Source organism: Canis lupus, chromosome 35, assembly GCF_048164855.1.
Source record: "Canis lupus baileyi chromosome 35, mCanLup2.hap1, whole genome shotgun sequence".
Lineage (NCBI taxonomy): Eukaryota > Metazoa > Chordata > Mammalia > Carnivora > Canidae > Canis > Canis lupus.
The window spans coordinates 22,108,349-22,180,437 of record NC_132872.1 but is presented as its reverse complement, the minus strand read 5'-3'; the positions used below and the strand labels follow the sequence as shown (position 1 = coordinate 22,180,437).

The following is a 72,089-nucleotide window of genomic DNA, read 5'->3' as shown; positions in this document are numbered from 1 at the left end:
TGGGAGAATTCACCTGGGAAGCCATCTGGACCTGCATCTGGCCTTGTCTCTGTTGGGAGATTTTTGATTACTGATTCAATTTCTTTGCTGGTCATAGGTCTTTTCAAATATTCTATTTCTTCCTGTTTCAGTTTTGGTAGCTTATATGTTTTTAGGAATGTATGCATTTCTTCCATATTGCCTAATTTGTGGGCATATAATTTCTCTTAATACTTCTAATCATTTGTATTTATTCTGTTGTTGTGATCTCTTCTCTTTCATTCCTTATTTTATTTATTTGGGTCCTTTCTGTTTTCTTTTACATAAGTCTGGCTAGAGGCTTACCAATTTTATTAATTCTTTTATATAATTTTCTAATTTATTTATAATTTTAAGATGAAGCAATGATAAAAAATACTTAATAGGTGTTCCTATTCACTTTTTATATACATTTACTAGATCAAACATGAGAGTAAAATATTTGATAATTTGAATTTTTGCTTCTTTCTAGGTAAAGTCTTATTTAATTCAAGTTTCAGGCAGCTAGATCCACTAACAAAATATAAATAGATTACATGTTTATTTAATTAACCCAGGGTCACTATCTATTAAAGTTTAGTTTGCACATCTACCTTAGGGACTATAGAATAGTCAGGGCGTTTCCTGTGACCTAATTTGCATATATGGCCTTATATCCCTGATAAAGGGTCATATGCCAAAGAAATTTCAGCCTATTTCTAGGCTATTTCAGCCTATTTCTCTGGATACTTAACTTTGGTTAGTATCATACAGAATTATATTCACTAACACATTCTGGGAGGCATGACGAGTTGTAGGAGCTTTGAAAATATAATAATGTCCCATAGGCCAGTAAGCAGTCAACAGAAGCATACCTAGCTCAGCTAGAATAAAAGTAATCCAAGAATTAGAATAGTATAAAATGCAGCAGGGTACAAAAAATGACTGCTGTCTACCTTCTCCAGTTTCCCCAGTATCATAGTATGTATTATACTTAGTGCCTGAATATTAAAGGTGGTGCTGGAGGGAAGAGAATGCATCTCAACTATATACTAGTTCTGCTATAAATAATGTCATTTAAACTGATGGATAAACAAAATCATCTTTGTTTTTGGCCTTATCACAACTACTGAGACAAAATATGACAAAATCTGGTCTTAATATCTACTGCTACATATCCATATGTAGCATATTTTTCAAATCCAGACATAAAAAAAATTTTCATTCAACATTTTTTTTTGCCAGAAATGTAATATGTTATAGTACAACTGAGGCTTATATCCATAAAATAATTTAGAAGGATGTCAAAGAAATCCCTAATCCTTGATAAAAAGTTCTAAGAAACGACTAGAAAGTAACACTTCTGAGAATATGAAGAAATTCAGATTTTAGAATTGAGATCACAAAGTCAAAGTCAGATCACTCACAAGAGTAATAATTTGAATGCCATGATTTTGCTCAGATAAAACTTTCTGAATCTCTTATGCACAGAAAATTGTGCAGAAAATGCTGAAAATAATTGTTCATCCTGTTAATGTTTAGGAATACCCATCATATGACATAGAATGCTCCATGTACTGGACACGCAAAAATCAGACATAATCACTCACCTCAAAGAGTTCTGTCTTAAATAGAAAATAACACTGTCTACAGGTCTATCCCTGCAGGGAGAAAACCTAAGAAACATGAGGAATAGATAAAGGGCATCCGTATAAGATTGGCTAGGGATAGAGGTGGCATTAGAAGTGAAGCACTGTTAAGGAAGTATTCCCAAAAAAGGTTATACTAAGCTAATCATATAAGAATTGCTCTCTTGCTCAGAGTTTTCACTTGACTTTGTTATATTAACATTTGTTATATGGAGTGCAGTGTGTCAGACAATGAGCCAGTGTTTGACAAAAGACCACAAGACCACAAGAGGAAATGGAGGAAATACATGGCATGCCTCCAAAAGTGGCACAGCGAGATCAAGGCAGAGGACAGGAAGAGTTACAGGACCTGATATTTGGGGACTATGGATGAAGTTGGGGTCCACGGACGAAGTGCTTTGAAGTTCCCTGGCTACAGGTGGATTGTTTGATTCAAACCAGTAAAAGCTGTCTGATAATTTTGTTAAGAATTTTGATAACCTCGAGGTGCCTGGGTCGTTCAGTGGTTGAGCATCTGCCTTTGGCTCACGTAGTGATCCCGAGGTCCTGGGAGTGAGTCCTGCATCGGGCTCCCTGCATGGAGCCTGCTTCTCCCTCTGCCTAGGTCTCTGCCTCTCTATCTCTGTCTCTCATGAATAAATAAATATCTTTAAAAAAAAAAAGAATTTTTATAAGCTCCACAGAAGTCTTATTTAAGACATAAACAAAGAGAAGACCCTAGGAAATGGGAGAGACTATTGCCACAAGGATCATTGGAGTCATATCAATAACCTACATTTGTTGTGGCTCTGTAGGCTGCTACTTGGAACCAGCACTTGCATGAGGGAACTGTTGTTCCCAGTCCCCACAGGCAACTGGGCCAAAGACAATGGATGCTGAGGCAGCAATATCATGGAGTAGCTTAGATAAATTCCCAATGCTTAGGCTCACTCTTCTCCTTATCAGTATATTGGAGAAGCTACAGCTCTCTCTATATTTTTTTAATCTCTAATAAACTTACAAGAAAAATGAGGGACTCGTGGGTATCATATAGATAATGGCAAAGATTTGGGTGCTCTTTGAAATCTCACATTTCATGAATTACCTCTCAGAGGTCTTATAGGAAGAGTGATAACCCTTTTGTTAGCACCATTATCAGGGAAATTTCATGAATAAGCTTTGGATCTTTGTGCCACATAACTTATTTTCCCTGTAGCCTAACAAGAAAAGATAACTATAATATCTACAGTCAGGCTTTTCAAAGCTCTTGACTGATAAGGAACAAATTGACCTGGGATCTTTTTCACTACCAATAGGGTTCTACAGGCGAATCTGTCAGGTGAGTTAAAAAAGAAGAAAGATGTATTTCTGTGACACACAGTTATTTTAAACTTTAACTGTCATTCATTTTCAGAAACTTGTCCCACATGGGTATTACCATACAATGCTACTTTAGCAGGGAATTATAGATAATATAATAGAAATAACAACTTGAGCTATTCCAAATCAAAAGCCAAGAGCAGAAGTGAAACCATGGAATCTGTACACTAAAAATTGTAATTCTATCAATGTGATCACAGAAAGAGCGTCAGCTCTAACAGCACAATTTTGAATGGGATACCTAATATGAGCTCCTTAACAGAAATAGCAAGACAACTTCTCACATATGTTTTCAAATCTTTGGAAACTTAAAAGTCAACTATAAAGTTATTATTGTGCATTAAGGAAGTTCCAATGTCAGTATTACATTTTAGGTCATGATGGATGTCCAAAATTAGTTGACCTGGCAGGATGCAACACCCAATATTCTTATTCTAGCTAATCCCTATCTGCTTAATTTTGTACTACAGGTAGAGGTCAGAAGCAGAGAGATTCAGAGAGGTTTGTCATGGTGGGGGTTTGTTGTGGATTTAATGTTTATACATTTCATTTCTACTGTTAAATCAATGAACTGGGGCATGATATGAATACGTCATGAGAAAAAAAAAGATTGAAAAATTGAATAAATGAATCCAGAACTATATGCTCAGGTAACTGTAAAAATCAACTTCTAGTCACAATCCAGAATTTGGAAAGATTGGAAAATTGGATTCAGTTACTGTCATAAGAATGTAGGCTTAGAGCACACTGCATTGTTAAGAAGTGGGAAGGGTCTGAGATTTTATCCTATTGAACTAACGATTTAGTCTATTACACCATTATGGATGATGACAGAAGATATGAGAATCCTGGATCAGAGGGAGGACCCTATCATCTTGGGACAGTAAGCAGCATAAGCTTACCATGCATATCAGTTGTCTCTGTTCCCCAGTCTCACAGGGACAGCATAGAACATCCCAGATAGATGCTGTGATGGTTGAGGAATCTTTGCAAGCTTACAAGTCAGCTATAAGGTTGACGATGGTTGAGGAATCCTGAGTTTAATTAACTCAAATCTTTTATGTTAGGCTATAAGTAAACAGGTTCCATCTTTGTTCCTTTCAGAGAGACAGTATCTTTATATTCTAAGGTCACTTGAAATATAAGCATCTTTGAAAAGATAGTCCAAAACAAAAGCTACTGGTACCTCTTCTTATAACATCACAGAAAGACAAGAGAGTCATTGAGAATTATCTTCCAAAGGGCTTATAACCTGAGAAAATTTTAATGCAGTTGATGTCCTGTTGGCTAGTTTATCAAGTTGTGGACATATTTCAAAATTTTGAAATCTTATCTTTCAGTTTTACTAAATACATTTTGATCTTTAGCATTTCACATGATTATCTTGCACACATTGCTATTACTCTACTAGCAAACATTTTAGTTATTATATTCTCTGTGATCTTAGTAATATTTTGGGTTATTTGTGCACTAAATAACATCTCTAATTGTTATTAAGATTGTTATTCCTCAATATCTTAGTATTACTCAATATTTTAATAGTTATAGTTTTGAAGTTTGGAGTTTTTTATGCCTTTAAAAAGTTAAGACATGTGTTTACCTTCATTAGTTTAAGAAAAAAGTAATGCAAATGAGGATGAAATCTGTATTCAAGTTTTCTTTCCTCATAAGCACCACATGATACAAACTGCCTCTTTTAGAAAACAATAGCTCAGTGTTAGCACATAATATGACCACAATCACAATTTTAGAGATTTTTTTCATAATTTCCTTTATCCATATGGCACTGGTTGTTTATTTCCCACACTAGGTAGGTTAAAATGGCTTGCATAACTGGGTTTCAGAACTAGCCTACAGTCAATTTATGGATGCTGGCAGAGACTACTGTTACACCTTAGTATCCTGTTTTTCTGCTATGAATTCTCGTCCCACTCTCATCCTAGTGAAGTCAATGCTTAATGAAATTGTAAAATAGCTGTTTTCATGCAAGATGTTTAGAGAATTTTTCTTTTGATTAGGGGTTGCCAATTAAGATATTTACAGGACTCAGACAATTATGAGGTATCAATGAAATGGGTCAGCAGAAGAGTAAGTTCACACTAGAATTCAGTGTCAGAGGGACAGTAAGAAATATATGGACATGGAGAATACCCTCTCTAAAGAAGAACATCTAGGGGCATTGGATAGCTCAGTGATTGAGCATCTGCCTTTGGCTCAGGTCGTGATCCTGGGGTCCTCAGATTGAGCCCCACATCAGGCTTCCTGCAAGGAGCCTACTTCTCCCTCTGCCTGTGTCTCTGCCTCTCTATGTCTCTCATGGATAAACAAATAAAATCTTAAAAAAAAAAAAGGAAGGGCATCTATTACCTATGCTCAATCAATTGTGAAAAGGTGTCATGTTGACAAATTTTCCAATATTTCAAAAGGAGATTCAAAACTCTATGTAAATTCATTTTTTCCCCCCACACGTAGGCTACCTTATGAGCTCTCAGGTCTTGGTTCTTGCTTTTCATAAGAATTGGTACTAGAAACAGGTGCTATGAAATCCGTTTATTTACTAATGAGCTACTAAATTAACTGTCCTAGTCTGAAAAGACTTTAGGCTATGTCTGAGAATGTAGAATGTGCATCATGCTCCATGGCTGGCTTCTCATGCATAGCTTTGAATTTGTGAATAAGGCCTAAATCTTGTTTTTCTCATGAAAGTTCTCTAACTGATGGTAGAGAAAAAGGAAGAGGATATTTAAAAGGTAAAAATAATTAGTTCTTTGAACTAACATATTATTGAACAATCATTCCCAAAATGTGAAACAAGTACCCACTTGCATAGATCCTTGCAAATGGGCTCTTAGGAATGGCAATGAAGTCTGACTCATTGTTATACATGGCTCTGAACCAATTCAACTGCATGTCTCACCTCCTAAAAACACACATTTTCTGTTGGAGTGTTGAAATGCAAAGCCCAGTCAATGGTATATGAAAGATTATGTGGCCCATTCCCTCAAAAGGATAACTCCATTGGGGCATTAGAGCTAGACTTTGCTTTGGACTCAGAAAGTTTATTTTCTTTTGGCATTAAACAGGTAACCACCCTTCTTTTATTTTCTTAACTATTATATAATGTCTTAGAAGTACTTGTAATGATTTCTACAATCAACCTTAAATCTTAATAGTGGAGAAATTAATCCTTCTACGTATTAATTATGTAAAAAGCACTCTGGAGTTTGAGAAAGTGTTATATTATTGAGTTAATCATTAAATAATAATTATAGAATATAGTGAATAAGGTGAATAGTGCAATCACAGTACTTGGAAAAAATTCTAATTTTACAATATTCTGACAGCCTCCCTGTGGATGGCTTTAGACTAATAAGGAACTCATAGAAAAAAGGGAGGAAGTAAGTATATAAAAGAGAACTTTAGAAAACTCAGTTGCATCTCTATTCAGGTCTTCAAAATACTAAATCTAGGATCAGTTGTATGCTGGAAAGCACAGAGTAGAATACAAAGGTAAGGTTTCAGGGATGCTACCCACATTTCTTCTACTATTATGCCTTCTTTACTTGTGTGTCATTCTTTTGGGCACTAGGGGTGTGCTACTTGAATGTCTTAGGAGGTCAAACTATATTATCCCAAAAGAGTGACACTTTTTACAACATTGGCTAGCTGGCAGTCAGAAGACAATATTCTAAAGATACAGTATGATGTGATTAAGTAGAGATTAATATAGAATATTAAGTAACTTGCCAAGGAAACTGGTCCTTCCACTATACTTTGAGATATCAAATAACTGCTCCTCTGAAAACTTACCCTTACATTCTCAGTTACCTCTTTTTTATATTTATGTTCATATTCACATTCTCTCTCATGGATCATACTTAAATATGACTTTCTTGAGAGTTATGGTTTAAGATGGTGTTATAGGAAGGCCCTGAACTCACCTCCTCCACAGAACATACCAAATTACACCTATTTATACAACAGTTCTTCCTAAAGAACTGAGAGCTGACTAAACAACTACTGAACAACCAAAGATAGAATAGCAAAGGAATAGTAAGAGAGAATGAACATGCAGTAACAAATGGAACCTTTACCCCAACACTGCAAATCGCTGTGGGGAGGGATTGTACTGAGGAACCCAGAACAGATAGGTCCTTCTGTCCTTGGGTATAGAAAAAAGCCCTACTTTAAAAGAGAAACTAGCATATAAAAGAGAACACTAGAACTCTGGCAAGAGACAGAGGACCCACAGAAAAGCTTTCAAGGTCAGAGGGACTGGAGAACAACATGTTTTACATTCTCACCTTACCTTAAAAATCTGGACTAGAGCAAGGTCTGGACATCATAGTAGGTAAGTCCATTCATCATGGTGGGCTTGTGAGCCCAGGGTCTACTAATCCACACCAGCCACTTTATGGTGCTGGGGCACATAAAATAAGCCTTAGTTTTGTGGTTTGTTGTGTTGCTGTTTTGGTTTTTAAATTTTTATATTTTGTCTTGTCTTTTCTTTTTTTTTTTTTTTTTGGTTTTGTTCTTTTCTTCCTTGTTCTCTTTATTCTTTACTTCTTTTTTCTTTTATTATTATTTTTTTTCTGGAAAAAGTTGTGGTTTAAAAGAATAATAAACATAAACACCCATAGGTCCAGCCAGCCAGCAAGTCATCAAGCACGCAGTCTGCATAGGGAACGTTATACACAAGACCGCTACAACTATAGAAGTAGCTGTTTCACTTAATCCATAGAAACAAACACAGAAGTCAAGCAAAATGGGGAGACAGAGGAATATACTCAAAGAAAGAACAAGGAAAAAAAATCTTGGAAAAAACACTAAATAAAACAGAGATAAGGAATATGTCTGATAAAGAATTTAAGTAATGATTATATAGCTACTCATCAGGCTGGAGAGAAAAAAAATGGAAGAACTCATGAGAATTTCAATAGAGATAACAAATATTAGAAAGAACCAGAGTTGAAGAATACGATAACTGAAATAAAAAACATGCTAGAGAGAATCAACAGATTAGAGGATGCAGAAGAATGTACCAGTGATCAGGAAGACAGGGTAATGAAAAGCACACAAGCTGAACAGCAAAAAGAGAAAAGAATTTTTAAAAAAATGAGGATTAAGAGATCACTGAAGAACATTTGTATTATAGGTGTCCCCCCACCCCCCCAAAAAAGAGAGGTGTAGAAAATTTATTTGAAGAAATAATAACTGAAAACTTCTCTAAATTACAGAAGGAAATAGACATCAAGTCCAAGAAGCACTGACAGTTTTAGCAAGATACTCAAAATGGTTCATACCATGGCATATAAGAATTAAAAAGCCAAAAGTTAAAGATAAAGAGAGAATCTTAAAAGCAGCAAGAAAGAAACAAAAAGTTACCTACAAGAGAAAATTTAATAGGCATCAGCTGATTTTTCAGCAGAAATTCTTTAAGCCAAAAGAAAGCGGCTTGATATATTTAAAGTGCTGAAAGGAAAAAGCCTACAACCAAGAATACTCTACTTGGCAAGGTTATCATTCAGATATGAAGAAGAGATAAAGATTTTCCAAGATAAACAAAAGATAAGGGAGCTTATCAGCAATAAACTAGCCTTATTAGAAATCTTAAAGGGACTTCTTTAAGTTGAAAAGAAATGGCCATAATTAGGCATAAGAATAATATGAATAAAAAGATGTAAAATATGACAACATATACATAAAATGTGGAGAAGAAAGTAAAAAGGCAAGTAAAAGAAAGGTTTTTTTCCTTTTTTCTTTTTCCTCCTCCCTCAAGAATGTGTTTAAACTTAAATGACTACCAAATTAATAAGGACTGCTATTTACTTAAAATGTTATATATGAACCTCATGGTAATAACCACAAACCCAAAATCTATGATACATACACAAAAAAATAGAGAGAGAAAGAAAACCAAATAAATCATTATAGATAATCACTGATCAAAAAGGAAGAGAGAAGAGAAGAAGAAAGGAACAAAGAATACCAGATAGACCGAAATAAATTGAAAAAAAATGTCCATAAGTACAATCATTTGATAATTATTTTAAATGTGAGTGGCCTAAATATTGTAATCAAAAGACATAGGATGGTGGAATGGATAAAAAAATGAGATCTAACTATATTCTGTCTATAAGAGACTCACCTCAGACCTAAAGATGCATACAAACTGAAAGTGAAAGGTTGGAAAAACATTAACTATGCAAGTGGAAGTGAAAAAAAAAAAAAAAAAAAAGCTGAGGTAGCAATACTTATACCAGACAAAACATTTTAAAACGAAGATGGTGACAGGAGACAAAGTAGGGCATCACATAATGATAAGGAGATCAATCCAACAAGAAAATGTAACAGTTGTAAATATCCATGCCTCCAACACTGGAGCACCTAAATACATAAAGCAAATATTAATGGACATAAAAAGAGAAATTAATAGTAATACATCAGTATTATAAATAGAGGACTTTATTTATTTATTTATTTATTTATTTATTTATTTATTCTAGTAGGGGGACTTTAATTCTCCACTTACATCAATAGATAGATAATCTAGACAGATAATCAATAAGAAAACAATTTCTTTGAATGGCACAATGGACCAGATTGACATAACAGATATACATGGAACATTCCATCCAAAAATAGAATACACATTCTTTTTAAATGCACATGGGACATTCTCCAGAGCATATCACATATTAGACCATAAAACAGGCCTCAATAAATTTAAGAAGGTTGAAATCATACCATGTCTTTTCTGACCACAATATAAACTAGAAATAAATCACAAGAAAAAAATGAGAAAAAACACAAATGCAAGGAGACTAAACTACATGACAGTAAATAATCAATGGGTCAATAAAGCCATCAAAGAAGAAATATAAAAAATACATGGAGACAAATGAAAATGAAAACGCAATAGTCCAAAATCTCTGGGAGAGAGTGAAAGCAGTTCTGAGATGAAAGGATATTACAATACAGGCCTACCTCAAGAAACAAGAAAAAGATGCAAATAAGCAATTTAACCTCATGTGTAAAGGAACTAGAAAAAGAACAAATTAAGTCCAAGGTGAGTGGAAGAAAGGAAATAATAAGGATCAGAGCAGAAATAAATGAAACGGAAAGTAAAAAACAGTAGAAAAAAAATTCAATGAAACCAAGAGTGGTTCTTTGAAAAAATAAATAAAATCGACAAACCCTTACCCAGACCCATCAAGAAAAATGAAAAAGGACAAAAAATAAATAAAATCAGAAATGCGAAAGGAGAAGTAACAACTGATACCACAGAAATGCAAAGGATTATGAGAATGCTATGAAAAATCATGCAATCATACTGGACAACTTAGAAAGTAGATAAATGCCTAGAAATATACAATCTTCTACAACTATACCAAGAGGAAATAGAAAATATTAACAGACTGATTACCAAAATTGAATTGATAATCAAAAAGTACTAAAAAAAAAGTCTAGGACTAAATGGATTCACAAGTAAATTCTATCAGACATTTACAGAAGTGTTAATACTTAGATAGAGGGAAAAAAATAGAAGAGGAACAAAAGCTTCCATATACATTCTATGAGGGCAGCATTACCTTGACACCAAAACTAGGCAAAGACAAAAGCACCGCAACAAAAGGAAACTACAATCCAGTATCCCTAATGAACATAGATGAAAATGCTTCAACAAAACATTAGCAAACTGCATATAACAATACATTAAAAAGATTATTCACCACCATCATGTGGGATTTATTCCCAGGATGCAAACATGCAAATAAATCAATGTCATACACCACATAAACATAATGAAGGATAAAAATCATATGATCACCTTCAAAGGTGCATAAAAACATTTGACAAGATTCAACATCCATTTATCATTAGAAAAACAAACAAACAGACAACCTCTCAACATATGTGGTTTGAGAGAACATACTTCAACATAATAAAGGCTGTATAGGAAAAACCCATAGCGAACATCTTCCTCAACAGTGAAAAACTGAGAGCTTCCCTTTTAAGGTCAGGAACAAGACAAAGATGTCCATTTTCATTACTTTTTTCAACATAGTGCTGGAAGTCCTTGTCACAGCAATCAGAGAAGAAAAAGAAATAAGAGATATCATATTGAAAAAGAAGGAATTAAACTGTTACTATTTGTAGATGACATGATACTGTACCTGGAAAATCTTAAAGACTCTACAAAAAGACTATTAGAAATAATAAGTGAATTCACTAAAGTGGTAGAATATAAAATTAATACCCCAAATTGGTAGCGTTTCTATACCCAAGTAATGAAATTGCAGAAAGACAAATAAAAACACTATTCACAATTACACCAGAAAGAATAAAATCCCTAGGAATAAACTTAATCTTTGTGTCAATTGAAGATGACACAAATGGAAAGATATTCCATGCTCATGGATTAGAAGAATTAATCTTGTCAAAATGTGCATATTAACCAAAGCAACCTAAAGATTTGATGTAATTCCTATCAAAATACCAACAGAGTTTTTCACAAAACCAACAAATAATCCTAAAATTTGTATGGAATCACAGAAGACCCAAAATAGCCAAAGTTATCTTGAGAAACAGAACAAAGCTGGAGGTATTAACAATTCTGGATTTCAAGATATACTACAAAGCTGTAGAAATCAAAAGAGTATGGTAATGGCACAAGAACAGATACATAGATCAATGGAACAGAACAGACCTCAGAAGTAAACTCATATAGTAAATTAACCTATGACAAAGGAAGCAAGAATATACAGTGGGTAAAAGACAGTCTTTTTCATAAGTGGTGCTGGGAAACCTGGACAGCTATATATATATATATATATATATATATATAAAAGAATGAAACTGAATACTTTCTAACACCATATACAATAATAAACTAAAAATAGATTAAAGACCTAAATGTGATATCTGAAACCATAAAACCATAAAAAAAATCCTAGAAGAGAATACAGGCAGTAATTTCTCTAACATCAGCCATAGCAACATTTTTCTAGATATTTCTTCTCTGGCAAGGGAAACAAAAACAAAAATAAATTATTGGGACTACATCAAAATAAAAAGCTTCTGCACAATGAAGGAAACAATCAAGAAAACAGTAAGTTACTGAATGACAGCACATATTTGCAAATGACATATGGGATAAGGATTAATATTCAGAATATATAAAGAAGGTATTCAATTCAACACTAAAAAAAAAACAATCTCATTAAAAAATGAATAGAGGACCTGAATAGACATTTTTCCAGGGAAGACACATGAAAAGATGCTCAACATCACTCATCATCAGGAAAATGCAAATCAAAACCATAATGAGATATCCCCTCAAACCTGTTAGAATGACTAAAATCAAGAAGACAAGAAACAATAATTGTTGGTAATGATGTGGAGTTAGAGGAACCCTTGTGCATTGTTGGTAGGAATGCAAACTGGTGTAACCACTGAGGAAAACAATATGGAGGTTCCTCAAAAAATTAAAAATAGAAATACCTTATGATCCAATATTTCCACTATTGGGGAAAACAAACACAAAGTCAATAAGATATATGCACCCCTATGTTTATTGCAGCTTTACAATTGCCAAGAAATGAAAGCAGCCAAAGTGTCCGTCAATAGACAAATGGATACAGAAAAATGGGTATATGTGTAATAGAAAATTACACAGCTGTACAAAGGATGAAATTGTGCCTTTGGAGACAACATGGATGGACCTAGAGGGTATTATACTAAGTTAAATAAATCGAGAAAGAAAAATATCATATGATTCTACTTATGAATTAAACCTAAAAAAATGAATGACAACAACAAAAACACAGAATCAGAACTATAAATACAGAGAACTGAGGGTTGTGGGGTGGAGGGGGAGTTGGGCAAAACAGGTAAAGGTGAGAATAGATGCAGACCACCAGTTATGGAATCAGTAAGTCACAGGAATAAAAAGCAGAGGATAAAGAATATGGTCAATGATACTGTAATAGCATTGAAATGGGAAAGATGGTAGCTACACTTGTGCTGAAAATAGCATAATGTTTAAACTTGTCAAATCATTAAGTCTTACACATGAGGGGAGCCTGGGTGGCTCAGTGGCTTAGCACCGCCTTTGGCCCAAGGAGTGATCCTGGAGACCCAGGATTGAGTCCCACGTCAGGCTCCCTTCAGTCCCAGGCTGCTTCTCCCTCTGCCTGGGTCTCTGCCTCTCTCTCGCTCTCTCTCTCTCTCTCTCTCTCTCTGTCTCTCATGAATAAATAAATAAAATCTTAAAAAAAAAAAAAGTTGTACACCTGAAACTAATGTAACACGTAACAACTATACTCAAATACAAAATATATTTTAAAAAGAAGCAATTGTGTCGCAAAAAAAAAAAAATAAAAACTTGCCAAACAAGTATGAAGTTAAAATAAAGGATTAATATCCATAGAATAAATATAAATCTCTAGATTCTGTCTGCAACAATTTTTCATAATTTGTATAAAATACCAAGTTTGAGTGAGCTTTCTTAAAGCAACTAGCACTATAATACTTAAATATTTCTCTTTTTTGGGGGGGGGACCTATCTTTTTTTTTTTTTTTTTAGAAATTCATTGGCATAATGACTTATGGCATGAAATAAAATGTTGTACTGGCTTCTTAAAAAACAGTAAATAAAAATAAGTTTAAAAATATGACTAAAAACAAGCAGACAAAAAGACCTTGAAGTGTTCCTCCTCTTCTTCTAGGATCTCTCTTTTCTACCTCTTAAACTGTTTAAAAAAAAAAAAAAAAACATTTATACTTTCCACTTACCTTTGTTTTTTTTTTTTTGCCTTTTGTTTACTATTGAAACTATTCCAATGTGATTTAAATTCCCTTTGTTTTTTTTTTTTTTTTTTAATTTTTATTTATTTATGATAGTCACAGAGAGAGAGAGAGAGAGGCAGAGACATAGGCAGAGGGAGAAGCAGGCTCCATGCACCGGGAGCCTGATGTGGGATTCGATCCCGGGTCTCCAGGATCGCGCCCTGGGCCAAAGGCAGGCGCCAAACCGCTGCGCCACCCAGGGATCCCTTAAATTCCCTTTGAATCACATTCACATGCCTACTAGATCCCAAATAACTTCCATGTTTATGTTTCTTAATCATATTTCTTCTTTAAAAAGTGAGCATAAAATCTGTACTCCAGGTTTCCAGGAAAACATTTTCAAAAAGCTTTTCTCTCTTCCAGGGAGAAGCCAGTGGATGTTGTTGGGCATGGTGGCTCATCCTAGAGGGGCCATCGTCTTCTCTGCTGCATAATTTTCATCCTCCTTTTTGTACTCAGTCTTGGAAGGCCAGAGTGTATTTTACACTTCCTTTGTATCTCATTTTGTTCTGGGATTTCTAGTGCTCCATAGATACATATGACTAGCAGCTAGGGTATTGAAAAGCACAGTCCTATACCCTGGCCTGGTTAATTCATAATAATTTTGGTCATCTCATCTAATGTACTATTTTTTTTTTCAAAAACGCCTTCTGTGATAGTCAGTGTATCTTTGATATATGATGTCATTTTCCTCTCATGAATAATGCTTATTTCATTTTCAAATTATGCATTTATATAGAATGATAACTTGTTTGACATCTCATCAGAGCAGGAAGTGTCTGTTCCTTTTTTTTCCCCATCATTGCTGTCCCAGTCCTGAGTTTGATACCTGAATCTTAATAGGCATCCAAAATATACTTAATAAGTGCATGGATGACTAAATAAATGAATGTGTAGGGAGGAAAGGGAAATACTGGCATAGAAAGAGAGGGGCAATGAAGACAAGCTCTATGATATAAAACAACTGGTATGGGTTTGTACTGAGATGTGTGGAGGCCGAGAAAAATTAAGGTCATCCCACCTAAAGTTTAGCATTAGCACAAGTACAGCCATCTTAGGCCCCTGTGAATAAGAGCTGAACTTTACAGGAAAAACTGCAGAATGTCCTCGGCAGAGAATCCCGTATCAGAAAGACAAGAGAGCCCACCCCCGTGGTAGAAATTCCCATTTTAGAATGAGAACAGAGCTCAATGCCCTTAAGCCGCATATCAGAATTTAAACAGAACTTGAGAAATTCCTCCACCCCTTCTGAAAATCCCCTAGACCAGCCTATATAAAACCCAGCTGTAACCCACTTCGGGGTCCAACTCCCTGCTCTGCTGTGTTGGGTGCACTTGGACCCAAGCTCGAGCTTGCAAATGAACCCTCGTGCGCTTGCATGGGGTTCTCGGATGCACCTTGGTGGTTTCTCGGATTCTCAATCTTGGGCACAACAAGATGGACTTACAAACTGATTCTCCTCCTTTAGTCGGGTGATTTGGGCAATAGAATTATAATATTCATTAACGTTCAACCAATACAGGTGAAAAAAAATAGCAATTAATTAAAACAATCTCATAACAATGATAAAGATACTTTCCTATTCCAGCATTTATCTGGGGACTACTGGTGGTTGAACATTCACCAGGCGGCTAGCATGGGACTCTGTTACAACTCATTATTCACACACACACACACACATATATATGTAAGAATTGATTATATTCTGAGTCTTTCTTTGTCCTCATCCAAAGGTATTTATCTGCTAAAGTACGAAACAGAATTTTTTTTTGGAAAATCACAGTGATTAATCAGCTTTAAAAAAGAAAAAAAAAAAAAACAATCCTGCCTTTTGCAGCAACATGGGTAAACCTGGAAGAGATTATGCTAAGTGAAATAAGCCAGTCATGCAAGGGCAAATGCTGTATGATTCCTCCTAAAATAGCAAATTCACGGAAGCAGAGAATGGAATGGTGACTGCCGAAGGGATTTGGGGAGGAGGAAATGGATAAATGCTGTTCAGTGGGTAAAGGGCATAGTTAAACAAAATGAGTTCTAGAGATCCATTGTACATCATAGCACAACAATTAATAATACAGTGTTGTACACTTAAAATTTGCTGAAAGGATAGAACTCATACTAAGTGCTATTACCATTCAACACGTATATAATAAATATGTGCAACATTTTGTGTATCAAATATACTTCAGCAATTTGTTTGATTTTCTGTAAAAAGAAAAATCTCTTTGACCTTACATCAATGATAATAAAATGTCTTTATTTCCCAAATCTACATGGTAGATGATTAGGAAAACATAATTTCCTGAAGAAAAAAAAATAAGACTGTATTTTTTTATAGCACTGGCTTTATTCTACGGCTGATTTACCCAGTGGCCTCAAGAGCTAACATCAGATATCAGATATGTGTCAGGGCGGGGGTGGGGTGGGGGTGGGGGTGGTGTCTCTAAGACCATCTTTATGCTCAATGATTCATTAGAAGGACTCACAGAACTCAAAAGCTATTATCCTCATGGTTATAGTTTAAACTCTAATTATTTATAGTTAAAATCAGCAAAGAGAAAAAGGCAGGCAGGCAAAGTCTGACAGAAATCAAGTATAAACTTCCAGATGTTCCTTCCCAGGGGGGTTGCACAAATGTGTCTAACTTTCCCAGGAAGGATATTTAACAATGCACTCGAAGTACTGCCAATGAGAGGAGCTCACCTGCGGCTTTGTGTCCAGATTTTGATTGGGGATCAGTCACTTAGGCCATGTAGCACCTGCCTGATTGACATCAGCTTCGCAGACTCCAGACTCCGCAGAGCAGAAACCACAAACTAGCTAGCATAAACTCTCTGGTCAGACTGGAACAGCATGGTCCAGTGCCTCAGGCTTACAAAGAAACTCTTATCAAGTAGAACATTCCAAGGTCTCAACGCTCAGGAGCTAAAAGCTGGCTACGGGCCAGTCCTGAGAACAGTCCTTAGAAATGTTTAGGATTTGACCAACATAGGCCTGATGAACGAACACTTTCCTGTACAATATCAAAAATGACAATGTCTACAACAACAACAACAACAACAACAACAACAACAACAAAACCCCCTGATTTCCACCTCTAGTGTTTCTTTCACAAAAGCCTAGAACTCATTCTTAGAAAATGTCTTAGGGTTCATATCTTCAAAACAATCCCAATCAAGAGAAATAGGATTTCATGACTAGCTTTAATTCTGAAGTAGTATCATCTTACCTCAGAGGAATATTAAGCACAAATGAGGTTCTGTTAGGAAGGGGGAAGTAGAATTGAATTAAGCAAACATATTTCCTCCATCACAATTTTTAATATTGTCAATTCAGATAGGATGAAATATAAAATCATAAGCAATGAGATTATCCTTGGATTGTTTTTATACACATACACATATGTATATACACACACACACACTATATATATATATATATATATTTGTGCCTATATTTGTATCTATATATCTCTCTATATATCAGTAATACTCTACCTTAGATGAAGATATTAGAAATGAACTGAAATCCTATAATAGGTTCCTTTTATTTAAATGTTCTTACTGTCAAACTTTGAGATCCTTTGCAATAGCATATATATTTTTTTCTGAATAAATTACCTTCTCATTTCTTCTATCCTTGCCTCCCTACCTCTTTTCAATTCCCCAGAAAGTGATTGTTAAAAACTCATGAAATATTAATACTCCTCTGAATCTAGCTTCATTCATTCCCAGAAGCTTACGTTCTCTTATCCAAGCTTTTAGAGGAAATTGATGTACATAAAAATTGTCTCCTTTCCTGAATACTTTTTATTTATCTTTTAAGGCTTCCTACTACACTTTATTCTGGTGACTAATGTTATCATCCAATCTAAAGAAATTAATTCATTTTATATATTTCTAACCTAACTTCCCAGACACTTGAAATTTTAAGTTTGACTTCAAAAAAATGGTCAGTGTTTCACCCAAAGAAATACTGAACTCTTTTTAAACACTAGACAGAAAAATTTGAAGTGGATCCTCAAATCATATAGGTATGTATTAATTCTACAAAATAGCCCTTCATCTATTCCTTGCCAAATTGGTTATATCTTCTATTGTTTCCTTTCTGTTTTTCTCTTTCTAATATTTATGCTCCTTTATAAAGAATGAAACTATAAGCTTTAAAGACATGAGGACATTTAGAAGATATAAAAACACAATCTTGTTGAGGACATAATATATTTGATTATATTATATAAGATATATTATATATATATATATATATATATATATATATATATATATATATAAAAGAATGTGACAAGAGTATTTGAAAGTTTTCAAGTTGGCATCAACCTGCTTGTCTAACCTACATGACTAACCCTTTCTTTTTTTTTTTTTCCCGCTCACCTTCACATTGCATATGGGCCCATATTACCAAATTTCACAATTCTCTATGCAGTTTCTCATTCCTTTATGTCTTTTCAATTCCCATGTTCACTGACTTGCCAGTCCCTATCTCTATTACCTCGTATGCTTGGGTGCCTCCTAGTCTCCTTTATTTAGTTAGTTCAAACATCACATTTTGCTGGAGACCTTTCTAATTTCCCTAGATAAAATCAATGACTCCCTCCTCTAACGTTCCACAACAGTAAGTATAAATATTCGTTCGTATCACATTATATACATATTTGTACCCCTTCAATACCTAGCTCAATATCTGGCTCATTGTAAATGATCGATAAATCTGTGGACTGAGAGAATTTTAAAGAAATACATCAGTGGCTAACCCTGAAGGCTGTTACAAATTAGATAAAAGAGTGATTCATATGGGTGTGGGGAGAGCAGTGTTGTGACTTCTAGAAGTCTTCACAAGAAGTAATGTACGAAATTCTTATAAATAGAATTCTTCCATCTGGAGAATTATAGGAAGAACATTACAAACAGAAAGAATTAGTAGAAAAATAACTTACTTCATTAATTATATATTTTTTTTTTCTGCAAGCATTGGAAATTCATAGAGGCAGCTTAAATTTTAAAAAATAATAATAAAATAAAACAAATCTATTAAGGATAAAAATATGTATATATATTTCTCACAGTATCAAAATTAGGCTTCTCAAATGGCTTACACCAAGGAAAAAACACCCTGCTGAGGCTTGCTTTTTCTCTCTTTCTCTTAAAGTCCAACTCTGTTATTCTAGTCCTCATGTGGGTAGGGTAGTTCAGGGTATAAGAGAAACATGGTTTTAAGTCAGACTCAGTTCCAAAAATATCACCCTAGAGTGGATCAATAGGTACCAAGAGCAGTATATTTAATAAATATGAGAGCCCCTCTTCTCTATACTTGCCCTCAGAATTAATTCTTCATCTGGCTAAGGTCTGTTTTCATTTCCCAATGCATCCACCTCCTTTAAAATACACATTTCTGGGACTCCTGGGTGGCTCAATGGTTGAGCATGGGTCTTTGGCTCAGGTGTGATCTCAGGGTCCTGGGATTGAGTCCCACATTAGGCTCCCCACAGGGAGTTACTTCTCCCTCTGCCTGTGTCTAAGCCTCTCTCTGTGTCTCTCATGAATAAATAAATAAAATCTTTATAAAAAATACATATTTTTTTTTTCTAACACTGATCTTGTATCTGGTCAGTTTGTACAAACTTACTGTGTTCCTTTAAATTCCTCCAAAGGTCTCTCAATAGTTTTTTTAGGAAGCTTCTGAAAGCCTGTCAACTGAACCTCACCTGAGAGACCATTCACCTGGTCAACACTAAATATTGGTTAAGGAAGGCTATCCGAACCTTCCCTTTTTTATTTTAGCCTCCGGTCATGGACCTCAATTATGTTTTCCTTATTTATGTGTGTTGATATATTTTGGCTAAAAATTTCTGTTATTCTTGGAGTCTTACAATTTCATTGTCCAATATGGTAGCCACTAGTCACATATGGTGTTTTCAGTTTAAACTTAAAGTAATTGAAAGTAAATAATACTAAAATTTAATTCCCTCAGTTACATCAGCCATATTTCAAATGCTCAAGCCAGAAAATTATATTGGTACTGTCTTCCTCATGAACATAGTAACTCTGAATTGGGAAAGGGCAGTCTCCTCCATAAACTGGTGGGAACCCTGGACAGCTACATGTAAAAGAATGTAAAAGGACTATCTTACATCATACACAAAAATTAACTCAAAATGGATTGAAGATTTGAGTATAAGACCTGAAACCATGAAATGCCTGAAGAAAATGGGGGGTATTCCTTAACATAGGTGTGGGTGATAATTATTTTTTTTTTGTATTTGCACCAGAAGCAAAGACAACAGAAGCAACAAAACAAAACAAAACAAAACAAAAACTAACCCAAGCCAAGCCAAACTAAATCAAGACAAAACAACTCAACCCAAACAAACAAACAAACAAAAAGCTGGCCTATACCAAACAGAAAAGTGTTTGCATAGCAAAGGAAATCACCAATAAAATGAAAAGGGAACCTACTGATTAGAAGAAGATATTTTCCAGTCATGTATCTGTTAGGAGTTTCTAATCTAAATATATAAGGGACTCACAAAACTCAATAGGAAAAAAAATCTGATTAAAAACAGACAGAGGAAAAAAAAAAAAAAAAAAAACAGACAGAGGGGGCAACCCGGGTGGCTCAGCGGTTTAGTGCCGCCTTCAGCCCAGGGTCTGATTCTGGAGACCCGGGATCAAGTCCCACGTCGGGCTCCCTGCGTGGAGCCTGCTTCTCCCTCTGCCTGTGTCTCTGCCTCTCTCTCTCTCTGTATCTCTCATGAATAAATAAATAAAATCTTTAAAAAAAAAAAAACAGACAGAGGATCTAAATATATATTTTCCTAAAGAAGACATACAGATAGCCAATAGGTTCATGGAAAGATGCTCGACATCACTAATTATAAGGGAAATACAAATAAAAACCACAATGAGATATCACTTCCTACCTGTTAGAATGGCTATTGTTATCAAAAAGGTAAGAAATAACATGTGTTGATGAGGATGTATAGAAAAGGGATGCGTGTGCCCTTGATGAGAATGGAGATTGGTGCAGCCACTATGGAAAATGGTATGGAGTTTTCTCAAGAAGTTAAAAATAGATATACAAAAGGATCCAATAATTCCACTTCTAGATATTTATCTGAAGAAAATGAAAACACTAACTCGAAAAGATACATGAACCTCCATGTTCACTGCAGCATTATTTAATAATAGCTGAGACATGGAAACAATTTAAGTGCTCATTAAGTGATCATTCTATCTCTTTCTCTCTCTCTCTGTCTCTCTCTCTCTCACACACACACACACACACACACACACACACACGAGTACTATTCAGCCTTAGAATATAATGAAGTCTTGTTATTTGTCACAATATGGATGGACCTTGGGAGTTAGGCTAAGTGAAAAAAGTGAGACAAAGAAAGACAAATATTGCACGATCTCACTCATATGTAGAATCTTAAAAAAGAAATCAAGCTCTTAGATGATCAGAACAGATTGGTGGTAGTCAGAAGTGGAGGTGTAGGGAGCAGGTGAAATGAGTAAAGGGAGTTAAAAGGTACAAATTTCCAGTTATAAAGTAAATAGCTTATGGAAATGTTATGTATAGCATTACAACTGCAGTTAATAATACTCTATATATTGTATTTGAAAGTTGCTAAGAGAGTAGATCTTAAAAGTTCTCATCACCAGAAAAAAAAATTGTAACTACATATGGTGAGGGATGTTAATTAGCCTTCTATGGTGATCATTTCACAATATATACAAATATTAAATAATTATGCTGTACATCTGAAACTAATAAATGTTATATGTCAATTATAAAAAGGAATGTAAAAAATGTAAAAAAAAATGTAAAAAAACAAAAAAAGGAATAGAGGGACCCCTCACTCATCCTTTCAGTCTGAAACATTTGTCAGGTTTTCTTACAATTTAATGTTGTTGCTTTGTAAGTACCCCAATATCACACCTCTTATATTACATATTAAACCTTTTTAGAGCTAAGAAGGAAGGAATAGAATTTGTAAAGGTGAGGGGGTGAGGTGGTTTCTGCAGAGAACAGGGTGTTCCTACAAAGATACCTAAGAAGTTTATACTAAGAATAAGACAACCTACAAATGTAGTTACTTTGTGTCTTGATGTTTCCAGTTTGAATGTCTGAAGCCTTCCAAGTACATATGAATATTCTGAAGTTATACAAATGACTTCTGGAGATATTTCTTTCTTTTCCCCTTATTCTTTTTATTTCCCCGATGGGGTCGCAGACAAGATGCCCTTAAAATCAGAGTCTAGAGGACTTCTTAGGGCTTTCCTAGTCACGAGATTTTGTTGTAAGCACTAGGATATTCTTTAGGCAGTTAAAGATTCAGGGTACTTATTCCTTCTGAAACAATTAGAATATGTCTGCTTCCTCTGCTAAGTTTTTCTCCAGGGGTTGCTTGTTACTGATTATCAAGGCAGGTGTTTATAGCTGTGTAGTCCAGATCTTGTCATTCTGTTTGGCTAGACAACTATACCTGAAATGCTGCTTATAAAAATGAATTTGTTGAAGCTTTTTATTAAGGGGAAAATACTTGGTAATAAGCATAATCTTACTCTACATGAGTTTTTCATTTTGTTTTATTTATTTTTTTTATTTTTGGAGCTCCTTATTTTACACTAAATCTGAAACTTATATTGGTAGCATATTAGTATGAGATAAATTAAACAAATATTTGTCAAAATACTGTTTTATGTTATGTGCTATAAACAAAATATGTCATCGACACTTTCATGCTTATGATGCCTGAGGATAATTCACTTAGAAAAGAAAGAAATACCTGGGAGTAAAATGCATGTTGTTGAATATTCAATAACCATCGGCATGGGCACAATTAGGCAAAGAAACATTCAGTGAAAAAAAGTATGCCTCTTTAGAAAAAAAAAAAAAACAATAAATATTTCAATAGATTAGGTTAGAATTATACAGTTTACAACTACAGCAAGACTAATATGATAGTCAAAGTTCATAAAGTCACATTTGGAATGATTAAATCAAAGAGATGACCAAGCAAATTTAATTGTTCTGTATTTAGCTTTGTCATTACAACTACAGAATTTATTATTATATGTCAAGTTTTTATTTTTAAATGTATATTATCTGGCTTTGGAGAAACAGCTAAGATGCATGAAAACTTGAGAAGTACCCAAGATTTAAAAGCCTCATTATTTTACTTTCCAGAGGAGCCAGGAGGTTGGGAGCAGGAGGAGATACCACTTCAGAAGAAAGACATAAAAACATTAGTTGGACAGAGTGCTTCCCATGGAAAATAGGATACACTGAACTACATAAAAGTGGTATCTTTGCACTAAATCAGCCCATTTTTCCTCCTAAAGAATATGTGGTGTTCAGGGGTGCCTGAGTGGTTAATTTGGTTAAGTGTCACACACTGGTGTTGGCTCAGATCATGATTTCAGGGTCTTGAGAGGGAGCCCCTTAAAGGGCTCCATGCTCAGCACAAAATCTGCAAGCATGCTCTGCCTCCCCAACCCCCTGCTCCTCTAAATGAATAAATAAAATATTAAAAAAAAAGAATGGTGGTTCATGACTGTAAATTGAACTCAAGCTGGGATAAATATTAAAGTATATGTGGAATGGCTGAAGAGAAACAATCACTCACATTAAATGGATAATAATGGGAGGACTGGTTGTGATTAACTTATGTGTTTCAAATCATGTCATATAAAAACTCAGGAAGATGTTTCATTTTGAGGCTTCTTAACATATGGTCACTTTTTCTTTCTTTTTTTTTTTTTTTTATGGTCACTTTTTCTTTTACTAATTTCCTATCCTGGGAGTTTTGGTGGAAGGAAATCATTATCTGCATGGCTGAAGCTGAAAATGCCACATTATCCTGTGTTCCCTGCAACTAGTCTGTGGTCACGGGCTACCTAATCCTTTCACTTAGAAGTCAGTACTGCAGAGAATCAGGGATAATGGCAATGCCATGTTTCCAGGGACAACTGTGACACTCATTTAAGTTCTGAGAGGAAGACATAGGACCAAGGAAACCAAGAAATAATGTAGATTTAAGAGCCGTGCCAAGAAAATAATTTAGGGTGTGTTTATGGCACAGAACGTTGCCTGCAAGGAAGTAAATCAAAAGCTCATTGTAATTCTGAAGGAGTGAGATTGCTTAAAATATTGGGTACCAGTCCTAACAATTATTTGAATAATTGAGCCTTAAGAGAGTACTCTGGCCTACAAACTTCAATGAGAAGAAAGCAGGCTGTAAAAGCTATACCTCTGAAAAACATCCACTTTATATGTTGTCATGGAGGAAACAGACAAACCGAGAGATACTTCCAGACAATGGGAGAAGGGGTCTACGAGATAGATGACAAAGGAGTTCTTAGAGAACAGAATCAAGGACTTCTCAAGGAATTTCTCCCTTCTAAGAGTTTCTCTGCAGAATTCCGTTATCACTATGAATCAGTGACAACTATTTGTCTTGTACATCATTTTTTAAAATAGCAATTTTTATTATATTTATTTTGTCCCTATTATATCATGGTATATGAAGGGGGGGGTACTGGAAACTTTTTTCATTTATATAGACTACAAGAATAGAAGCAATGTCTTCCAGATGTGATGAAGACTTACACAGAATGTATGAACATTGAATTGATGACAGCAAGTAGGTGGAATTTTGCATTATTCTCCCTGTGTGTGGGTGGAATTGCATTCTAGGGGGAAGGAAGACTGTCCGCAGGTATTTGGTAGCTATATTCAACACAGATGGCTAGCTGTAACCAAAGATTGATATCCCCTCTCATAGATTATAGTTCCTCTAGGAACATGCTGCGTTTAAGAACTGTATTTCCAAGCCACGACCACTGAAAGTGTGTCAGATATAGTTGTTCCTAGTGATGTGGGAGTGGAAGTATTGAGTATCATTTCTCGGCCAATCTGGTGAAGAAGTTTGTGTGCTACCTCTGTTCTTTACCTTCTTTAATATTTAAAATTTATCTCAATATTGAGGGCCAACTGGGATTCAAGAAGTGAATGTGCAAAAGCCAATGTTAACCTATAGCCCTGAGTAACTTCCAGGAATATAGGCCAACTCCAACCCCAGCATTAATCAGAAACACCAGTACTGGTAATTATCTGAATATAAAAATAAATACCTACTGTTTCAATTCGCAGACATGTGGAACTAACATTAATGTACCTAAAATGTCCTGTAATACCTTAAAACAGAGATATGTCAAACGACTTGTTTTCCTTATTATTAGCATATCCTTATATTTTAATAGCCATCTGGCAAGTAATATTGATAGCACATAGCATATTTTTTTCATAAAACATTGTATATTTTTATTATTATTTTTTAAAGATTTTATTTATTTATTCATGAGAGACACACACAAAGAGAGGCAGAGACACAGGCATAGAGAGAGACAGGCTCCATGCAGGGAGCCCGGTATGGGACTCAATCCGGGGACTCCAGGATCATGTCCTGGGCAGAAGGGAGGTGCTCAACCACTGAGCCACCCAGGCATCCCACATCGTATGTTTTTAATATTGTGACACCCACCTATTTTCAGGTAGGAAAAAAAATATTTCAAACAAGAATCAGAATTTACTTGAATGTGGGAGCAGATGGGGCAATGAATGTCTAGAAGTAGGGACTACTGAATCAGAAAAATAGTCACTGATGAAGTCATACAAAGTACTGGTAGAGGTAGATGAAATATAATTTGAAGGAAAACCCAAGAAACCATTCAGGACTGGATGGCATAAAAGGAGAGCTTATGGAGACATGGAAACTACCACCTAATGGGATCTACTGATTAGAAATTCCTGCCTTTAGGGCAACCATTGTTAGTGTGGGAATCTACAGATCCTTAGCCAAACACCTGGTGTTAAATTTGGGGCTGCTAATGGTCAGCAAGTTTAGCAACCAGAAAGTGAAGTGGGGCATGCAGCAGGAAGAGAATAAGAACGAGCTGGGTTTCAGGAGGAAACCTTTCATTGTCTGTCATCATATATGACCTTCACAGAGTACCTTGTAAGAGAAATGGACTCTGCTTACCTTATTCTTTCCAAAACACACATAAGTTCCTCCAATCAGCTTACTCCATTCTAGAAAAGACGATTCTGGAAAAAATAAGTTCCCAACTTAGGAGAAATAGTGCAAAGTTGATAAAAACAAAACCCAACAAATCTGATTTTGCCAGGTAGCAAGATTTAACTTTTGTCAACATACATCTGCTATAATATTCTCTATTCTGTATTATTGGAATTTAGCTAAGCCTATGATGGAGAATAAGAGAAAATTACAGGAATTCTATTTATTCTTTTTTTTTTTTGGTTCATAAAATATCCCATTGCCTTTTATTGTCTGTTCTTTTGTTTAGGCATAATTAAATCAATCAAGTGGGATTTATACCAAGTATGCAAGGCTAGTTCAACATTCAAAATCAACTATTGTAATTCATCACATCAAAAACTAACAAAGAAATCACATGATCATATTAATAGATGTATAAGAAGCATTTAACAAACTCCAACATCCATTCAGAATTAAAAACTCTCAGAAAACTAGGTCAGCTTGATAAAAAAAAAAAAAAAAAAACCTATAGCTAACATCACACTTAATGATAAGAAACTTAAATCTTTCCATTAAATAGATCATTATAATTTCCAATAGTTTTATTTATAATTTCCATTAAGATCAGGTAAAGTAAAATAAATCTCCCCTTTCACCACTCCTCTTCAACATTGTACTGAAAGTCCTTGTTAATCCAATAAAGAAAAGGAAATAAAAGATAGATTGGGAAGAAAGACACAAAACTTTGTTCACAAATGATATGGTTGTCTATCAAGAAAGTACGAAAGAATCAACAACAATAAAAACTATGGGAACAAATAAGTGATCATGGCAAAGTATAGGATACAAGATTAAATGTAAAAGTTTATTGCTCTCCTATATACCAGCAATGAGCAAGGGGAACTTGAAATTTAAAACATAATGCCATTTACATTAGTATTTTGCAAAATGAAATATTTATGCATAAATCTAACAAAATGTATACAAGATCTGTTGAAGAGAACTACAAAACTGATAAATGAAATCGAAGAACTGAATGCGTGAAGAAATATTACATGTTCATGGAAAGACTCAATACTGTAAAAATGTCAGATTTTCCCACCTTGATCTACAGACTCCATGTACTCCCAATCAAAACCCCAGAAACTGGGATCCCTGGGTGGCGCAGTGGTTTGGCGCCTGTCTTTGGCCCAGGGCGCGATCCTGGAGACCCGGGATCGAATCCCACATCGGCTCCCGGTGCATGGAGCCTGCTTCTACCTCTGCCTATGTCTCTACCTCTCTTTCTCTCTCTGTAACTATCATAAATAGATAAAAATTAAAAAAAAAACCCAGAAACTTACTTTATGGATGTTGACAAACCAATCCTAAAGTTTCTATGAAGTGGCAAAAGACCCAGAATAGCCAACACAATATTGAAGCTAAAGAACAAAGTTCTTGGAGGACTGATGCCATCCAGCTTAAGACTTACTATAAAGTTACAGTAATCAAGTGGTGTGGTACTGGGGGAGAAAAAGAAGATAAATGGAACAGAATAGAGCCCAGAAATAGACCTTGCCCCATAAATATAGTCAACTAACTTAAAACAGAGCTTCAAAGCCCTACAATGGTACAAAATTTCTTCAACAAGTGTAAAATATGAATCTAGACAGATACCTTACACCCTTCACAAAAATTAACTCAAAATGGATCATAGATCTTAAAGTGAAATGCAAAATTATAAATAAACTCCTAGAAGATAATAAAGGAGAAAACCTATGTGACCTTGGATGTGGCAACGACTTTTTAGATATGACACCAAAGATATAATCTATGGAAGAAATAAATGATAAGCTGAACTTCATTAGCTTTGAAAAAAACTCCTGCTACACAAAAGATAATACCAAAAGAATTAGAAGAGAAGCCACAGCGTAAGATAAAATTTTTCACATCTGAGAAAGGACTGCTATCTAAAATATACAAACAACCCTTAAAACGCAACAATAGAAAAACAATCTGATTTTAAAAAATAGACAAAAAGCTTTAACCCTTCACTACAGTAGATATAGAGATGAGAGACAAGCATATGAGAATATGCTCCACTTTCTAAGTCATCAAGGAAACACAAATTGAAACGAGACACCACCTATTAGAATGACCAAAATCTAGAAGACTGAAAATACCAAATGTTGGTGAAAATATAGAGCCACAGAAACTCTTAAACATTGCGGGTGGGAATGAAAAAAATGCAAAGCTATTTTGAAGGACAGTTAGGTGTTTTTTTTTTTTTACAAAACTAAACATACTTTTACCATAAAATCCAACAGTTGCACTCCCTTGTTATTTACCTGGAACTAAAAATGTATGTCCATTCAAAAATCTGCACACAGATATTTATAACAGTTTTATTTATAATTTCCAAAACTTGGAAGCAACTAAGATGTTCTTCAGTAATGAATGGATAAACTATGGTACAGCCAGATAATAGAACATTATTTAGAGCTAAAAGAAATGATCCATCAAGCCATGAAAAGGTATGGGGGAACTTAAAGTGCATATTACTAAGAAAAAGAAGCCAATCTGAGAAAGTCACATACTGTGATTCCAACTATATGACATTCTGGAAAAGACAAAACTATGGAGGCAATAAATAGATGAGTGATTGCCATGGGTGAAAGTGCAAGGGGTATGAATAGGTAGAGCACAGAGGAGTTTTAGGGCAGTAAGAATACACACTGTGTGATATTATAAATTATATATATATATATATATATATATATATATATATATATATATATAATTATACATTTATCCAAACCCACAGAATATAAATCACCAAGAGAGAACACTAAGGTAAATGATGGCTTTTGGGTGATTATGATTTGTCAGTGTGGGTTAATCCTTGATAATAAAATACAGTATTCTGAAGAGTGATATTGATAATGGGGCAGGGTATGCATGTTTAGGGGCAGGGGGCATATGGGAAATCTCTGCACTTTCCTCTTAGTTTTATTGTAAACCTGTTATTTACTCTTTTCAAGACAAATAATTTAAGAAAATGGCAAGGCACAAACTTGAATGACTTGGTAAAACGATTGTCCATCAAAGACTCTGTAACCAGAATATATAAAAGGGCTTTTATAATAAGAAGACAAACCCAATAAAAATGTTGCCAAAATATTTAAACATATATCTAAAAAAGTTACATGTACGTTAAATAAGCCAAGAAGCAAATATTGTCATTACTGGTCATCACAGAAATTCAAATTGAAACTAATGAGACCTTTTATACACACACACACACACACATACACACACACACACAGAATAGTGAAAGTGAAAGAGATGGACAGAATGTGGAGCCATCACATATCTTATACTTTTGTGATGAAGATTCAAAATGGTACATCCACTTTGAAAATGGCATACATTTACCTTATGACACAATTATTCCAGTTCTAGATATTTAACTGAGAAAAATTAAAACTTATGTCCACTCAAGAATGTGTACACCAATATTTATATTAGAATATTCACAGACCCAATAAAAGCAACCCAGAATCTCCATCAAATAGTGAGTAGATAACCTATACTCTTGTATATCTATATCATGGTGTTCTCTTGGCAATAAAAAGTAAAATATTAATACAATAAAAATATGGATGAATCTTGAAAATATTAGGCAAAATAAAATAAGTTAAAAAGATTATGTACAGTAAATAAAATTCTAAGAAAGTTAAAACTAACATAACAGATCAGTGATTTGGGGCTGGGTTTTGGAAAGGAGATTAATTTCAAAGGTAGAAAAGAAAACATTTTATGGTATAGAGACTATTTGTAGTGGTGGCAAGAGAGTTACCAAATTCAACAATCTTTACACACACTGGTAAATTTTACTGTATGTAATAATACTTTAATGAACAAAAGACGTATAAAAGTCTGAAAGATCAATATATTTCACCACATTAACAGAAAGGACATGAAAAATAGCATTACCTGATAGAAAGACTAACCAATTAGTAATGGAAGAGAATTGCAGCTACCACAAAATGAGAGTGAACAAAAATTACAGTGAACATCATATTTAATGGTGAAATATTATCACATAACCTCAGATTGAGAACAAACAAGGACAATCATTATTACCACTTTTAATCATTTTTATTACACTGGAGACTAAAAAGTTAAGGGAAAGAAATGAAAGAATATGGATTAGAAGGAAGAAATAAAACTCTTTATTTACAGATTTTATAGCAGAATACATGGGAAATCCAAAATAATGTATAAATTATTAGAATAAATAAGTGATTTACCATGGCCATTATATACAGGCCACTATACAAAAAGCAATTGCAGATATTCCCTTCTGCCAAGATGAGGCAAACCTATTCCTTTAGCTCCTCCCTCACATCACTTAAAAAAAAAATAAAACAAAAAACAAACAATAATAAAAAAATCTGAATATAATACAACTTAGAAAGGCTAAAAAGATATACAAGAAAAGACAAAGAGATTAAGGCTCTTGAAACTGTAGGGATGACACAGATTTGAGTTCCTTTCTCCCTTTTTGTCTACCATATATCCCAGACAGGCTACTGTAGAAGTTTCTAACCTGGAACAGCCAACAAGCAGTAGGGTGGGGAGAAGCCCCAAGAAAAGCTTATTCCTTTCTAGTCAAAATACGAGGAAAAGGATAACCTAACAATGGAAAACCTTTTTGGCAATACCCACCTTCCTCCAGCATAATGCTGAAGAAAAAAGCAGAACAAAAGAAAACATGTTTCCTTCCTGTGATTCCAATGGGGCTGAGCAGAGTTGATCTTTCATCTCAACCACCTGCAGGTGAAAGCATGTAATGATGCTCCTATTTCCGCACTTCATGGAGTTTGCAAGATGGAGCAAGGAGCTAATCTTACTGTTCCTAAGCAGGCAGTGATCTGATCTCCCACCTGGTTGAGTCCTTCAGAGAACTAGTCTTACATCTTCTGGCTGGTGAAAATCGCCTGCTGGGTTAGTGTGAGAAGCACTAAGGCAGCAGATAATCTTGCATCCACTGCCCAATTCCCCTGTTGGGATAGTATTAACAGGGCTGAGCCAGAAGCTGGTTACCTGTCTCTCACTCAGCAGAAGTAGTATGTCTTTCCTCTTAATTCTTCTTCCAAAGTACACTTAGAAGGCTCAGCAGGGAGCTGATCTTCTAATCTCTGTCTGACAAAAGCAGGAGTGCTCCAATTTGCCCATGTGGTAGTGCTAGAGGGGGCAGGTTCCAGTGGTGAGCAGTATCTTCACTTCCACTCAGAAAAAATAAGGCAGAGGAAATGGTGGAGGGTGGAGTAGTAAGCCATCCTTTTTCACCCTTTTCCTCAATTGGTTTCAGAAGAGCACAAGTAGGGATCTGATCTTCTGCCCCTAACTTGCCGTAGGAAGCAGGTGTGAGTAATCTTCCACTTCTCCCCTCCCTAATGCCAATGGAGTGAAGTGGGAAGGTGAAGATAAAATTCATCCAGCCCTAACAATATACAGAACAGGGAAATTCTTGCCCCAAATAGAAGACTGAATAAGATTTGGAGTCTATAATATTATATAAAATTTAGGATATAATTGAAAATCATTTCTCATATTAAGAACACCATGAATGAGAAGAGACAATGAACCAATGCCAATACCAAATTGAATCAGATATGGCAATTATCAGGAAAAAAGTATCCATCATAAAACAGCTCTAACAAGTAATTACAAATTATACTGAAACAACTTTTTTTTTTCATTAAAGAAAGGGAAAATCTCAGCAAAGAAATAGGAGTTTTATAAAAAATAAATAAATGAGAATTATAAAACTGAAAAATATAATAACCACATTAAGGTACAGGATTTAAAAGGGAATTAACTTTTTACACTTCATTTGAAGTGGTAAAACTTCAATAACAGTAGACTATACTAAGTTATGTATATATATCAGAGTACTTGGAGTACTGGTAGGAAACTATGCAAGGCAATATATTCAAGACTACTGTAAAAAATCAAGATAAAAACCTAAAAACAAAAGCCCAAGTAATCCATAAAAATTAAGAAAAGCTAATTAGAAAAATCACAGCATATGAAAAATGAGAAACAGAAAACAACTAACAGCAGACTTAAGCACTAACATAGCAAAAGATACATCTAAGTGGTCTAAATACACCAATTTAAAGAACTAGACTGGCAAAATGGGTAAGAAAATATCAACAATATTCTGTCTACAAAACTCACTTCAAAGTAAACTAGTTAGTGTGAAGGTAAAAGGATAGGAAAATAGAAAACATGCCAACCTTAATGAATAAAAAAGGCAGAGGTGACCTTATTATTACAAAAAGTAGACTTCAAAGAAAAGAAAATTAAGAGGACCATTACATAAAGATAAAAGATCAATGTACCAGGAAGATATAATAATCCCAACAGCCTAAACACAAAATAACAAACCCTCCAAATACATGAAGCAAAACCATCCACTTGCTGGTGCCTGTAGAACTTATAGACAACAAATCAGCAGGGATATAGAACTCAACACCATCAACCAATAGATCTCAACAAATGTGAATATTTTGAATATTTCACCCAATAATAGAATACACATTTTTTAAGCATCTGTGGAACATATATGACAGACCTTATTCTGGGTCATAAAACAAACATCAATAAGTTTAAAAAAATATGTAAGGCAGGTGTTCTTGGGTGGCTCAGTTGGTTAGGTGCTGGGATCTTGATTTTGGCTCAGATCATCATCTCAGGGTTATGAGATCAAGCCCTGCAGGGGGTTCTGCACTCAGCAGGGAGCCTGCTTCTCTCCTTCTTCCTTTTCCCCTCCCCCCATTCTCCTGTGTGTCTGCGTGCACGTGCGTACTCTCTAAAGTAAAATAAATGAATAAATCTTAAAAAAATTATATTAGGCAGAATATGTAATATGAGGGGAATGGAGTCAATTAGAAACTGGCAACAAAAAGCAACAGAAATCTCCAAACATTGGAAAATTATACAACAAACTTCGTAAAAATGCATGCTCAATGAAGTGATCTCAAAGGAAATTTAAAAACTACAGAGGACGAGAGGAAAATGAAAATACAACATATCAAAAGGAATGGAATGCAGCTAAAGCAGTGCAGAGAGGGATATTCATAGCAATAAACACTTAGATTGGTAAATTCTTCAATCATTTAAGTTGGTACCTTAAGAAACTAGACAAATATGAGGAGAAAAACCAGAAGTGGGAGAAAAAAAGAAATAACAAAGAACAGAAACCAATAAGATTGAAAAGAGGAAAATAACTTTAAAAATCCAATAAGATAAAGACCTGATTCTACTGAAAAAGTAAGAAAATTGATAAAACTCTAGCAATTCTGTCAAATGTAAGCAGAAAGAAGATACAATTACCAACATGAGGAATGAATCAGGGGATATTAGTATAGACCCTGCAGCTATTACAAATGAGAAAATACAACAACTTCATTCTTATACATTTGATAACTTAGAATTTAGACACATTCGTAGAAAACTACACTACAAAAACTAGACCAAAATTAAATAGATCATCTGAATAGTCCTCCTATAAATGTCAAGAAATTGAATGTTAAAATTGAATACTTAAAAAGTTCTTCAAAAGGAATCTCCAGATACAATATTTTATCTTATAAAATATGGAAATGGAAAATGGAAAATGCTACCATTCAAGGAAGAGTTAGTATCAATTTTAAAATTCGCTTTCAGAACAGAGGATTAAGGGATATTTGCCAAATCATTTTATGAGATTAGTATTTCTGATACCAAACTAAACACAGAAAGTACCAAGAAAAAAAAATCAAAGAACAAAAAAGAAAAAGAAAACCACTGACTTAGAGGGAAAACAGATATTAATAAATCAAATCCCACTATTTATAGAAAGAATTAAACGTGATTAAATGAGACTTAATCGAAGTACATAAAGCTTGATCAGTATTCAAAATTAATCAATACAGTCCATCATATCAACAGGTATACAAGGAAAAGTCATATAAACATAATAACTGATACATAATAAGCACTTGTCAAAATCCAAGACCTACTTGAAATAAGCTTTCAGGAAACTTCCTCAATTTGATATTGATAAAGATCATGTACAAAAAACATTTCGCTGGCATTAAACTTAATGAGTAAGACTGAATGTTTTCCCTCTGAGATCAGGAAAAAGGCCAAAGTATCTCCTCTCATTGCTCTTTTTCAATATAATATTGGAGATTCTAGACATTGCATAAGGGAAATAAATAAAAAAGCATTCATATTGTAAAGGAATACATAAATCTCTCCCTATTTGCAAATAACATTATTTTATACATAGAAAATCTCAAGGAATATTAAAATGAACAAAGAGGGTTATCTGGATGCTTTGGTTGGTTAAGTGTCTGTCTTCGGCTCATGTCATGATTCCTAGAGTCCTGGAATGCAGCCACATATAGGGCTTTGTGCTCAGTGGAGTGGGTGCTTCTTCCTTTGCTCTTCCCCCCTACTTGGGCTCTCTTTTTCTCTCTCTGTCTCTCAAATAAATAAATAAAATCTTTAAAAAAATAAACACAAAAATCCCCTAGAACTAGTAAGTAAGCTCAGCAACTTCACAGGATACAAGATCATTCTTTTGTATATTGAAAATGCACCTGGGGAAAGAAATTTAAATCATAGTATGATTTGCAATCATTCCAAATAAAATAAAATACTTAGATGTACATTTAACATGTACGGGGCTTGAATGCCAAACATTTCAAAATGCTGATGGCATTGAAGAAGCCCTAAAAAAAAGAGTGAGGCATAATGTGTTCATGGATTAGAAGACTAAACATAACAAAAAGATCTATCTTCTGAGATTGGTCTATAGGTTTTATATTATTCCTATGAAAATTGCAGGAATGTTTTTAGTACACATAGACTAGTTTGCTCTAAAATTTATTTGGAAAGGAATAAGTTCTAGGCTCTAGAATAAATAAAAATTTTAAAAAAGTGAGGATAGGTTATTATAGCTGATATTTAGTACATAACTATATTAATCAAGATAGTGTATTAGTAGTGCAACAATAGACATAGAGATGAATAGAACTGTGTAGAGAACCCAGAAGTGCCCGACCAATTTTGACAAAGATATAAAAGCAAATCAGTGGAGAAAGGACAGGCTTTTTTTTTTTTTTTTTTTTTTTAGGACAGGCTTTTTACATATGGTGCGAAAGCAATCAGTATCTAGAGGCAAAAATGAATGAAGGAAGAAAGGAAAAATAAATCTGATCTGAAATCTATACCTTATAGAAACATTGAGTCAAAAGAGAATATAGAGTTTATTATAAAACTATAAAACTTTCATTAAAAAAGTAGGAATAAGTCTTTGGAATGTAAGGCTAAGGCAAAGGATGTTTATATCTGAGACTAACGTCTTGCTCTATTAAAAATAATAAACACCTCATAAAATTTTTAAAATTAAATCTTTTGCTATGTAAAAGACTCTGCTTATAGAATAATAATAAAAAAGCTACAGACTGATGATTCAATGTGTAAACCACATATCTGGTAAAGGGTTAGTAATTTAATTACATAAAAAACTCTCAGAACTCAAAAGTTAAAAATGTCTTCCAGTGGGATATTGGCTAAAAAATTATAGTACATCCATACCATGCAATGCTACTCAAGCAACATAAATAACAACAACAACAACAACAACAACAAATTATTGGTAAGTGTATTGACTTGGATGAATCTGCAGGAAATTATGTTAAATGAAATACTAAATAACCAAGGAATATATACTGTATGATTCCATTTATATGACGTTCTTAAAATGAAAATGATATTAATGTAGAACAGACTATTTGTTTCCAGGAGTAAAAGGCAAGAAGGGAAGTAGATTTGGCTGTAAAAGGGTAACACAGGGAGGGATCTTTGTGGTGACATAACTCTTATATGCCTTGATTGTAAAAATGTTATGCTACAGTTTTGCAAGGTTTCTGTTGGGGGAAACTGGGTGAAGAGTACATTAGATATTTTTGTATTATGTCTTACAAATGGAATTGATCTACAGTCATTTCAAAATAAAAAGTTTCAACAACAAATAGAAATTTACATTCTATAATTATGTTACTTATAATACCAATTATATTTAATGCTTAAAATATCATGTAAGACTTGTGTAAATCATCTAACAGTGAAAATAAAACGCTATACAGAAAATGTACAAAAACCCAAATAAGTGAGGGTATAAATCACACTTGTGGATTGGAAAACTCTATTTTAAAGAAATCATTTTTTTTTCAAATTTGTCTATTGATTCAATGCAATAGCAAATATATTTTTCAGAGATTTAAGTCAACAGATTCTTTCAGACAATATTTTGGATATCTATCTATATATCAGTTTTCACTAAGGGTGCTGTAAATAAAGCAAGGCCAGTGATTAAGACCTTTCATTCTTGGAGTTAAATTCAACTGAAATGTGTCATGTTTTCATCAGAGGCCTTGTATGAAATGTTTTGTATGAACACTATTGACAACTGCCAAAATTAGAAATAACCCAAATGCTTATCAATAGTCAAATGGATACAAATAAACTGTTTCAAACACATATCATGCAACTACATGAATTAATTTCATAAATGCAATGTTGAACAAAAAAATCCAGAGCCCAAAATTGCATATTATATATATATATAATAATATTATATATATATATAATGTTCAAAAAGAGCCAAAATTCATCTATATTACTAGAACTGAGAATTGAGGGGTGCTTAATGATGTCAAGAGAACAGGAGGGGGTTTCTGGACTTATGATAATGGTTTGGTTTTTATTCTGAATTTGTTTATATTTAGTTGATGTGATCTACTTGGGAAAATGTATCAAGTTGTACTCACATGATGGGTGCACTTATGGATATATGCTATCACTTTAACAAAAACAGTTTCAGTATAAAAGCTTCATGATTATGTAATTCAATAATTGAAATCATTATCAAATAGGTATCACTGGGTAAATAAATAACTGAACTTCTTAATATTATATAACTCATCAAGTTATTTACACATATATGTATACAGAGTTCATTTTATAATCAAAATTGCACTGTGTTTGGATAAGCTGTGTTCCCCAAATCTATAGGACCATGGGTAAGTTAAACTTGAAAATTGTGTTTCTTCTCTCTCTCTCTCTCTCTCTCTCTCTCTCTCTCTTTTTGCTTTTAAGTAGGCTCTACACCCTGGTGGAGCCCAACACAGGGCTTGAACTCATGACCTTGAGATCAAGACATGAGCTGAGATCAAGAGTCAGATGCTTAACCAAGTGAACCCCCCAGGTGCCTTTTGTTTCTTATTTTAAAAGAACATAATTAGATTGACATCTCTAAAATTCTCATCCCTCAAAAACTGTTTGCAAGGCATATGATGTTTCTATAAGCTGTTTGCAAAAAATTTAAAATGTAACATCTTTTCAGTTTATAATCTAAAATTTTGAATACATCAGAGAAACCTGAAATGGTCTTGTATTTAAATGTATTTTATTGCATAACATGTTACTTTCTTTGCAGATTTGATTTAAAGGAAATGTTTATGTTCCTCAGGATAAAAGAACCACGAACTGCATATTAGCCAACCTAATGTGATAGTTTTAGTTCTAGTTCTGGCATAAAGCAGCTTTGTAACCTTGAAAAGTCATAATTTTTTTTTTTTTTTGGTCTCAGATTCCTAATTCTTTGAATGAATAATACATACCCTTCCACTCAAATGGCTCATGTATGGATTAAATAAGATAACATAAATTAAAATCTATAAAGCAATCTACAAGTATGAATGTAGTTACTATTGTTACCCTTATTACTGTAGGATTTCATATCAACCTTTGTTTTTCTTGATTTTAAAGGAGAGAATGTAGAATGATCGTATGTATAGATATACACAAACACACCCTTAATTAGGCAGTTGGAAAGAAAATGTAGTACAATTTGTTTTCCTTTTTCTACTACTGAAGCTCTGCTTTGCTCATTACCCTTCCATTACTTTCCCTTCATTTTCCTCCCATGGGGCAAATGAAGATAAGCTCCTGTTGATAGTTCATGAATTTCAATTTATATACCCAGGGGCAGGGCATTTTCGAGGGAATGTTCCCAATGCTGGAACTTCTTGCCACTTGTGCTTTCAGAGATCCCATGTTTAAACCCTCAGGCCAATATGTAAATCTGTTTTTGTTCCTCTAAACAGAAGACTTGTGGGTATTTCAAAACAGATATGCATTAAATAAGTATTTATTCAATGTTACAGATGTTAGAAGTGAGAGACTTTCCCTGGGACAAATAAAGTGAATGAGACAGCAGGGACCGAGGCTGCATTTCCAAGTGCCTGGGCCTGAACAAGTGTCCACCAGGCAAAGCATAATGGAAAGGACTATCTCATTGTCAAAAGAACATGCGCATGTGCCTAGGAAGAGTCATTGAAGTGCAATCCCAAAATGCTTAGCGCTGTTTTCTCAGTGTTGGGATTTCAATTGGCATTTACTTTCTTCTTCCTATCTTTACACAGTTACCATGATTTCACAACTAGTATGTAATTTCTATATAAATTTTATATAAAGACTATATAAAGAAACTATTTTATGGTAAAAAAATAATGCTATTTCAGTACAACCCAATATCCTTACAATAAATAGCTTTATTGATTTATAAAAACTAGTATGCACACTGTTTAAAGAATAACTAGAAGTGAGAAATTATTACACAGGCTCTACATAGTCTCCAGCTTGTAAAATACTGTATAGGCATACCTTGTAGATAATGCAGATCTGGTTTCAGACGATCATAATAAAGTGAATATTGCAATAAAGTAAATACCAGAATAAGGCAAGTCACATTACTTTTTGGTTTCCCAATGCTTAAAAATTTCTGTTTACACTATACTGTAGTCTATTGTGTGTAATACCATTATGTCTAGATAGATAGATAGATGATAGATAGATAGATGATAGATACATAGATACATAGATAGATGATAGCATATATAGATACTAATAGATTTATTACTAAAACTTGGTAGCCATCATCTGAGCTTTTAGCAAATCATAATCTTTTTGCTGGTAGAGAGTCTTGCCTTGATGTTGACGGCTGATGATTGATTGGGGTGATGGCTGGTGAAAGCTTGGGGTGGTGTGACAATTTCTGAAAATAAGACAATAAAGTTTGCAGCATCAATTCACTTTTTTTTTGGAGGGGTGTACATTTTATTGGAAACCTTCAATACTCTTCAGACAGAACACAATGTCTTCAGCTGAGGCTCTCATGTGGCCTACAGAACAAACTGAGATTTTTTGATTCAGGTCAAAGAGAGGGACAGCATAGAAAATCAGTGCTTAGTTTGCCAAAAGGACCCTCTCACCAATGCTCTTCAGCCAGCTCATCAGCTTTTACCATAGTTTCTCCAATGGGTCCCACCTTAGAGAAGGCCTGTTCTGGGAGGTGGTCATATTTACCTGCCAAAATCTGCTGGAATCCTTTGATGGTCTCCTTCATAGGTACCAGCTTCCCCATATGATCTGTGAAAACCCTAGCAATTCAGAATGGCTGACACAAGAAACTCTGTATTTTCTGTGCATGGGACACAGTCAACTGGTCTTGCTCAGAAAGTTCATCCATACCCAGGACGGCAATGATGTCCTGGAACAATGTGTAGTCCTGTAGGATCTATTGGACTCTCATGGGCAACATCATAATATTCATTTCCATAACATTGGTATCCATGATTTGAGAGGTCAAATTCAGAGGGTCCAAAACTAGATAGATGAGCAACTGAGCAATAGCATGGGACAGCACAGTGGTAGCACTTAAATGGGCAAAGGTAGTAGCCGAGGAGGGTCAGCCAAGTCATCAGCAGGCACATAGATAACCTGTACAGAGGTAACAGATCCCTTTTTGGTGGTGGTGATTCCTTCCTATGTTGTACCCATGTCAGTGGCCAAGGCATAGCCCACAGCAGAAGAAATTCTGCACAGTAAAGCAGACACCGCAGAGCCAGCCTGGGTGAAGCACAAGGTATTATCAACAAATGACAGTATATAGTGACCCTCTTGGTCTCTGAAGTATTCAGCAATAGTCCATTTAGAGCTACCCAGGCATGAGCCCTAGATGGTTCATTCATTTGACCACACACCAGTGCTACCTTGGGGGAAGCATCTTTTAAGTTGATAACACCAGATTCAATTACTTCATAGTATGTCATTGCCTTCACAGTTCCTCTTCACAACACCAACAAATACAAAGTGACCACCATAGGCTTTGATGACATTGTTGATTAGCTCCATGATCAATACTGTCTTGCCAATTCTAGCACCACCAAGGAGCTCAGTTTTGTCACCCTTGGCACAGGGAGCCAGCAGATCCACAACCTTGATACCAGTAACCAGAATTTCCTGCTCCACACTCATCTCTATGAACTCAGGAGCCTCAGCATGAATAGGTGTAAACTGTTGGTTTTGATGGGAGCTCCCTCATTAGCAGGTTTTCCAATGACATTCATGATTCTGTTCAACGTCTCAGAACCAAGGGGAATTTTGACTGGTGTAATAGAATCCAGGACTTTCTGGCCTCTAACTAAGCCTTCAGTATCATCCATAGCAATAGTCCTCACTGTGCTCTCACCCAAATTCTGGGCCACCTCCAAAACCAGTCTGGTCTCTTTGCCTTGCTCTTCCAGTGGATTTAGGTTGGGTGGTAATCGTTCATCAAACTGGACACCCACCACTGCACTGATGACTGCCACTACATCCCCAGTGGCAGCCCCTCCCTTCAGAGAAGGAGATGTTTGGGTGGTATAGTTTCTGGCAGGTGGGAGTGCTGCTGGAGTGGCCCATAGTAAGACCCGGACTTGGGGTAGCAGTGCTGAAGGGCTGAGTCCCCACAAGGCCCTGGAGGCCAGAGTAGCAGTTACACAAACTACAAAACCCAAGATGACAGAACCTTAGTGTGAACTCTAACTTGCCATTCAGTTTCTCTGTAGCACGTGATGCTGTGATAGCATTTTACCCCCAGTAGACCTTCTTTCAAAATTGGAGTCAATTTTTTCAAAGCCCACCCCTGCTTTATCAACTAATAAGAATTAGAAAAAAATTTGTTGTTATTTCAACAATACTCACTGCAACTTCACCAAGAATAGTTTCCATCTCAAGCAACCACTTTCTTTGTTCATCCTTAAGAAGTAGCTTATATGTGAAAATTTTATCATGACCTTGTAACAGTCCGGTAATGTCTTCAGGCTCCATCTCCAATTCTAGTTTTCTTGTTGTGTCCACCATAGTGGACTTATTTCCTCCATGGAAGTCTTGAACCCCTCAGAGTCTTCCAGGAGAGTTCGAATCAACTTCTTCCAAACTCCTATTAGTGGTGATATCTGGCCACTTTCCATGAATCTTAAGTGTTTTTAATGGCATCTAAAATGGTAGGTCCTTTCCAAAAGGTTTTCAATGTACTTTATCCAGATCCATCAGAGGAATCACAGCTAATGGCAGCTATAATCTTATGAAATGTATTTCTTCTTTTTTTAAGGTGTTATTTATTTATTCATGAGAGATACAGAGAGAGGCAGAGACACAGGCAGAAGGAGAAGTAGGCTCCCTGTGAGTAGTTCGATGTGGGACATGATCTCTGGACCAGAATCACACCCTGAGCCAAAGGCAGATGCTCAACCAATAAGCCATCCCGGTGCCCCCAAATGTATTTCTTAAATAGTAAGGCTAGAAAGTTACTCTTTGATCCATGCACTACAAAATGGATGTTATGTTAGTAGGCATGAAAACAACATTAATCTCATTGTACATCTCCATTAGAACTCTTGGGTGACCATGTACATTGTCAATGAGTAGTAATATTTTGAAATAAATCCTTTCTGTTTTTAGCAGTAGGTTTCTACAGTGGGCTTAAATTACTCAGTAAACGGGACCACCTGGGTGGCTCAGCGATTGAGTGTTGGTCTGCCTTTAGCTCAGGTGGTAATACCAGAGTCCCGGGATCGAGTCCCATGTCAGGCTCCCTGCATGGAGCCTGCTTCTCCCTCTGCTTATGTCTCTGCCTCTTTCTCTGTGTCTCTCATGAATAAATAAATAAAATCTTAAAAAAAATATTCAGTAAACCATGTTGTAAATAGATGTGTTGCCATCTAGCCTTCTTGTTCCATTTCTAGAGCATAGACAGAATAGATTTAGCGTAATTCTTAGGTCCTAGAATTTTCAAAATAATAAATGACCATTGGCTGCAACCTAAGTCACGATCTACATTAGCCCCTGAAGGGAGAGCCAGCTAGTCCTTTGAATCTTTGAAGCCAGGCACTGACTTCTTCTCTCCAGCTATGGAAGTCCTAGATGGCATCTTTTTCCATATAAGCCTCTCTCATCTACACTGAAAAATCTATTGTTTAGTGCAATGACTTTCATTTATTTTCTTTAGGTAGATTTTCTGGATTATTTGCTGCAGCTTCTATACCAGCACTTACTGTTTCATCTTATACTTTTATGTTATGGAGATGGCTTCTTTCATTAAGCCCCATGAACCATCCTCGGCTACTTTCAAACTTCTCTTCCTTTGATTTTTCACCTTTCTCAGACTTCACAGAATTGAAGAGAATTAGAGTTTTGCTCTGGACCAGGCTTTGGCTTAAGGGAATGTTATGGTCAGTTTAATCTTTTATCCAAACCACTCAAGTTTTCTCCATATCAGCAATCAAGTTGTTTTGCTTTCCTATCATTTATGTGTTCACTAAAGTAACAGTTTCAAATTCCTTCAATAACTTTTGCTTTGTCTTTAAAACTTGGCTAAAAAATAAAATAAAATAAAATAAAACTTGGCTAATTCTTTAATATAAGACCCATCGCTTTTGGCCTATCTTAGCTTTCAACATGACTTTTTTACTAAGATTAATTATTTCTAGCTTTTAATTTCAAGTGAGACATGCAACTAACTCCTCCTTATTTGAACACTTAGAGACCATTATAGGGCTATTTGGCTTAACTTCAATATTATTGTGTTTCAGGAAATGAGAGCCTTGAGGAAAGAGAGAGAGACAGAGAAACAGCCAGTCAGTGGAGCAGTCAAAACACAGAGAACATTTAGTGATTAAGTTCACTGTCTTATTTGGGGACAGTTTTTGACTCCTGAAAACAATTATGATAGAAACATCAAAGATGTCTGATAGCAGTTCAGTCACATCTTTAGACTCCATCTCTGATTACAAACTACCATAACAATACAATAATAATTTAAAAGTTTGAAATATCGTGAAGATTACCAAAGTGTGATACAAAAACATCAAGTGAGCAAATATTGTGGAAAAAATGGTGCTGATAGACTTGGTTGCCACAGGGTTGCCACAAATCTTCTATTTATAAAAAATGCAATATCTGTGAAACACAACAAAGCAATGGAAAATAAAATGAGGTATATTTTTTCAGGAGCACACAGAACATATATGAAATTTTCTAATGTTCTAAGGCACAGTGGGAGGCTCAAAAAAATGACCGTGAAACAATCACAGAGGTGACATTCTATGATCCCAATGTGACAGCAAAATAATTATATCTAAACTCTTGTCATTTGGAAATATCAAAACATATTTCTAAATAACTAATGGGTAACAGAAATTGTAATTGAATAAACTAAGCATTAGAATCGAAAGAAAGTGAAAGCTTTTTATGCATTAACACAGAGAAGACCAAAGTTTGACTTTGAGGGAAAGTTATACCATCAGTAGACATTACATATCAAAATACATATATGTAGACATATTTGCAGACCACCTGGCCCTCAGACACATATGTCCCTGGAGGAAATAGCTCTGCACAGATACAGGATGGCTACGGGCAAGCCTGGGTGGGAGGCTGGGACCCGGGGTCATGAGCTCCTGGAAAAAAGAAAAAAAAAATATGTTTTTTTCTTTTGTATATATATATTATATTATATATATATATAATATATATATAAAGTATGACTTAAGCATTTTGATTACAAAAATCAGAAAAAGTAAAATAAAAAAATTTAAAAATGATTGATTTAAGAAAAATGAGAATTAGAACTTATAAAATAAAAAAACATAAAGACCAAAGACAGAATTGTCAAGAACATAATCTACAAATTTAAGAAGAATAATAAAATAGTAAATAATTTTGAATAAGGATGGAAGAAAGTATAGGTAAGTAACAATGGAATTGAAAGGAAGAGTATAGCTATGTTTAGAATGGAAAAAAATCATAAAAATACTCATATCCATAGTAGTATAAAGCTAATCAAACATTTATTAGAAAAAATATATTTTAAGATATTTTTTGAAACTTAAATAAAATTGACTTCTAAATATTAAAGAAATCAAACTGGCAATTAAAAGTCTAACCACAAAAATATAGTTGTTTTTCAGATAAATTTTTATCAAACTCAGGATCATACCAAAAAGTAGTATATTTTATGAATACAGATATATGTTACAAACTATAAAGACATGAATGTCATTAATACAGTTACTTGTAATTATCTTTGTAAGTAAATAAGCATGAAGAGATGGAGAAGAAAACTTCATGTATAATTGCCTAAAAAAAGTAAATGGACATTTGAAAAAATAAGAAAATGTTAATGTATCTTTAATCTTTGTGTTGGGTCAGAAAGGGTTCTGAATAAATTTCCCCTAAAATGTGCCACTTAGGCACATGAAATATTTTGAGCGGAAAACAATCAAGACCTAGCAAACTCAAGAAAAATTTTTACCTCTCCCTAAAGCACCTAAAATAATTCAGATAGGGGCCTGGTGCAGAAAGAGAGCTACTACCAACAGATAACTTTTTTATCTGAATAAACTATCTGTATGGAAGGATAAACTTCCAATTACCATCTTCTCTTCTTTTTTTGTCCTATAACTCACTCTCCTTGCCTTTGAGACCCCACAGCTCAATCCCATTCCTGAGCTCAAGATGCCATATAAGCTTCAATTGCCCAGCTTGTTCTTGGTGTTTCATACTCTAATGGGGCCCCCATATATACGCAATTATTTTTTCTTCTGCTAATCTATTTTATGTTAATGTGATTATTAATAGACCAGTCAAAGAACTTAGAAAGTTAGAAGGGAATTCATTTCCTCCTCAACAAGTGCATAAGTATATATTTTGTTTTTCTGTAATTTGTATGTTTCAAATTTTATTTAAAAGATAAATATGAAAAATAGAGTGTGGATAGGAGTATATAAGCATAAACCGATGAAGTGCTTACAAAAAATGTTAAGCAAGGTAAGGAAGTAGTAGTGTCATAGACTGAAAAAACATTTTTCCCCCTTATATGGTTGATGAACAGCTTGAACAAAAATCTATTTTGCTAAGCACTTCATATCATTATGAATTCAGGCAAAGGGCAAGGAGAGTTTTTGCTGATCTCTGGTCATTTTTTAGGCATTCCATTTTCCATGAACTTGACATAAATGACCTAATTAATCTTCACTCTGATTCCATGGAGAAGTAATATACCCAATACACAGGGAATAGCTCAATGAAAGGTAAATAATCTGCCTAATTTCAATTTTTAGTAATCGGTGGGAAAGGTTTACTCCAAAATCAGTTTAACTCCAAGAATGTATGTCCTTTTCACTATAGCTTAGTAATAACCTGTTGTTGATAATGATGATGATGATGATGATGATGATGACGACGACAATAGCAGCTACCGTGTTTAGGCACTGATTCAAATGCTTCAATATGTGATATCTGAATTAGTTCTCAAAAGAACTTCTTATTTTATTATCTCATTTTACACATAAGGAATTTGAGGTTTAGAAAGAGCAAATAAAGTGTCTACTGTGTCACTGCCAGTGCTCCAGAAACACAAATACAGACTAGTTCAAAGTCAAGGCTTGTGACATTAAATACTAGATTGACTCTCACAAAGTAAGTTAGAACCTGGTAGTAGGTGAGACAGACCCAGTTTTAATTCGTCTGCCGCACACAAGACAGTGTTTAGAAGCCCTCTTTCAGACTTCCACTGACAAGGTCAAAAAGTGTAATGTTCTCTTTACTCTAGGAGAAGGCACCATGGTCAAGACCTCCAGTGGATGGAAAGGCTGTACTCGATCTGCACAATGAATCATGGTAAGTAGAATATTTCACAGAAGCCATATAACTTTTCTCTGACTGTCCCTTACGTCAAGCCTTAACACCAGCCTCTGATTTACAGTTGGCAGAAATGGTGGATCTTTAAGTGATTTTATGTTTTATGACTTCACACAGATCTATCTTGGAGTCAAATGAAATAAACACAAGATGATGCTCCATTTGCAGACCTGGGCTTCTTCTTGATTCAGTGAGTAAAGGGAATATCGTACAGAAGGAACTCAGCCTCTATGAGTACCAGTTTCCTCATCATGAACATGGAGTAAGTAAGGCAATGAGGTACATGAAAAGAGCATTGCAAATTGCAAGCTATCATTTTAACATTGGTTACTATGATTTTAGGGGACAATGCTTTATTTTTATTTCCTTTTCTTCCTTCAAGGAGAACTATGGTTCCTCTTCTGTCTTCCCTTCTTCCCTGCCCAGTGAAATTCTTACTTTTAAATAAAAAGGGGAGAAAGAACAGAATTGATTAGATCTATTCAGCACCTCAGCCCTTGTTTCCATATTTTATGTCACTAACCATCAGAAAATCAATTTCAAAATTCCACTTTCTAGAGATATTTAATGAGAATGGAATTGCAGAACTGAAGAACAAGTTAGAAGCCAGGATTAGGGAATGTTTACTTATATAGAAAATGGATGAAACAGAGGGTTGAGAGAGAGAAGAGGGCAAGAGGACAAGGCGAAGGGATAGAAAGGGAGGGGAGAAGAGAGGGAAAACATCAGAAAAAAGACATAACATTGAGAATCCCACATATTTAATTATGTGGTTTTAGAAAGCAGACAAATTTAAGAAGGTGGCAGGATAGAAGCAATCAGTTAAAAAGATAGTAAAAAGAAGATAATTGTGTCAATAACATAGTATTATATGATATCATTATCTACAAATTATTGAGGGTCTAATATGAACCTTATTACTTGTTGCACATATTTAACTAATCACCAAAAGAATGCTATTGTCAGTTAATCAGAGATTAGTGGATTGGTACTAATTTATTCAGTTATGTCTAGAGCAATAGGGTCACATACCACAAACCTAACTATACATGTGTTGAGACATTACAGGGAAGAGACAGCAGGCAATATGGTTCAAGAAAAGAAATAGGCACCAAAACAAAGAACTGGATCAAAATTTTTAAAACCTAGCTAATTTTTATGGTAATTATATGGGTCAGTGTAGGTGAAATATAACCACAGATTCTATAGTTGTTTCTAAATGTTCGTAAATGAACACTGACATAGCTGTCAGTGGAATGTGTTATAGTGATCTATCATTGAAGGTTCTGCTGACCCTCGAAGACATGTAATCAACTCTCACAGTCTCAACATCCATCTCCTCTCTACCTCACAAAATGCCACCCCCCTTCTTGCTGACCCCCATTCAGGAATAGCTATAAATAGCTATTGTCAGGAACACATTTTTTATAAAAATTTACCAATTCTTAAACCAGATCCAGTAAAATAGATATTTTCACAAGCAGACACGTACTGACTCTGCTAGTTTTTTTCTCCCAATTCTTACTCATCCGAAGACCATAAAATCATCCCCCTTAACTATTTTCCCTTTCCCCAAGTGGCTTCAGGCTACTAAACCTTCTCATAACTGGAGTAGTCACACACACACACACACACACACACACAGCTAAAGAATATTCAATATGGATTGAACATACAGATCTTAAAATTTTTTGTTGCTCTGATTGTTGGTTGTAGTGGCTAATGCAAATATAGCATCATTAGCATATGATGAAAACTTTCAGTGGCCAAAATTCCCTTGAAACAATGCAGAGGAAAGATTTTTTTAAGAAGTTAAAAAAACAGAAATGCTTGATGGGTTTATTGTTTGTGTCCCACAATTCCTAAACTAGAACCCCAGCCAAGAAGACTGAGGACAAGAAGTCAGTTTTTTCTGCTTTCAAGTAAAAACCACATAAACATGTGTGTGACACACACATTCATGTACATACACTATTTATTTATTTATTTATTTATTTATTCTTAAATTCAATTATTTAAAATATAGTATATTATTAGTTTCAGAAAGAGAGATCAGTGATTCATCAGTCTTATATAACACCCAGTGCTCATTATATCACGTGCTCTCCTTCATGTCTATCACCCAGTTATTCCCCAACCCCCCTCCATAGTGACCCTCAGTTTGTTTCCTATGATTAAGAGTCTTTTTAAAAGTATTATATTTATTTGTTTGTTTGTTTATTTATTCATGAGAGACACAGAGAAAGGCAGAGACATAGGCAGAGGGAGAAGCAGACTCCCTGCGGGGAGCCCATTGGGGGACTGGATCCCAGGACTATGGGGTCACAACCAGAACCAAAGGCAGACGCTCAACCACTGAGCCACCCAGGTGCCCCTGATTAAGAGTCTCTTATGATCTGTCTTGTCTCCTTCTCTGGTTCTTTTTTATGCATATTTTTATATCATAGGTTTTCTTTTTCAGAATGGAGGCTGACACAGAGTTTAGGCTTCAAGATGTTTATTACAGATAAAAACCTTTAGAAAGAAAAGAGAAGACCAAGGATTGGGCTGAGGTAAAGGATGCACTATGATGCTGAACTGATAAAGCTTCTATCAACCTGGAGGGGAACTCTAGAGTGACTATTGGCAGGCAGATTACCCCATGTCAGGTAGAAACATCTGGACCTTTCTGTCCTCATCTTGCTCAATGACTGATTGTAAACAGTCCAAAGAAGTTGAAGAAGAGCATAATATACCACCCCAAGATATGCCTCTTTGGCATAAGGATTATTTTGAGCTGATTATTTTTAAGAAACAGAAGATATAGGAAGAGTTCTGAAAACTAAGTAGGTTAACCTTTCTTCAAGATACATCTCTATTTGTAAAGAAAATCTGAATTTTTAAGGTTGTCCTCCTCTCTCTATACCTAGAAGTGCAGGGTGGCCAAATTCCTAGAAACTCTAACCAATGGAGAAGGCAGTGATTTAAATCTGCATAACAACCATATCCTTGTTTACTGTTTTTTTGCCTAATAATCTTCCATAATTGGCTTTCCTTCTCTCAACATCTTTTGTCTTTAGCTGAAGATGGCATTTAAGGTGGCTGACTTGGGCCATTTTGAGGAGTTCCTTAGTTTTCCTGGGTATCCCCCATGTATATAGGAATTATACATGTTATTTAACTTCTGTTAGATTTTTTCCTTTACTCTGTCTTTATTATGAGAGGTGGTGGTGGTAGGGAAGGCAAGGGTGTTTCAGCCAAGAACCTAGAAGAATAGAGGGAAAATTATTTTGTCCCCTACTAATGGCATTATCTGGGATGCAGAGGCTCTCTGCAGCTAGAACATACTTTGAAGGAGCTACATTGGAGACTTCTGTTAAGGAGTTGGGATGAGTAAAATTGTTTTCTCCAGCTGATATCTCTGTAAAATATCACTTATAGAGCTGGTACCAACGAACAGGGTTGCAATTCATGCATTCAGGAATATCATGATGTATAGGAATTTCTAAATCCTTTCCTTGACTGACAATTTCTCCCTTTGATATCCCCAAGGAACAAATCAGGACAAATTAGTACTTTATTATTAGGTGCAGCTCCATTCTCTAATATAAAATGCTAGCAAACTAAGCAGAAGGAATTAAGATCTTTCTCCCTAAACAACATAGACCTGAAGACTTAGAAAATAGACCTCCTTTACCTAGTCCTAAACATTTGAAAACCATACCTGAATCCAATTCTTATTACCCATCCTGAGCAAATTTGTGAATGAGAAGATTAAGCAGAAAAGGAAAGCTAACCCCAATGGTTAGAGCAGAGATGACTTGAGATTTCTTACTTGAGCATATTGTCCAGGATCACAAACCCAAGAATGTTCATGAAGGAGAAGAACATGCTCACATGCTCTTCTGCCATCAACTCTTTATAAAGCTCTAATCATTGCAAGCAAGGTTTCTAAATTAGGAAACCAAATATCGCTCTCAAGCTTGTCTCAATGCCAGCATTTAGGATTTAAAGGAATCCAAGAGGAAAAGAGTAAAGAAAGAAAAATTAATTGTATTCCTGTAAAGAAAAGGAACAGACTCATACTTCTCCAAGCTTTGATTTATCCTCTTGGGCTATGATCATTAAGTCCTTTGGGAGAGCAAACTCTATGGTCATGGCGCCTTAAATTATCCTGGCATTTGGCCAAGAAAGATTTGTAATTCTAATCTATAAAGTTGAAAAGTAGAGATGGGACAGGGCAGAAAGAGAGTGAATGCTTCCTCTCCTTTAGATTCTTTAATTTTTGTGCAATTAAAGAGAATATGACTTTCTAACAGACATTTTAATAAATTGCTATAATCTGCAATTTCTCTGAACACTCCCACTCTTCTAGGAACCTTATGCTATTATGTCGCTGTTGCTAAAACTTTCAGTTCTAGGTACATTTCCAATTCTCAGAATACTCTATCTCTCCTTGTCAGCCAGCTAGATACTCTAAATGAATTATAAGGTTAAAGATGGTTTTGTCTTTTTCTCCTTTAGACTGAGAGAACAAGAAGTGAAATAGGTAGAATTATGACCCCTCACCGTTAATTTCTTTTCTCTTTTCTAACAGTTGCCTGTGAAGATCTTCTAGTGCTCTGATAAACTCTTACAGAAGTGGGATTAGATGTCAAAGTAGAAGCTGCCAGGAGAACCTCTGAGAGAAGTATTGTTAGGTAAAGATGGTTTATAGCTGTTGTGCCTCAAGAGGGTCCTCTTGGTCTTGTGCCCAGAGTGGGATAAAAAGCTATGGGTTCTAGCTGAAAGCTTCATGGTTGGTGATGTTATAGGTTGAGGCAGTTTGAAATTCAAAAGTTCAATTTCAGCCTGAGGTCAGTCTCTTCTGAATGATTAATCTATGGACAAGCAGATTTTTATGTTTTTAAATAACTAATATAAGAAAGAAAATATTTGGAAGCTGGGATAGCACAGATGTGTGTGTGTGTATGTGTGTACATTGGCTCAAGCTGTTGGGAGCGAGGTGGGGGCAGACAGCAACTGTGACATGAAGATTGTAAGCTGATACCTTGGAAGATCTGAGCAAGTGAATGTGCCAGTGGCCTCAGGTATCTGGTGGTTTTATGAGTTGGAAACCAGGAATGGTTCTTTTACTGTATTCCAGTAAATTTCTATGAGTGACAGAGAATAGAAGCTTTAGGACACAGTGCTGAGACAGAGGTCCACGGGATTGGTTGTTGCAAGTCTAGCAAAACATAAGCATTAAATGCTGTTAATTTGAGCCTCAGAAATCAAATGTAGTCAATTATTGTTGATGTGATTACAATGCAAATTGTACCATCAGTACTAGAGTAACTGTTCTGGAGTGGAGCAAGCCTGGGAGTCTAAGGAGGTGTACTCAGGGAAGGAAAGAAAAAAAAAAAATAGAAGAGTGGTGGCTGTTTGTCTGTAGGAAGCATTGCTTCCCATTTACAGCCTTACAGCCCACAGGGCTGCCTTAGGCTGCATGCTGGTGGAAACTTTGAAAATCTTGTGGCAGTTGACGTTTGCTTATTCTTTCACATATTAATTCCTAAAACTCCATTAGGCCATAATGAAGGAAAATCAGAAACTGATCTAGGACAAGTGGAATAAACTTTTTTTCTCATTCTCTCTTCCTCTGTCTCTTATCAGAATTTTATTGCAATTTAACTGTGATGACAATGTGGATTTTTATTTTATTTTATTCTATTTTATTTTATTTTATTTTTAAGCACAAAAAAGATATTATTTCTCTAAGCTTTCTCCAAAAGAAAATTGGGCACAGGTATTCAGGGTGACATCAAAGAAAATATGTGGGCTATTGAGGGTCTGTAAGACTTTGAAGATATAGATAAAGATATAGATATGTGGATATATAGTTTCAAGAAACTCTACATTGCCTAATCTTATTTCCCATTGTCAAAAATTAGAGTTCCCTTTAGATAGATGTTTGTATCCCTTTTCTTTGGAATTCATTTTAAAGGCAACATAGTATAGGTTGAAAATCCCAGACATTGGTTCTCTTTCCATTTTCTGACTTTGTGACCTTGGATCATAACTTATTTTTTATTTTTTTTTATTTATTTTTTTTTAATTTTTATTTATTTATGATAGTCACAGAGAGAGAGAGAGAGAGAGGCAGAGACACAGGCAGAGGGAGAAGCAGGCTCCATGCACCGGGAGCCTGACGTGGGATTCGATCCCGGGTCTCCAGGATCGCGCCCTGGGCCAAAGGCAGGCGCTAAACCACTGCGCCACCCAGGGATCCCATAACTTATTTTTTATTTGTTTTTTTTTCTTTTGTCTAATTTGAGTATCAAGATATTCATAAAATTTAAACATAAATTTATTTTATTTTATTTTATTTATTTATTTATTTATTTATTTTATTTATGAATTTATTCATAAATCATATTAAAAGTAATATGAAGGCAGTTGTAATGAGTAATATAGCCAGTGTAGATAGCATTCTTTACAGCAAAAATCACTTAACACCGAATGCACTACAAAATAAGAAAAACTTATAAGTTGTTCTTGTAATATGTATTTAACAGACATTAACATAATCAGTAATTAAAGAATGCATAAGGTTCATATTTTTGAATTACATATAAATTAGAAAATATTTACACAAAAATTCTTAATTAATCTGTCAGGAATCTTACTATTAACAGCTAGAAGTGCCTCTGATGGCTTAGAACAGAGAATGAATTTATTGAATGGATACTGGATGGCTGTCAGAATCACCGAGAAGTCTTTCAACCATGATCAGAGGCTACAGGACCAGAAGCAAAGCCCAAACAAGCTGTAGAACCAGTGTAGTGGTAATACCGTTACATGCACCATAACGCTTCAATCCGCACTGCTGTCATAAATGACCACCTTGGCTGTTCCTGCTGCTCCAGGAACTTCACTTTTCTATGACCAGAAAGTCAAGAAAAAGGATTATCTCGATTCCTGCTGGTATTCTTATTTGTTTTCAATCCTTTATCAAGGATTGATCTGTCTGGTTCGAGGAGCCTACCGGCCTGATTCCTAGCTGCAAGAGAGAGGTTGCAAAAGTATCTGGTATATTCAGCACATAAAATAGGTAATGCAATCTGTCTGCAATCTATAAAGATTCATAAAATCAAGAATTTATGGGCTATAAAAGGAGGTTTCAATGGTGACAGGGAAAATAAAGGGGGAGGCAAAGTTTACTATATTAATAACTTCTTAATACATGTGGTAGTATCTGTTCTAGTCTAGCCTGTTCTTCTTATTTTTTAAAGATCTGATTCTCATTTGTATGCACTAGTTATAATTTGTGAAAATGGTGTATACCATAGTAACTTTTTTATTGTTATTTCAGTATTAGTAGCTATGGAATGTGTCTAGTCCCATATAGTTGCTTCAAATTTTATTTTAAATGCAATAACTACTGAGTTTGGCTCACTTTGATAAGCTCTGTAAAACGATGATTGCATAATTTGAATTTCAACCTAGAAATGACAATGTTTGCAACTTCACTGACTTTTCAATGTTTCTCTTAAATGTTGTTAAAATACATATTCGTAGGTCCGCTCAGAAAATTCTGATATAATGGAATCTCAGTCTGATTCTGATGCTCAGTAACTTGAGGAACACTACTCAATATTGAATGTTCTCTATCCTGTGTATATATGGTTCTCTATATTGAGACAAAAATTTTATCTCTTGGTCATAGCAAAGCCGAAAGTACATTCTTCAACAAGTGAAGAAATGTAAATCCTGGTTTCTAGTTATCACCAAATTCAGGTAAGTCATAAATTTCTGGTTTTTATCTTAAAGTGGGAGGAATTTGGTGGTATTATATAAAAACCAGAGGAATTTACATTTATCAAGTTTGTATATGGAATTGTATACAAATATCATTTTAAATAAAACAGGTTAGTCTATTTCTATATAAAGTATGGGATTAATATGGTCTATTGTTGTACTTCAATTACTTACCAAAGAAATCTTGTATATTTTTCCTCATCCTCTCTTAACAATAATGCTACTACATTTAAGTGTGAAAGAAACTCAGACTAATATCAAGGTGGGGAGATTTCAAAGACTCCAACAAATATTTTCATTTTGAATCTTGATATATGTTTCTGTATTTTAACATCTATTTTTATTGCCTCTTATAGAAAGCCATGAAATTGAAATAATAAGCTATATAATAGGAAAGAATAGCAAGAATCGAGTGATATATTCCTCTATTCTACCTAACGAAATTCTCTAGCTCTTTATTTTTTTTAAAGATTTTATTTATTTATTCATGAGAGAGAGAGGCAGAGACACAGGCAGAGGGAGAAACAGGCTCCATGCAGGGAGCCTGACGCAGGACTTGAACCCTGGTCTCCAGGATCACACCCCAGGCTGAAGCAGTGCTAAACCACTGGGCCATCCGGGCTGCCCCTCTTTATTGTTTTTAAAACATTTTCTTTTCAGCATACACCTTCAAAAAAGATGATTTTCAAAGGTTTTTGGAAGTTTAAAATGTAAATTCTTACACCCCTCCGAGTCTCTCAAGTCACTGACAATATGTTAGAAATACCACCAGGAAAGAATGTATCTGAAATTGTCTGGCACTTCCACTTTAGTGACCAGAGTTAATACAAAATGTTAGCGTGGATGGAAAAGTTTGGGAGGCCTACATATCAGGTGACAAGACTTGTAAAATAGAAACTGAGTACAAAGACTCTGGACAGGTAGAAATTTTATTTGGATTTCTTTTTAAAAAGATTTTACTTTTATTTATTCATGAGAGACACAGAGATAGAGAGAGAGAGAGGCAGAGACACAGGCAGAGGGAGAAGCAGGCTCCATGCAGGAAGCCCAACGTGGAACTCGATTCTGGACCCTGGGATCACACCCTGAGCCGAAAGCAGATGCTCAACTGCTGAGCCACCCAGGTGTCCCTGGAGTTCTTATTTAAATTATAGTCATTTATTTCTTAATATCTTAATACTTCAACTCTATGTCACTTACTATGGCTCAGTGTACCCCTAAGTAGTTTGCAGTTGTTATTATAAGGAAAGAAAAAAAATCAAAATGGACAATGTAGTTACCAGGAAAATAGTAACCATTTATTATAACTTGAGACATTCTAGGCATTATCTTACTCTACTTTGTTTCTCAAATGTCTACAACAATATATTCTTTAACAAAATTAGGACATTCTTAGTCTCTTTAGCATTCTTAAACTCCTAGCAAATGTACTAGAGTACTCAGGTAAAAAAAAAAAAAATGCTTTCATTTTAATCAGTCTTGTTTGTTCTGCAGCTCCTATCTTGCTATAAGGTAAGTATTTTATACTCTAAGCAGTACTCTATTTCAAATAAATGGATGGTCTTTTCCTTTGGTACCACAATGGAAAACAGCTCTGTGTCCCTGGGACCAACAGAAGAAAATAATAGAAAAAAGGACATTACGGTTCTGACAATGAACACAGACCCTTTATTATGAGAAAGGAAAATAAACACTTGTAAAAGCAAAAAATATATATCTTTGTGATTGTTTTTAAATTTGATAGTGCTAAGGAGTTAAATATCCAACTATCTGTATTTCATTATATCTTGCTCTTATTTCTTTCTCCAGTTCAACTTAGATTCATAGGGCACACAGCCGGAAAGAAAATAGAAATCCAGGACTGTGGAGTTAATGCTCAACAGATGTGGAGGTTACACAGTTGTTCTACTGATCTGCCAGGGAGAGTATGAAAAAAATTTGAAACAACTCCAGCAAACAAGTGCTCAGGCTGAGTCTTTCCAGCACCAAATAGAGTGGTTATATTTGAATGAGTCATTGCCAGAGTTAAACCATCAAACCATATAGATTCGGTCCTACAGAAGATTTGTTTTGTTTTGTTTGTGTTTGGTTGTAATATTGTGATTTATAAAAAATGCATGTTTGGTTATTCAGATAACCAAACTTATATTTCTCATATTTATTTGGTCTGCATTCACAGGTTCTCACTCACAGCTCCCAAAACTCTGGGAATTTCCCAAGTAATAAGAACAACGGAGTCATCTTTTGTCTTAATATTTGGTCTCTGGTTCTCAGTTTCTAAAAATGCTTTATAGCCATAAAGGTGACGTGGGTGTCTTGTTATTCATAACAAGCTCCTTTCTACCATAACTAGGTTTACCTGATGATGGGAGTTGGTTGCCAGGGGAACAAAATTCAAAATGTTCTGTTGAACAACCCTCAACAGAGGGTTGGCACTTTCAGTCCCATCTGCTGATTTCTGGGGAGGGTAGAGGGTCTTGAGGTTGGCTCAATCACCAATGTCTAAGTATTTAATCAATCATGCCTATGTTATAAAGCCTCCAAATATACCCAATTTAGAGAGCTTCTAGGTTATGAACACTTGGAGATAATGATGCACTCAGAAAGGACATGGGAACTTCAATCCCTTTCCCTATACCTTGTTCTTTGCATCTGCTCCATCTGGCTACTCTGAGTTTTATCCTTTCATAATAAACTGGTAATCTAGTAAGAAAACTGGTTACTTGGGATCCCTGGGTGGCTCAGTGGTTTAGTGATCCAGGAGTCCTGGGATTGGGTCCCATGTCGGGTTCCCTGCATGCAGCCTGCTTCTTCCTCTGCCTGTGTCTCTGCCTCTCTCTCTCTCTCTCTCTGTCTCTCATGAAAAAATAAATAAAATCAAAAAAAAAAAAGAAGAAGAAAGAAAGAAAGAAAGGAAGGAAGGAAGAAAGGAAGGAAGAAAGGAAGGAAGAAAGAAAGAAAGAAAGAAAACTGGTTACTTGAATTCCATGAGCTGCTCTAGCAAATTAATCAAACTCAAGGAGGGGATTGTTAAAAAATCTGACCTATAACCAGTTGGTTTGAAGCACAGTGATAACCTAAACTGGTAATTGTTATCTGAAGCAGGAGCAGTCTTATAGAAGAAAGCCTTTAACTGGTGAAATCTGATGCTAACTCCAGGTAGACAGTGTTAGAATTGAGTTGAACTGTAGGACACTTAGCTAGTGTTAGAGCATTGCTTGGTGGTTTGGGGGTTGACACTCATATGTTGGAAACTGGGCCCAGAACATTTTAGTGGTGTTCTGTGAGACTTTTTATGTTTTATCATTTCTTTTTAAACTAGATTTTATCTTCTCTGTCAAATTTAAGCAAGCTTTGGCTATATATTTAACTGAATTCTTACATTTAGTAGATTTTCAGACTATTTCATTGGCCTTCCTTATTTTACATTTGCTTGGTTAACAATACTATTACTTAATAAAAATAAAAGTTTGTTTCTCTTTTGCCCTCATGCTGGAGATAGCATATGCAAGTCTTAACAGCATTTAAATGTTTAATATTTATTTTATGCCATCCTGTTGCCCAAAAAGACAATATTTTTTTCTTTGTTTGTACATCTGTGATTGGACTTATTTAAATAGCTTAGAAAACATAAAATGGAATACAAAAATACCATTATTATGTTACCAATGTCTACTGTCTACTCCAAGTCTACTCCTACATTGCTAGGGTATTTAATTTCCAATTACATTTATTTATTGATAAACTTGGTTCATTTTAGAGAATCAAAGCTTTTGAAATACGTTTGTAAAAAACAATAGAAGGAAGAAAAAAAAGAAGGAAGAAGGAAGAAAAGGAGAAAGTAAGACCAAGGACAAAAAATCAAAAACTAAAACATAGTCTATGACAATGATTTTAGAATTAATGGACAGGAGTTTAAAAAAAAAAAAAAACTAAACAAAAACTGCGGTTAATATGGTTAACCATAGGGCTCCATGGAAATAGTAGACAACATCCAAGAATACATGGGTAATATAAGCAAGGAGTTAGAAAATTTAAGAAAGGATCAAAAGAAAATACTAAATATAAAACATACTAAAATAGAAACAAAAAACAAAAAAGAAATAAAAGATGCGTAATGGGCCGATCAGTAGCCTGGAAACCTGCAGAATCCGTGCCTTGTAGATAATGTCAATATAAACATCCCAAGCTGCAATGCAAAGAATAAAAAGAATGACAAAGATAAAACAGAATATCCCAAAACCTTTGGTTAATTAAAAAGGTGTAATACACATGCAATTGGAATACTAGAAGGAGAAAAAGGAGAAAACAGAGCAGAAGTTTTTGAAGTAATAAGAAGTGAAGATTTTTCAAAATAAATGACACACACAAAACTACAGATCCAAAAAGTTTAGGAAACATCAAAAGGGATAAATATTAAAAAAAAAAAGAAAGAAAAGAAAAGAAAAATAATACATCTAGAATTAGCCATAGCAATTTCTTATTAGATACAACTCTAGAGGCAAGGGAAACAAAAGCAAAAATGAACCATTGGGACTTCAACAAGATAAAAAGCTTTTGTACAGAAAGGAAACAATCAAGAAAACCTAAAGACAACCTTTCAAATGGAAGAAGACATCTGCAAATGACTTTAGAGATAAAGCGTTAGTATTCAAAATATACAAAGAACTTACCAAATTCAACACTCAAAAAACAATCCAGTTAAGAAATGTGCAGAAGACATGAGTAGACATTTTTCCAAAGAAAACATCCAGATGGTTAACAGATACATGAAAAGATGCTCAACATCACTCATCATTAGAGAAATACAAATCAAAATTATGATGACAGACCACATCACACCTTTCAGAATGGTTAAAATTAACAACACAGAAAACAACAGGTGCTGGTAAGGATGCAGAGAAAATGGAATCATTTTACTACTGTTTATAGAAATACAATCTGGTGCAGTCACTCTTAAAAACAGTATGGAAGTTCCTTAAAAAGTTAAAAGTAGAATTACTCTATGATCCAGCAATGGTATTACTAGGTATTTACCCAAAGGATACAAAAATACAGATTCAAAGGGATATATGCATCCTGATGGTTATAGAAGCATTATCAATAGCCGAATTATGAGAAGAGTCCAAATGCCCATTGACTGATGAATGGATAAGGAAGATATATATGATTATATATAGATAGGTAAAAATATCTATAGATATAGATATATAGATAAAGAAGATATGATATATGTGTATATATACATATATAGAGAATATTACTCAGTCTTCAAAAAGAATGAAATCTTGTCATTTGTAATCATATGTATGGAGCTAGAGTGAATTGTACTAAGCAAAATAAATCAGTCAGCAAAGATAAATATAATTTGATTTCACTCATGTGTGGAATTTAAAAAAATGAAACACGAACATAGGGGGAGAAAAGAGAGGCAAACCATGAGATAGATTCTTAACTGTAGAGAACAAACTGAAGGGTGCCAGAGGAGAGAGAGGTAGGTGAGGAATGGGCTAAATGCCTGATGGGTATACAAAATACACCAGGCATATCATATTCAAAGTATAGTAAAGGAAAAAACAAAAAAGAAACATTTTGAAGGACAAAATAAAAATATCTTGCATGTAAAGAAGCAAAAATAATAAATAAAACCGACTTCTTGCCAAAAATAATGTAAGAAAAGAAATATTTAAAGCATTTAATTTAAAACAAAATAAAATACCGACCTAGAATTCTACATTGAGCAAAATTATCCTTCAAAATGAAAGAAAAATATATATTTTTTTTAATAAAAAGAAAAAGAGAGGGAGGGAGAGGAGTGAGAGAGAGAGGATTCGATTCTAAGAAGAATTGTTTGAGAGGAAGAAAAAAATTATATTGGTCAGAAACCTGGATCTACATGAAGCATCAGAGAATAAATAAATAAAGATAAAATGAATTGTATTTTTCTTTTTGTCTTCACTAATCTCAAAGTTAACTCTGTTTCAACAAATAACATTAACTATGTAGTAGGTGATTGAGTGATCATTGCATACAAACAAGTGACATAAATGACAGTAATGACATAAGAAATAGGAGGAAGAAATTGAGACTACTGTTAATAATGTAACTGCACTAAAAGAGGGCATCATATAATGATAAAGAAATCAATTCTACAAGAATGCATACTTATTAACATGTATGAACTTTTTTTTAAGATTTCATTTATTTATTCATGAGACACACACACACACACACACACACACACACACACACACAGAGGCAGAGACACAGGCAGAGGGAGAAGCAGGCTCCATGCAAGGAGCCTGATGTGGGACTTGATCCCAGGTCTCCAGGACCACACCCTGGGCTGCAGGTGGCACTAAACCGCTGGGCCACCGGGGCTGCCCAACATGTATGAACTTAACAGCAGAGCTCAAAATATACCAGGCAAAAATTTATAGGACTGTGAGAACAAATAGACCAACCCACTATTATCAGTAAGGAGATAGCTTACCTGAAAAGAATTATCAATCAACATAATTGAATTGACATTTATAGAATATTCTACTCTATTCTATGAGAATATTTTCTTAAAAAATGAGAGAATACTCATTTCTCATGAGAGGTAAATGAGAGAATACTTTATAAAGTTTACATAAAGTATTCATCAAATTATAGAGTAAGATAAATGTGGATTTTATTTTTTCTAAAGATTTTATTTATTCATAGAGACACACAGAGAGAGAGAGACAGACAGACAGACAGACAGAGGCAGAGACACAGGCAGAAGGAGAAGCAGGCTCCATGCAGGGAGCCAGATGTGGGACTCGATCCTGGGTCTCCAGGATCATGACCTGGGCTGAGGGCGGCGCTATACCGCTGAGCCACCCGGGCTGCCCCAAATGTGGATTTTAAGAAACAAAAGAGATGATCATAGAAGAAGGGATGGGAGGGAAAAATAAAATAAAATGAAATCAGAGAGGAGGAAAAACCATAAGAGACTCTTAACAATAGGAAACAAACTGAGGGTTGCCAGAGAAGAGGTGGGTGGGGGAAAGGGGTAACTGGGTGACAGGTATTAAGGAGGGCACATGATGTGATGAACACTGGGTCTTATATGCAATGGATGAATAACTGAAATCTACATCTGAAACTAATGATACACTATATGTTAATTAACTAAATTGAAATAAAATAAGTTTATTTAAAAAGACCAAATTTTGAACCATAAAACACATCTGAGCAAACTTCAGAGAAGTGAAATCATGCAAATATTTTCTTCACTAACAAATTAAATTAAAAGCCAATACCAGAAAGTTAGCAAGAAATTTCAAACTATTTGGAGATTAAACAACACATCCTAAATAATGGATTAAAAATAATTTCAAGGGAAAATTCTAAATACCTTAAACTAAGTAAAAATGATAACAAAGTATCAAAATTTGTGGAATGCAGTGAAAACAGTGCTTAGAGGCAAGATGATGGTATTAAATGCGTATATGAGAAAAGAAAGATCTAAACATCAGTAATAATCTAAGTGTCTATCTTGGAAAACTAGAGAAAGAAGAACAATTTAAACCTAAAGAAAGGAGAAGAAATAAGAAAATTATAGCACAAATAAATAAAATTAAAAACAAGGAAATAATGAGCAGAATGAATGAAGTCAAAAGCCAGAATGATACAATTGAGAAATTTAGCTATGTTAACTAAGAAAGAAAGCAAAGACAAATTACTAACAGTAGAAATGAAAGAAAAGTTGTCATTACTGATTTCATGAAAATTAAATGGATAGTAAAGGAATAATATGAGCAACTCTGTGCCTGAATATTTAATAAATTAGATGAAATAGGCCAATTTTTTGAAAGATGAAAATTATCAAAACTCACACAAAAAGATATAGGTATATATAGATAATCTAAATAGGCCTATGCCTATTAAAGGAATTGAAAAAGAAATCACCATGGCCAGATGGGTTTTTGTTGTTGTTTTTAAAGATTTTGAGTTAAGCTCCCTGTTCAATGGGAAGCCTGATTCTCCCTGTCCCTCTGCTGCTCCCCCTGCTTGTGCTCTCTCTTTCTCCTTCTCAAATAAATAAAGTCTTTAAATAAAACAAAACCAAAAGCCAGTGATGTCATGTTAATAGTATGGAGTTTTGTTTTGACACAGTGAAAATGGTATTTTCCTTGTATGGTCTTCCTCCTAAAAATCCACACATAGTCCAAGCATGATAAAAAAACATTTGACAAACCCTGATAGAGGAACATTTTGATTGGACATCTGTTCAATACTCCTCAAAACAGTCAAAGACAGAAAAAAAACATGGGAAGTTTGAAAAAAACATGGGAAGTTTGAGAAATTGCATGCAAAGAGACATGGGAAATAACTGTAATGTGGTATGCTGAGTGAGATCCTGAAACAAAACAAAACAAACAAACAAACAAAGAAAATCTAATAAAACATGGATCTTAGGTAGTAGTAATATATCAATACTGCTTCTATTGAAGTACTAATTATAAGAAATATTCCGCACTAATGTGAGATGCTATTGTAGTTTAATCCTTGAACAACAGTGTCTGAGCTGCATGGATTGTCCATTTATATATGAATTTTTTTATAGTACAGTATTCTTCTTCCTTATGTCTTAATAACATTTTCTTTTCTCTACCTTATTTTATCATAAGAATGCAGTATATAATACATATAATTACACAATATGTGTTCCTTAACTGTTTGTGCTATTGGTAAATATTGTGATCAACAGTTAGCTATTAGAAGCTTTTGGGGAGATTTTCAACTGCATGGGGGTCACTGCCCCTAACTTCTGCATTATTCAAAGGGGAAACTGTTTACAAAATATATGGGGATTTTCTGTAAGATCTCAGTTTTTCTGAACACTATATTGTTATAAAGTTTATTTTTCAAAAAACAAGAACATGTCCCCGACAGTAGTATAAATTCCTACCCTAAAAAACTTGAAAAAGTAAGGCAATATAAGCACAAAGTAAGTAGATGAAAGGTATTAATAAAGATAGGAGCAGAAATTAATGTAATGCAAAACATGACAAAAATAGAGGAAATGAAACAGTTATTTCCTGCCCCCAAATCAATAAAATGATTAAAATTCAAGTAAGATTGACAAAAATAGAGGGATAATCAATATTAGGAATGAAACCGAGTATATCCCTACAAATCCTGCATCCATTAAAAGTATAAGGAGACATTATAAAAAAACTTTATGCTTAAAAATTCAACAACTTAGAAGTAATGGGTCAGATCCTCAAAAACCTCAAGCTACCAACTCAACCAAGATAACATACGTAATCTGAATAGTCCTGTTGCCATTAAAGCTATTAAATGCCTAACTAAAGTTTCCAAATAAGAAATACTCAGGTCCAGATTGTTTCACTGGAGAAATCCATCAAATATTTAAAAAAGACCTAATGCTGATTTTATGCAATTTCTCTATAGAGAACAGGAGAGAACACTACCAAATTCATTTTCTGATTTATAGTATTACTGTGATACCAAAACCAGAGCAAAAATGAAAAAGAACAATAAGAACCTACATAATGATATCTATCTTGAACTTCTATACAAAAATCCTCACGAAATATTAGCAAGTAAAGTACAACAATATATGAAAACAAACACCACCGTGAATGGGATTTATTCCACATGTGGCGGGCTAGTTCAATATTCAAAACCCATACCATGGAATATTACTCAGCAATAAAAAGAAGAAGCTTTTGATTCCTACAGCAACTGGAATGAATTTCAAAAGATGCACGGGGAGTGAAGAAAACATATCCCAAAATTTAACATATTGTATGATTCCACCTATATATAATATTCGAAATGACAGCATTATAGAAATAGAGAAGTTAGTGGTTGTCATGGCAAGGGAGTCATGGGGCAGGGGGCAGGCGACTGTGACTACAATAGGGCAACAGGAGGGGATCTTGTGTTAATGTTTTTGTGTCTTGATTGTGACGGTGGATTCATGAACACGTATGTGACAGAGCTACACGGAAGTAAATACACAAATACATAAACCGGCGGGTAAACCTGGGGACATCTGAATGACATCGGTGAACCTATCAATGCCAATTCCCTGGTTATGATGTTTTACTCTAGTTTTTCAAGATGTTCCATGGGATCTCTTTGCTGGCTTATTTGAGTATGCCCAGTGGAGTTTAATGAGACCTTCAATTATCCAATTTTTCACAGCTGGCACTGTGAAAATTCAAACAACTCAGACTTCATGATTAAATGTTAGCTAATGCTTTCTGTGGGAGAAAGAAAGATGAGAAAATGGGAATGAATAGTCAGACTGGCTCCAAGGCTGCCCCTGACTTGAGGTTGCTAAGCTGTCATCACCAGTGACAGAAGGAAAAATAAGAATGAAACTTGAAGGTTGCACTATAATGGGAGAAATCGTTAAATGGACTACAAAAGACATTCGAGCAGAAATTTCATGCTTTGAATACGTTTGCCCTCTTTGGTGAAAACTAAAATAACTGAAGAAGAGGCTGAGGCCCAGGTCTGCTGAGTTTTGGCTGGTGACCTCATTTACACTGGGGCAGGACCTGACCTGATGCCACAAGACAAAGACTCGTGTTTCGATCTGAATGCTCACAATCCCTATTCATAACCACTAGATAAAGACTATAGATATATTTTACTGAAGGAAGAAATCGAGAGACATGTGAAACATGCTTAAACAAAGATTTAAGTCATTCTGTGGGCTCATACGAATAGATATCTGTGAAGCCAGTGCTGAAATGGATTTTATTTTTTGGCAATCAGGGAGTTATTTCCCCTATATTAGTGCTGCCAAACATGTTCGTTCTTATTCATGATCCTCATTAGTTGCAATTTCTGCAGAAATATGGATAGACAAACTTCTAATAGGTGAATTTCATAAAAGTGAGGATGCATAAAGCATACCTTGAAAATGGGAATTGTGCAACTCCACTGTTAAAAACTAAATGTATCACATTACTTTTGAGGTTGCTTACACGGTGAGAGTGCAACTTTTGGATTGAACATATGATGACAGTAAAGTATCCTCTAATTTTATGCCATTGACCTGATGTTAGTGATATGAATGAGGCTGTAGCAAACCTGTTAGTTCATCCCCTCTAAATAGGATTGGATAATGGAAATATATTAGGATCATTCAAACAAGAGGAGACCATAAAAATCAAAGAAATGGAAAAAATATAACAATGAAAGTGGGTAGAAGTATTCAGATAGTTGATTTAAAATGGCTTAGAAATAAAGGAGATAGATAAAAGAGCCATTCAAAATTTAATGAACCACCTAGTAGAGATAATGTGATCTAGTTGCTCCACCAACTCTTCAAATGTGAGAGAACCATGGTAATAAATTGATTACTAATTAAATATGATTCTTTCTCTTGATCATCAACTACAGAAGAACACCTTTAGGGGTTTTAATTCAATTTCTGAATGCATTTGGTAATTAATATACATTATGTTTTTTATAATGGTTCACATTAATTTTAACCATCATGCTAGTGTTAAATAAAATTTTGAAATGATCTTTTGATACCTTTCATAAAATTCAAATGTCATTGGTGAAAGAAGGTTAAAGAGGTGTCAACCTTTTGAATGATTATTAACAATGCATACTGAAATATTTGGTAAACTGAAATGTGATTTTAAAGTAACGATTGGCAAATTTTACTTTATAAGGCCAGTTAGTAAATATTAGAATTTTCGGCTACATACATTATCTTTCTTTTTTACACTATATTTTAATGTCTTTGTTTTTATAATCCCTTAAAATATATTTAAAAACATTTTTGGAGTGCCTGGGTGGCTCGGTCGATTAAGTGTCTGCCTTTAGCTCAGGTCATGATCCTGGGTCCAGCCCTCCTCCCCTCCCCCACTGTCCAGTTCCCTGCTCAGTGGGGAGTCTGCTTCTCCTTCTCCCTCTGCTCCTCCCTCCACTCATATGCTCTCTCTATATATATCAAATAAATAAATACATAAATGCATAAATAAGTAAATAATCTTAAAAATATTTAACCCCAGGGCTATGCAAAAATATTTCTATAGGTTGGATTTGGTTCGTGGACCATAATTTAGAGACCCCTGCTTTATTTCTTATTTATTTATTTTTTTATTTTTGGTGCCGAAACCCTGGAACGAAGAGACCCCTGCTTTAAAGAAATATCTAATGCCTCACTGGCTGACTGGAAATACTATATATACATATTTTAATATAGTATAGTTATATTATTTAGTTATATTTAATATAAATATATAATTATATATATAAATATAGTTATATTTAATAGTTATATTATTATTGCAGAAAGTCGTCTTAAATTATCATATGATTGACACTGAAGTTCTTAAGTAAATGTTCAGGCATCATTAAAATGCAGACAAACGATGATTAGTTGAAGATGCACCACCGATTTTAGAGACTTCTGAGTTCATAATGAAATTGCTAACTGGCAGGTTTGTTACTTTTAAGACTCTACTACTGTCACAAATGCAGGGTCGCTTTGTCACCTTCTGCTGCTCCTTTCTCAGCCTTGAAACCCTCCTCAGGCCTTCCTGTCGGCCTTCCTGCCCTCATAGGACTCTTGTTCTGACCCTTATGGGAAAATAGTGTAGTACTCCACTTCTGCCTTCCTGAAAGCCACTTCATCGGTTTCCTCATTTTTCCAGAGGCTGCCTGTGCTGTTTGGCTTCTTTCCTCCATTTTCAAAGCCAAAAGGAGGAGGGTGGGTGTTGAGTCTTTTCCATAGCACATCATTCCAACCTTGCTTCCATCATCATATCTCATTTGTTCTAGTTTTGGAAGACACCATTGTTTTGGCCCCAAGTGTTTCATAGCTCCCATCAACTTCCATGAAACTCTCGCAGAATAATTATTATCCTTACAAGTAGGATAAAACCTCAGAGTCCTCACAGTTCGTGATACTAAAGAAGATCTCTAGCTTCCATACTTAGCTTTCAATTGTATTAATCACATCAAGTCTTTCGTTATCTTTTGTCAGTAAACATATCGTCTCTACCAACTGTTACACTGTTTTTGTTCAGGTCTGTATTCTGAGGACATAGACAGACGCCCAGAACATACTAGGTGTTCAGATCATTGCTGAATAAGTGCTTGAAAATATATGATATAGATTCATTCTGGAGCTAAGAATCTGTTGCACACAGAAGAGTCTCAAAAATATGAATAGTATTTTATCTTTCTCCACATGGATCCTGGAAAAAGGAACACAGTACCAGACAGTCAGATCAGAGGTTTGGAATGGAAGGAATTTAGCATCCAAGTATAACCACCTCCCTCATTTCATGTTAAGGGTTAATCGGCATATGCAATGTCTTGCAGGTGACAGTGACAAAAAGGATGAAGACAATTGCTTGGCTACTGTATTAGGGTTCTCCAGAGAAAACAGGACCAATAGGATGTATACATGGATCAGGAGACTAAATATAAGGTATCAGGTCACGTGTCTGAGCCTGACAACCAGGAGAACTGATGCTGTGGTCCCAATCTAAAGGCTGCAGGCTCAGGACCACAAAGTAGCTGATGTTTCAGTTTGAGTCCAAAAGCAGTAAAGAGCCCACATGACAGCCTGGGGCCAGACACGCAGCAAAGATTGTCTCTTATTTGGGGTGAGGGTGGGAGGTTCAACTTTTTTGTTTTATGCAGGCCTTCAACTGATCAGATGATCCACACTCACCTTAGGGAGAGCAATCTTCATTCAGTCTACCAATTTAAATGTTGATCTTATCCCAAAACACCCTCACAGAAACTCCCAGAATAATGTTTGACCAGATATCAGGGCATCTGTAGCCAAGTCAGGCTCACACATAACATTAACCGTCACAACAACCTGTTTGGTTCTGGTGATGCCTGGGGACATAGTTGGACATAAATAAAGAGAAAAGTACTCTTTGTATGCTTACAGGTTTGCTGTAACAGATTTCCTGTTGTACAAACTTTACCAAAGCAAGGCCTAGAAATAAAGGCTATGGCTTTCAAGAAGACTTCCCTACCGCAATCAGCAGATACCGTTTCTTTCTCCTCTCACATGATTTTTATCTGTAAAGTGAATATTCTTTTTTTTTCCAAAGATTTTATTATTTATTCGTGAGAGACACAGAGAGAGAGGGAGAGAGGCAGAGACCCAGGCAGAGGGAGAAGCAGGCTCCATGCAGGGAGCCTGATGTGGGACTCGATCTCGGGTCTTCAGGATCACGCCCTGGACTGAAGGCGGCGCTAAACCGCTGAGCCACCCGGGCTGCCCTACAAAGTGAATATTCTATTTAAACAAACACTGCTTCTTCATCAAAATTCTTTGCAAAATCTTGGCTTTTACTTTCGTCCTTTGGGAAAAGATTATGACACCGATTATTGACATTTTTTAATTGTCAATTTTTTTTTCTTTTTCTGGTAGGAAGCAGAGTGTCTTGCACATAGTAATCCATCAATAAATGCTTGTTAAGTAGATAAAAATATTATAACTAAATATTTCTGTAAGGAGAATAAACAGGTAAAACTGTATGAGATTACTTTATCTTACAGCAGGAGAGGGTACTGACTCAAGATGAGTTAGTGTTTAATAGTAAAGTAATAAGATGGAATAGTTACAATCCTTTCAACTCGGCTTTCAAAGCTTTATTCTGGAACAGAGCTGAACTGGATATGCCAAAGCTACTGTTTCTGTTCAGACTTACCCTTGGTAACTACGCACTCTGCTTTTGAAAAATCTATCTTTGAAGACACATCATTCACAAACCTGACACAACAATCCTACCAGAGCAGAAAATACAAGCACTCTTGGATCAGAAGCTTTCAAAAACATTCACAGAAGAAGGTGCATTGCATCCTTCACACTACTCAAAGATGCAGGTCAGCAGAGGCTACTCTTGCATGGTGCGGAACTCTCAATGATCACGGATTTCACCTGACTCAAACAGTGTTATGTATTTACAGGTAAAATTGTTGAGGAAAAGAAAACTAAAAAAAGACTGTTGCAAAAGTGACAGTATTATCTATATTTGATAATCTTTTAGCAAAACTGAGCAAAGGTGAAAGAAAATCCCTTAAAATTACAACTTCCACAAAACACAGTGGTTAAAACATTAACTACAATACAAACTACTGTGTGCATAGATCCAAATTTGTCTTTTCACTTGAAGCATGGTTTTGTTTTGTTTTTCAAAGGTCATTTATTTTTTTTAAGATATTATTGATTTACTCATGAGAGACACACAGAGAGAGGCAGAAATACAGGCAGAGGGAGAAGCAGGCTCCATGCAGGGAGCCTGACGTGGGACTCGATCCTGGGACTCCAGGGTCATGCCCTGAGCCAAAGGCAGATGCTCAACCACTGAGCCACCCAGGCGTCCCCAAAGCATGGTTTTAAAGTATACATTTTCCTTTCCTCTCCTTACATGTAGCTGACAAGAGAACCTGACTTCCAATTTTTTTTAATACTATCTATTTATTGGCCAAGCAGAGTAAAAACTATGAAATCTCCAGAAAATAGAAATGAAAACAAATTGGCTTAACATGATCCCCCCCAATTCTACAAATTCCTTTAGATTATTTGATATTTGTATTCTTTTTTTTCTCATTTTCTCCCCATACATAATTAAACATGTGTATGATTTGGGCAACCTGTTTTTGTTGTTCAATAGCAAAAATGTTTTTTTGTTGAGTTGATAAGGAAAGGTTATCTTTAATTTGATGTTTTTGTGTTTCTTCTATTCCTGTTCACAACTATTCAAATGAATACATTCATTATAATACTTAAACCTTACTATAAAATGATAAATAATTTCAAATGTATATATTATATATTATATTTTTTTCTGAGAGAATTTAGGCAGTCACTGGTGAATTCAGAAATTTGGCCATCTCTTAGTAAATTCAGTCTGGAATTACCAATTCACTGGATATGATGTGGTCAACCACTTAAAGCTCCATTTTCCGAATAAAATCTTAATGAATCAGCAGCTACTGTTTATGTGCATACTTTTTAATTAGCAGCTTGCAGAAGTGGGTAGAATGTATTTATAAATTACACTGTGGCTCTGAAAAAGATTGGAAGCCCTTCAATTGTTTAAACCAACAGAAGCAGTTCCATATGCTTAAGTAAAATTTCTTTTTGTTTGTTTGTTTTTGCCAAAGAAAGAGGGATGTGGGGAAGTAGAAGGACACAAGATAGAAAGGAGGTGATGGAGATTTGAAAAGATGACAAGTCTGTGGCTTCAGACTAATCTCGTATCTCTTTCCCTTATAGGGTTGGTCAGTGGGGCTTCACGGCCCCGACATAAACTGCCTCTTCCCTTCTCAGTGTATGGAATCAATTTAGATTAAACCTCTGGAAGCCCAGAAATAAAAAAGGATCACCAACAATACAAAGCATATATACTTGATACTCAAATATATATTACATACATGATATGTGCAAATATATATTGCATATATGATATGTGCTAAGTACTATATATAATGCATGCACATGTAATATAAATAAGTATTAAGAGAGAAACATTCAAGCTAAGACAAAAATACTCTCCTTCTGTGCTATCAGCTGCAAGTTTCCTAAAATAACGGTGACAAAGCATTCTGCTTTCAACAGGTGTTTTTCATCAAAATTCTCATATTATTCATCTGCTGAGGCCTTTCTGGTAGAAGGAAAGTTGTTTTTTATCCACTGCTTCTTTGGAGATCCAGTTCAGGCATCTAGGATTCCATTCTGATTAAAAGTAATAACATATGGAGGGCGTGTGCACATCCTACACATATTGTTCATGATAACGTGGCAGGTAGCTACCCATTTCTCTTGATACATTATGCAGAACTCACCAGAAGAAACCAAAGTAATTTATCTAGTTTGCTTTTAGGTTTGTTTAGACAACAGTATCCCTCTCCTGTATTCAGAGGACTTCTTTGCTTAGGGGCCGGCCAATTGCCAGGGGCATTAAAAAGATTTTTCAATGGCCTTATATTGACTTTGGGGTTCTTGCTAATGTCCTTGTCAATCACAAACTTTAAAGCACTTTAACTGTGCATCTCTCTCTCTTGCTTCTGTCTCTTTGCACTGTCTTTGCTATTTCTTTCTCTCAGTCCTTTTTTATGGGTAGTGCACAGCTCCATGAGGCGTGACATTATATAAAACATTTGTATTTTGGTATTTGATGTAATATTATTGGCACAGCGTTTGCCTTGATCGTCGAGGGCCGTTTCCCTAGCCTATCTGCTATATAACGGAAAAGAAAAAGTTCATTATCCAGAGATTTATAATTTTACTTTGCATTTGATATTGCATTTCTGCTCTCACCTCTGAATGTTCTATGATATACTGATTTAAAAAAAAAAGCACTGTGTATGAACAATGGAATGTGCATTTTAAATTGTCTGGTAATTATCTGGTAATATCTTCTTGGGCTCTTTTCAATCAATGTTTCCTTCCAGCATGTGACTATTGTAGGAATCTGCCTATTAAAATTCAAATTAGGTAACAAGGTGCAAATTGCCTCATGAATGTTTTTTTTTCCTCTTTTGCAAATTCTTCCTCATGTTTATAGCTCTCATAGTTGCTATACTATCCATGATGCTGAGTTTTCATACGAAATTCTTGTGCAAATATGAGTGTGGTAGTTCTTAAAAGAGAAACATGCACATTTCCATCATGTTGCTTTGAAATGGAAGCTCAACCAATTAGCACATTAACTAGAGCATAAGAAGCTAATTAAGAATCCCCCTAAATTCTGAGGATGAGTTTAGTAGAGAAGGATGAGTCAGTTTTAAAGTTCTTAATATCATGTAAGTGAAATTTTTGATGGGGGCAATGTGGTAATCTCACTCCTGGGGCTTGTGGATGTAGCCTGACTAAGTTGCTTATGAAAATGTGATTTCTCAGAGCTTTGGGCAAATTTGATTTAAGGAAAGAAGCCAAGGAACTTTTGCTACAGCACTGAAGTGACAGGTTAATATTATTGGGAAAAAAGTGGAGATGTACGCTTTTCCATTTCAGTATTTCGATTTTGTCAATAGGATTGGCACCATAATTATCTCTGGATTAGTCACAGGCCTATATATTTGTTAAAGGCGAATACCAAACTGTAACTTGACAGGAAATTTGTTTTAAAAGATCTGTGGGGGGAGGGGGCGAGAAGTTCAAGCAGAGAAAGAAGTCGAGCGTCTTAAAACTTAACTGCTAAAACTTAATATTACTTTTCAAAAGATATTGGTGA

The 72,089-nt window shown here is 34.9% G+C and overlaps 1 pseudogene; it reads right to left on the bottom strand.

Moving 5' to 3' along the window:
• Positions 1-38,582: 38,582 nt before the first annotated feature.
• Positions 38,583-41,232, bottom strand: LOC140624783 (ATP synthase subunit beta, mitochondrial pseudogene; annotated as a pseudogene).
• Positions 41,233-72,089: the final 30,857 nt, after the last annotated feature.